The 72,089-nt window shown below is 40.5% G+C and overlaps 2 protein-coding genes across 5 annotated transcripts in view; one reads left to right on the plus strand and one right to left on the minus strand.

The window, feature by feature from the left end:
* Nucleotides 1-10,296: 10,296 nt before the first annotated feature.
* On the plus strand, nt 10,297-40,411 carry LOC118024006 (cytochrome P450 2C41). Its single transcript, XM_035025476.1, has 9 exons — nt 10,297-10,727; nt 13,119-13,281; nt 13,453-13,602; nt 18,357-18,517; nt 20,842-21,018; nt 29,992-30,133; nt 30,291-30,478; nt 37,627-37,768; nt 40,041-40,411. Exons 1-9 carry the CDS (start codon nt 10,560-10,562, stop codon nt 40,220-40,222), a joined length of 1,473 nt encoding a protein of 490 aa, XP_034881367.1. The 5' UTR covers nt 10,297-10,559; the 3' UTR covers nt 40,223-40,411.
* Nucleotides 40,412-55,711: 15,300 nt separating this feature from the next.
* LOC118024011 (cytochrome P450 2C21) overlaps nt 55,712-72,089 on the minus strand; it is a 45,445-nt gene continuing 29,067 nt past the window's right edge. For 3 of the 4 annotated variants that reach the window (XM_035025496.1, XM_035025515.1, XM_035025505.1), the window contains 3 exons: nt 69,362-69,549; nt 63,426-63,567; nt 55,733-56,303 (listed from right to left, as the gene is read on the minus strand). In XM_035025496.1, coding sequence (XP_034881387.1) covers nt 56,122-56,303; nt 63,426-63,567; nt 69,362-69,549 — 512 coding nt within the window. In that variant the 3' untranslated portion in view covers nt 55,733-56,121. Of the gene's footprint in view, nt 56,304-63,425; nt 63,568-69,361; nt 69,550-72,089 lie in introns of all 4 variants that reach the window. The other variant, XM_035025489.1, reaches the window with a different exon arrangement.

A 72,089-nucleotide genomic window follows, 5' to 3' on the forward strand; every position in this document is an offset into this window, starting at 1 on the left:
ATCCCAGGGTCTTGGCATCGAGCCCCACATCGGGCTCTCTGCTCAGCAGGAAGCCTGATTCTCCCTCTCCCACTGCCCCTGCTTGTGTTCCCTCTCTCTCGCTGTGTCTCTCTCTGTCAAATGAAGCAATAAAAAATTTTTAAAAATAAAATAAAATTCATAGTATATGATAGAGGAACATAAAGGGCAAAATAGGAATAATTTGGGCCCTGTATATATATCAGACTGTGAGGAAGAGAGTTCCTTTTTTTTTTTTTTTTTTAAGATTTTATTTATTTATTTGAGAGAGACAATGAGATAGAGCGAGCATGAGACGGGGGAGGGTCAGAGCTCGGAGAAGCAGACTCCCTGCTGAGCAGGGAGCTCGACTCAGTCCCGGGACTCCAGGATCATGACCTGAGCCGAAGGCAGTCACTCAACCGACTGAGCCACCCAGGCGCCCCTGGGAAGAGAGTTCCTGAATGCTCCCTGAACCATTTCTGTAGGTTGTTTGTCTCTTGGGAAAATGTTATATTCAATGCAGATCAGATTATCTCTGCCATAGGGTAATTGAGCTAGGATTCAGAAGGAAAACCATTTTGAGAGAATATTCAGTCTGATGAAAATACAGAGAGGTGTGTTTTTTCTTAAGTGGAAATATTCACCAGCCAGTCGTGCTGACCAAACATCCCTGTAACTTGGTTGCTTAGTAGTCCTACTGAGTTTCCCTAGTCTGTTCTATTATGTTCTCCAGTGACTATATCATGGTTTTACATCTGTAGTAACTCCTCCCTCTCACCTTGCTCCCTGTTGGCACTGAGAAAATAGAATTAGAAAAGAACTTGAAAAAGTTGCCAGGATGGCATCTATAAACCTCCCAGCATTTGTGCCCATGTAGCCTCCTTTCCTGTTACTATGGATATATTGTCCTAGTTAGAGCCAGCTAGAGCCAACAGAAGTACCCCATTTCTTTCTCTTGTGGAAAACTCCTTGGAAAGTTGTCTGTATTCACTTTTTTTGTTGTTCTCTTCCATTGTTTTCTGAACCTGTTCCAGTCATCCCTCTCTTTCCATTGGAACATTTTTTTTTTCAAGATTTTTATTTATTTTTTGACAGAGACAGCGAGAGAGGGAACACAAGCAGAGAGAGTCGGAGAGGGAGAAGCAGGCTTCCCTGCCGAGCAAGGAACCTGATGTGGGGCTCGATCCCAGGACTCTGGGATCATGACCTGAGCCGAAGGCAGACACTTAATGACTGAGCCACCCAGGTGCCCCTCCACTAAGCAATTTCTTTAGTTTGCTAGTTTCTAGCAAACACATCGCCTGGTTTTCCTTCCTACTTCTCTGGTTCTTAGTCCTCTTAGCTATTTCTTATGTCTTTGACCCATTAGAATGTCCCAAGCAAGGCTTGGGGCTCCCTTGATGGTCTTACCTCCTTGCCTTATATAGATGACTCAAAGTTATATCTCTAGCCAGAATCTTTCTCCTGAACTCACATCCGGCTACTTGACATTCTTACTTGGTTGCCTGATGAGTCACTCAAACTTCCCAAATGTGAGCTTAAGAACTCGTGCTCCAGCCCGTTGAGACTGTTAGAACCCATGAATTTAATTTTCAGCTTCCAAAACTTGTGGTGCCATCTCTTCTCTTCTGGGAGTTTAATACCTCTCTCATCCTTTTATGTTCTTTTAGTTCTAGATTTTAGTAAGGGGCAGAAGGGAACAAATATTCTAATTCTGTGATACTGAAGCGAATACTCCCTGCTTCTGTTTTTATGTAAAAGAGTATGCTCAACACAGTACTTGAATTCCTTCAGTTGGACAAATTTGTCATGAAAAAGACTTTATTAGCTTTTTTTGTTCATTGAGTCTTCCATATCACTAGACAGTTCCTAATGTGTTGAGAGGTGTAGTGAAAGTGGTACACGAACATTTCTTAAAGATTGATGTATTTATGGGGTGCCTGGGTGGCTCAGCTGGTTGTGACTCCCTTCAGCTCAGGTCATGATCCTGGAGTCCCAGGATCGAGTGCCGCATCGGGCTCCCTGCTCGGCAGGGAGTCTGCTTCTCCCTCTGACCCTCCCCCCTCTCATGTGCTGTCTCTCTCTCTCTCATTCTCTTGGAGAGAAAGAGACCAGTGGGGAGGGGCAGAGGGGAAGGGAGAGAGAATCCCAAGCAGACTCCTTGCTGATCACAGCCCCGGAGGTGGGGCTCAGTCTCATAATCCTGAGATTGTGACCCAAGCAGAAGCCAAGAGTCAGATGCTTAATGGACTGTGCCAGCCAGGCTCCCTGGAACTTGAACATTTCTAAGCAAATGTGTTTGATGGCATCTTTCACTAATGTCTTAGCAGTTATATATGATTTTTTAGTCTTAGTGGTTTGAAGTAATACTTTACGAGAAGACTGTTTCAATTTGAGCTTCTTTTTAAATTAATGGTAGTTAAGTTTTTATGATCCTATTTGCTGTATTAGCTAGTACATCTCCACAAATTACATACTATATTTTTTACTTCACCATCAATTATGGTTACCAAATTAAGCCAAGGAATCATAGTTAAGGATACAAATTTATTAAATCTCTTTTGCTCTTTAGTTTTTTGGAATCACTTATTGTCATGACTTGATTTACTACCATTACCATTACATTCAGAGAAGATGTAACTTAACCAAAATCTAGTGAAGTTTGGAGCACCTGGGTGGCTCAGTCGGTTAAGCGTCCAACTCTTGGTTTCAGGTCAGGTCATGACGCTGGGGTCCTGGGATCGAGCCCCATGTTGGCTCCCTGCTCAGCAAGGAGTCTGCTTTTCCCTCTCCCTCTGCACCCCCACTCATGTTCTTTCTCTCTAAAATAAATGAATAAAATCTTTAAAATATTTTTTTTTAAAAACTCGAATTCCTGAGCTATGTCTGCGAGTCTGTTATGAGAAACACAGTCCTAAAGCGTAAATTGTCCATAATTTTTCCTAATCTCCCTTTCACAAATCTGTGCCCTACCCAGATCAATCAACAGATTGACCCCCCAAGTCACACTTCTGAGTCTTCTGTTTGTTTATTCCTGAGTCTTGTTACTTCATATCCATCACTGGCTTGGTTAAATATCACCATTTGAAGAGAGGTCTCTTAGGGGTCTGTGGGGGGGTGGGGGATTACGTGAGCTGCTCCACTTCACTAGAGTATTTAAGAACATTTATAAAGTATGCCTGCCTCTCTTCATGCTCAGTACTCTGCCACCACCTACCCAACTAAGGTGGTCAGATTCAGGTTTCATTCCTTTTTTAGCTTTAATAAGTTCTTTAATGAAATGTAAAAGTAGCATAGTCACTAAGGGACAGAGATCAGGTAGACTGCATATATCTTATTTTAACAAAAGGAAGACCATAAAATTGTCAATGCGTTGAAGGAAAAAAATTCCAACCTAAAATTTAAAGTTGTTTTTTTAAGATTTTTATTTATTTTTTTGACCAAGAGATAGCACAAGTAGGCAGAGAGGCAGGCAGAGGGAGAGGGAGAAGCAGGCTCCCCGCTGAGCTGGGAGCCCGATGCAGGGCTCGATCCTAGGACTCTGGGATCACGACCTGAGCCGAAGGCAGCCACTTAACCCACTGAGCCACCCAGGCGCCCCCAACCTAAAATTTATATCCATCATTGGCCATCCCTGGAGATTCACACATAACATTCAGCTGATTCAGTAGGCGGTTAAAACTCCTATAGATGAAGAATAGAGGAGGGCACCTGGGTGGCTCAGTTAAGCATGGTTCTCTTGCTCTCAGTTCCGGTCATCTCAGGGTCCTGAGTTCAAGCCCCACGCTGGGCATGGAGCCTCCTTAAAAAAGAATAGAGGAGTGATGTAATTTTAAATGTCGCACAGATGTTATTAGCAGGTGACCTTATAACAATTAAAATTAACCATTTTGGACTACAAACGATTCTCAACCTTTAAAAAAGTTACTGTAATATAAATCATTTCCTGTAGTCCCATTTCAGGATAATTACAAAGTGTGAACTAAATTATAGAACAATTGCTTGGAAATTTTGTAACTCCTAAATCTTTGGATCAAAGAAGGCACCCAAGACAGTATTGCACAATAATTTTAAAATACAAACAATGGATGTACTCACTGGGTAGAATAGAGCTAAAATTCACTGCAGAAATAATGTGCCATCTAATACTTAAGAGCATTTATGACAAGCGTGTGAAAATGAACAATAATATAACTTCAAAAGTTAGAAATCGAAAAGGAAAACAGTTAAATTTTGGCATAAAATATCTTAGGGCTCTGAAAATCTGAATTTTTTTTTTTTTTAAGATTTTATTTATTTGCGAGAGAAAGAATGAGAGACAGAGAGCATGAGAGGGAGGAGGGTCAGAGGGAGAAGCAGACTCCCTGCTGAGCAGGGAGCCCGATGCGGGACTCGATCCAGGGACTCCAGGATCATGACCTGAGCTGAAGGTAGTCGCTTAACCAACTGAGCCACCCAGGCGCCCTGAAAATCTGAATTTTTGATAGAAAAATGTAAGAACTCCTCCTAGGGTTATTTTTCTTCTCTGGATGCCCAGTGAATTCTTTGAGCTCTGCAGAAAGTTCCCCTGCGTAGTTTAAAATCCTGGTGGAAAAGGACACATTCCTGGGAGGTTCAGGGGTCATGTGGACCAAACAAACTCATTTTCTGAGAAGGACGCTCTAGTTTTGGCCAGAGGAGGGACTTGGTGTTCTCTGAACCTGTGAACTTGCCCTGCTGGGGCGCTTGGATGGGTCAGATCTGATAACACTAGCCTGGGAGGCTGGTGCTCCTGTCACTTCAACCCTTGGTCCGCAGAGGTCACATCAATGTTCTGTTTGCCTGTCTTTTCCAAAGTGGGTGTAACTTACATTCTCCCCAGCAGAGTATGAGAGTTCTAATTTCTTTTAGGATTTTTAAATTTTTAATTATTTGACAGCACAAGCAGGGGGAGCAGGAGAGAGAGAAGCAGGCTCCCAGCTTGAACAAGGAGCCCAATGCCATGTGGGGCTTGATCTCATGGTGCTGAGACCATGACCTGAGCAGAAACCAAGAGTTGGACACTCAACCAAGGAACCACCCAGGAGCCCCTCTAAAGCACATTTTAAAAAAAGATTTTATTTATGAGAGAGAACACAAGCCAGGGGAAGGATAAAAGGGAGAAACAGACTCTCCTCTGAGCAGGGAACCCCACGTGGGAATGGATCACAGGACCCCAGGATCGTGACCTGAGCTGAAGGCAGACACTTAACCAACTGAGCCACCCAGATACCCCTAAACCACATTTTTTATTAAGAACCAGGACTCTGGAGAAATGGCAGATTGGAGAGTAGAGCAGGAGAAGTAGGAGATGAGACTGGAATATATTACTACAGTTAGAAAATTAAGAAATTGCTCAAAGGTTGATGGAATTATGTAAAAAGAGCAAAGAATCCCATCATTAGACAATTTGAAAAACAATAATATAATGGATTGTAACCTGTGAAAGTAATTGAATGCCTGATTCCATAATAAATAAATACCATTGAAAACTTGAATAGTTATTTAGTTTCAAAGAGTCTACCCTCAAAATATTTAATTACAAATGCTGTTAAGGGGCACCTGGGTGGCTCAGTCAATTAAGCATCTGCCTTCAGCTCAGGTCATGATCTTGAGGTCCTGGGATCGAGCCCTACATGGGGCTTCCTGCTCAGCAGGGAGTCTGCTTCTCCCTCTCCCTCTGTCCCTTCTCCCCTGCTTGGGCACTCTCAAATACATAAAATCTTTTTTAAAAATAAAAACAAATATATATAGGGGCGCCTGGGTGGCTCAGTTGGTTGGGCGGCTGCCTTCGGCTCAGGTCATGATCCTGGAGTCCCTGGATCGAGTCCCACATCGGGCTCCCTGCTCGGCGGGGAGTCTGCTTCTCCCTCTGACCCTCCCCCCTCTCATGTGCTCTCTCATTCTCTCTCAAATAAATAAAATCTTTAAAAAAAAAAAATATATATATATATATATATATATAATTTTATGGTGGAAGAGACTGCCAGGCACTCTTAAGTAATCAAAGTGAACACCCATAATGGGCAGATTGAAGTTGTCATCTACTAGGATTCAATGAGAAGAAAAAGCATTCTGTGATATTCCTGTCAAAGATGCATAACCTCGGGGCGCCTGGCTGGCTCAGTTGGTGGAGCGTGGGACTCGATCTCAGGGTTGTAGCCTCAAGTTGGGGGTAGAGATTACTTGAAATCTTTGAGGGGTGGGGGAAGATATACATAACCTGAATCTAATCATGAGGAAATACCAGACCCAAATTGAGATTTTACAAATACCCAGCATATATCTTCAAGGGTCATGGAAGTCAAGGGAAGGCTGAGGAACTATTCCAGACTGAAATAGATTAAGGAGACATGACAACTTCTTGCAACATGTGATAATAGGTTCTGAACTGAATATAAAGGATGTCATGGGGACTTTTGGTGAAACATTAATAGAATGAGGATTGTGTGGTCCTAATGCATTAATTTTAGTTTCCTGCTTTTGAAAATTATATTATGGTTATAGGGGAGAATTGCATTGTTTTTAGGAAATACCAAAATATTTTGGTTTTGGAACTTAAGGTCAGCGATTTACTCTCAAATGTTCAAAATAAGGAAATTCTTTGTACAGACTTTGGACTTTTATGTACACTTAGGATTATTAAAAGTAAAATACATGAATATATATCTATGAAGCCAGCAATGGGCTCATATCTAAACTACAAACCCTTCACAAAGAAGAATTGATATTGTCAATGGACATCTGAAAAAGCGCTCAGCATCATGAAGTGTAATGGAAACGTGAATTAAAACTACAGTGAGCTGGGCGCCTGTGTGGCTCAGTCGTTGAGCGTCTGCCTTCGGCCCAGGTCATGGTCCCGGGGTCCTGGGATTGAGTCCCACATCGGGCTCCCAGCTCAGAGGGATGCCTGCTTCTCCCTCTCCCACTCCCCCTGTTTATGTCCCCTCTCTCACTGTGTCTCTCTCTGTCGAATAAATGAATAAAATCTTTAAAAGAAAAAAACAAAACTACAGTGAGCTATTACATATCTGTCAGAATGGTTAAAATGAAAAACTGAATATACTTAGTGTTGGCAAGAATGTAGAGTAACTGGCAACTCATAGTAAAACTTTTCAAACATTTGGATAATTATTTGGCAGTATTTACTATAAGAAAACACCTGCATCTCCAGCAATTATATATACTGAACAGAAAACCAATACATTGGGATACAAAAAAGCCATCTATAGGAAATTAATAATACTATTCATAGTAGTCTCAAACTAGAATCAACCCACATGTCCATCACAATATGATGGAAAAAAATAGTGGAATAGTTATAAAATAAGACACTATAAGAAAACGTGCTATTTGCAACAATATGAAGTGAAAATACTAAATGTATAATTTAGTTTATATAAAGTTCACAAACAGGCAACACTAACATTTGATGTGATACTGGATACATTTAGTGAGGAGGAAGATTCTCAGTAGGAGGCATAATGGGGTTTCTGCAGTCCTGGCAAAATTTTTCTTGGCCTGTGTGTTGGTTTCACAGTATATGTTCAGATGATAACTCACTGAGCAGAACTTTTAGGACTTTAGGTATATTATGCTTCAATGAAAGGTTTCTTTAACCGAGGTCTGTAGTACTCTCACTGTGGAAGGCCACATGCTGATACCCTGCTGACCACCCATTTGGGCAGCGATGGGAAATCCCTTCACTGTGCAAGGTTACCGAACTGGGAATGGGAAAGCTGGATTCTAAGACAAGGTCTTGTACTTGATGAGTTGATGGCACTTCACCTCACCAAGTCACCAATTCCTCACTCCAAAAATTAATTTAGGGATTCCACTAGGGATTTCTGATGACTTCTATCTTGAATCATTTGTCACTCTTCCATTTTCTAAGGAGAAAGGGCCAGGCAGGAGCCTCAGAAAGAGGGAGGAACAGAGCAGGGACACCTGTCTCCCAAGTAATAAAAATGATTGCTATAAAGAGAGCCATGGAGGGGTGCCTGGCTGGCTCAGTCAGTAGAGCGTGCAACTCTTGATCTCAGGGTCATCGGTTCTAGCCCCATGTTGGGCTCACATGGAACCTACTTAAAAACAAACAAAACAATCACGGAGTTCATTAGGTAGTGTGGCTCTTTTAGAACTAGAGCTATGAGCCAGGCAGCAAATTAATGCTTCTCTTTGTCCTTGGTAAATTACGAAGTTTCACCAAGACCTGGACTCAAGTTCTAAAGGTTACAGATCTTTTCTGACCCCATGCTTATAACTACCCTGTGCTGCCATTTTGAAAGTCACTGATGAAGGTAAGTCATAGAATGCTGAATCATACTCAGTAAGCATTCAATAAATGTGAAGAAACTTACTTGAACTGAATGTTTTTCTTGTAGGGAAGCATGCACCACTCAGGGCATGTGGCTTCTGAGCTCTACCACCTGCAGTCTGTGTGTCCTTGGAAAAAGGTGCTACAGCCCCGAGACCCAGCTGCCTCATCCTTAAAATGGGAATAATTTTATCTTAGGTAAGGTAACTTCGTGTATCAAAAGAAAGATGATAGGTGTGAAAATTCCATAAATTGTCAATATCCCTGTAATCATGAGGAATAAAACACTAACTGAGGTCTTGATAAAACTTAATTTTCTTTAGTAAAAGAGCTGAGACATAACTGTACTGATCAATTTAGAGAACATCCCTTTGTACAAGCATTACCATTAGTGATCTGATAAAGTATATTTATCATTCCAGTGATACCTAGATCCTCATGAACACTGAATGTCATCTGTTCATGTCAGCATGTGGTGGTGGTTCGTTAGGTCTTTTTTTTTTTTTAAGATTTTATTTTTAAGTAATTTCTACACCCTATGTGGGGTTCAAACTCACAACCCTGAGATCAAGAGTCACATGCTCCTCCCACTGAGCCAACCAGGTGTCCCAGTCCTGTGGGTCTATTTAATGAATTCCCTGCATCCCATTCTCCACTGAATCTACACCTTTTGTTTTAAAATCTTGCCTTCTTTGCTGTGCATACTTCATTCCATTATTTTTGACAGTGGCAGGCCAAAAAAAAAACCAACAGAAGAAGTTATGTCTGGAGGTCATTGCGAGGTGGGGGAAACCATATTTTCTCAAGTCTTGCCCCCTCAATTCTGAGATTGGCTCTTTTCTCTATTGAGCAAGTTTCACCTCTGCAGTGATGGAGAGGAAAGAATCCCTATCTTTTATTTTTTTCTTTTGAGAACCCATGGCTCTTTTATCCTTGGAATCAAATAAAGACTTCTACTTAGTGAAGCCTGTTATTTTGTGAACAGTCAGTGAGGTATACATACTGAGGAACTAATGTTTGGGGGTTCGATTTTGTTTTCCTATAATTGTGGTGTAAGCCATAGTGCATCATTATGGGCCTCAAAAGATCTAGGTTCAAATCCCATTTTTGTCGCTTAAAAGCTGTGCAACGCTGGATGGACCTCCTGTTGCCTCCAAATTTCCCTTTCTCCACTTGTAAAATCAATTTCATTTTCCTTGTGTTGGGGGGTGTGGGCACAAGGGCTTGATGGTAAATATATGTAAATTTTCTTAGCTAATTACTTGATACATATTTGGATGTTCAAGGGTTATGTTACCTAGTTTATATTTGATGTTAGTACATTACACTAAAATATTTCAAAAGGCTTTCATTTTCTAGGACAAAATATACTGGTGTTTGATAAAGCATTAAAGGATAGGGACGCCTGGGTGGCTCAGTCAGTTAAGCGGCTGCCTTCGGCCCGGGTCATGATCCCAGGGTCCTGGGATCGAGTCCCACATCGGGCTCCTTGCTCAGCAGGGAGCCTACCTCTCCCGCTCTCTCCCTGCTTGTGTTCTCTCTGTCAAATAAATTTAAAAAAAAAAAAAAATCTTAAAAAAAAAAAAAAAGCGGGTGCCTGGGTGGCTCAGTTGGTTAAGCGACTGCCTTCGGCTCAGGTCATGATCCTGGAGTCCCTGGATCGAGTCCCGCATCGGGCTCCCTGCTCGGCGGGGAGTCTGCTTCTCCCCCTGACCCTCCTCCCTCTCATGCTCTCTGTCTCTCATTCTCTCTGTCTCAAATAAATAAATAAAATCTTTAAGAAAAAAAAAAAAAGCATTAAAGGATAAACGTTTTTGTGTACAAGGATTTCCTCCCAAATCATAAATTCTCAACTGGTCATTACTCTGAGAATCCAGAATGTTTTGCAGTTTTTGTGATTAAGTAATTTACTTCACTGGTTCTCAATTGGTACCACCTAGAGTGTTTAAAAAAACAAAAAACAAAAACATTACCAGTGCCTGGGCTCCACCCCAGACCCGTTAGACCAGAATCTCGGGGCATAGTGTTAGACAGAAGCAAAAGAAGAGTAAAGAACACCATATTTTTATCATTATCAGTGGGCCAAAGTCCTTTCAAAAGAGCGATTAAAGTAAATCCAGCCGATTGATTACTTTATGAGTCAGAGGGACATGTTGAATTAGCAGGGAGTGTTATAAAAGCTTTAGATTTCAAGCTCACAGTTGTCCAAGAAGAGAATTCCTCCATGGATCCAGTTGTGGTTCTAGTGCTCTGTCTCTCCTTTTGGCTTCTCCTTTCACTTTGGAAACAGAGCTCTGGAAAGGGGAAGCTCCCACCTGGCCCCACTCCTCTCCCTTTCATTGGAAATATCCTCCAGGTAGATGTGAAGGACATCAGCAAATCCTTAAGCAATGTAAGTATGCTTTATGATTCTCTAGCAGTTTGCAAAGGGTATGTAGGTTAACCTCTACTTTTATTTATTTATTTATTTTTTAAGATTTTTATTTTTTATTTTATTTTGACAGAGAGACACCCAGCAAGAGAGGGAGCACAAGCAGGGGGGAGTGGGAGAGGGAGAAGCAGGCTCTCCTCTGAGCAGGGAGCCTGATGCGGGGCTCGATCCCAGGACCCTGGGACCATGACCTGAGCCGAAGGCAGACGCTTAATGACTGAGCCACCCAGGCGCCCCAACCTCTACTTTTAAATAAAATATATTTATTAAAATTAATTATAATCTATTAAAAACATCAAGGTATGTCTGGAAAGCAAATACGACTTGTGAATTATTGTCAAGAATACTAGAACAAGGGGCACCTGGCTGGCTCAGTCAATATAGCATGCGACTCTTGATCTCAGGGTCATGAGTTTGAGCCGCACGTTGGGCATAGAGATTACTTTAAAAAAAAAAAAAAAGAATAGTGGAATAAAATAACGTTTTCTATGAATAAAGAAACATTTAGGCTGTTCTGTGGTAGCATTAAAATAATAAAGTCCAGGGTGCCTGGGTGGCTCAGTTGGTTGAGTGTCTGATTCTTGGTTTTGGCTCAGGTCATGATTTCAGGGTCATGGGATCGAGCCCCTCATTGGGCTCCATGCTCAGCATGGAGTCAGCTTGAGAATCTCTCCATTCCCCTTCCCCACACTCACTCCCCATTCATGTGCTCACTCTCTCTCAAATAAAATCTTTAAATCTTAAAACAAATAATAATGAAGTGGCAAAAGCCAGGAATTCTGCTGCCTTTCTTTGTTTCACAGCCATTTGCTATGATTTCTGGCTGAAGGTAAATGGTAAGGGAGGTGTTTTGTGATTAGAGATTTCATTCGAGGAGTCATCTATTATGTAGTCTGTGTGTGTTGTTCAGAATAGCCATGAAAATTGAACTCTGAAGAAGCAAATTGTGCCTGATGTCAAGGAAATAACTGGGTTCAGAACTAACTTGAATGAATGCAAGAAATAAGAAATCATCAGGACCAGATGGATGGTAACAGAATCCTCGGATTCCACACAAAGCTGCTGTCTATACCCTGTGAATGCTGCAGGATAGAAGAAATTGTTCTTCCATGAGATGCTGCATGTCCTGGCACTGCCTTTGGTGTTAGTAATACCAGCAGATCTCAAAATGGAGGGGGCATTAGCACCATCTGGGGTGGGTTTTTTTAAAATATAGATTTCTAGTATCCATCATAAGGCTACTGAGTCAGAATCTCCAGGGGATGGGAGTACCTGGCTGGCTCAGTCAGTAGAGCTTGCGACTCTTGATCTTGGGGTTGTGAGTTCAAGCCCCACACTGGGTGTAGAGAATACTTAAAAATAAAATCCTTAAAAAAAAAAAAAAAAATCTCCAGGGGTTGAGCTTTACAGGTGATCCTGAAACAGCTGGGTCCTGGTCCCAAGGTAGGCACTGGAGACTCAGAAAAAATAGGTTGGCTAGGGCACCTGGGTGGCTCAGTTGGTTAAGCGACTGCCTTCGGCTCAGGTCATGATCCTGGAGTTCCAGGATCGAGTCCCGCATCGGGCTCCCTGCTCAGCGGGGGGTCTGCTTCTCCCTCTGACCCTCTTCACTCTCGTGCTGTCTCTCATTCTCTCTCTCAAATAAATAAATAAAATCTTAAAAAAAAAAAAAAAAAAAGACAGAGGAGGGTCTGAGGGGAGAGCACATATCCCTGAGCGAGAGAGAGGAGAGCAGGGCCAGAAGGGAGCAGGAGGGCAGAGAGAAGAGGCATGGCTGCACTTGATTAAGAACTGCCCGGCTCTCGGGGCGCCTGGGTGGCTCAGTCGGTTAAGCGACTGCCTTCGGCTCAGGTGATGATCCTGGAGTCCCTGGATCCAGTCCCGCATCGGGCTCCCTGCTCAGCAGGGGGTCTGCTTCTCCCTCTGCCCTCTTCCCTCTCGTGCTCTCTGTCTCTCATTCTCTCTCTCTCAAATAAATAAATAAAATCTTTAAAAAAAAAATAGGTTGGCTAAGTGGGGTTGAAATTTGGATGTTCTATTCTTTGAACTTCAGTCTCTTTATCTGTACAACAGGGTAAATAAACCTAGCTCAAGGTGTTGATGTGTGATCATCAGTTGTAATAAACTGAGTACCCATCCCCCGGGCCATTGCCTGTCACAGCAGAGGCCCTCTGTGTGTGTCAGCTGTAACAATCTTATTTATATATAAGATCGAGAAATATTTGAAGCCATTTTGGGCAGAATAAAAACGTCGACAGTATGATGATGTTATCAGGCTTAACATGCACACACACACAAAATCATGCACAAAATACAAATTGCTAATATATGCATTTCCTTTGAATTTCTTAGCTCTCAAAAGCCTATGGCCCTGTATTCACTCTGTATCTTGGCACGAAGCCCACTGTTGTGCTGCATGGGTATGAAGCAGTGAAGGAAGCCCTGATTGATATGGGAGAAGAGTTTTCTGCAAGAGGAAGTTTCCCAATAGCTGAAAAACTTAATAAAGGACACGGTACGTGTACATGTACGCACGTTCAACACTGGTTATGGGGTTGGGAAGGATGGAGAACTGGAATTTGAAGAGCAACTCAGCAGAACTCGGCCCATTTGCAAGGCTGCCAAGGATGAGCTTCCTCCTCCTTGCCTAGGACCTCCCTCCCAGTTTCTGTTTCCTCTCTGGTAGGACTCCTTTTCACCAGTGGAAAGAGATGGAAGGAGTTACGGCGCTTCTCCCTCATGACCCTGCGGAATTTGGGGATGGGGAAGAGTGACCTTGAGAGCCGAGTTCAAGAGGAAGCCTGCCACCTTGTAGAAGAATTGAGAAAAACCAATGGTGGGTTATTCTATAGCTCTGACCTTGGCAGGCTATTCTCGCGTCTACTGATGTCCTTGGAAACATTTCGGCCCTCATGTGGACAGAGGGTGTGCAGCAGAAAGAGCCAAGGGAGCTTTTGTGTGTCTATGCTTGTTATGTGTCCTTTCATGACTGTGCCTACAATGTGGGTATAAAAGGTCATTTAATCCTTTTCTGTCCCAAATTTGTTTATTTCCACATCATTATGTCATGAAGGTACATTTGGGGACCCATTTTTTTCCGAGTTAGAGAACGGTATTTTTCCCGTAGTGTAAATGTGGGTTACCTATTTCAGAACTTGTCACCAGGGGATACTTGTCAAGTGGACACAGTGGAAATGACTTCATCACACCCTTATGGAGCACCTGTAACCAGTGACATGTGCTTTTTACTTAGTTGGTCTGTATGTGTTCGGTCAACTTCATTGATCTTTGGAGGGTTTCTTCCAAGGCCCATGTCTACATTTCTGGCCAGTAATGATACCTTTTTGTGGTTATAATTGCTTAGGCATCTTTAGTGCTGCCCTCATCAATTGGGATTTCCCTTTCAACAACTATTTTTTTAGAGTTTATTTAAATTCCAGTTAGTTAACACACAGTTTTTTTTTTTATTAGTTTCAAGTGTACAATATAATGATACATCACTCGGTGCTCATCACAAGTGCACTCCTTAATCCCTATCACCTACTTCACCCATCCACTCACCCACCTCACCTCTGGCAACTATCAGTTTGCTCTCTACAGTTAAGAGTCTGTTTCTTGGGTGCCTGGGTGGCTCAGTGGGTTAAGCCGTCCAACTCTTGGTTTCAGCTCAGGTCATGATCTCAGGGTTATGAGATCGAGCCCCGCATCAGGCTCTGCACTCAGCACAGAGTCTGCTTAAGATTCTCTGCCGCTCCTTCTCCCTCTGCCCTTTCCCTACTTGAGTGTGTGCTCTCTCTCTCAAATAAATAAATACAAATCTTTAAAAAAAAAAGTCTGTTTCTTGGCTTGTCTCTCTGTCTCTCTCTCGTTTTTTCCCTTTGCTCATTTGTTTTGTTTCTTAAATTCCACATATGAGTGAAATCATATGATATTTGTCTTTCTCTGACTGACTTATTTTGCTTAGCATAATACTCTCTAGCTCCATCCATTGTCATTGCAAATGGCAAGATTTCATTCTTTTTATGACTGAGTAATATTTCGTTTTGTGTGTATACATACACACACATACACACCACGTCTTTATCTGTTCATCTGTTGATGAATACTTGGGCTGCTTCCATAATTTGGCTATTGTAAATAATGCTGCTGTAAACATCAGAGTGCATGTATCCCTTTGAATTAGTGTTTTTGTATTCTTTGGGTGAATACCTAGTAGTGCAAATGCTGAATCATAGGGTAGTTCTGTTTTTTTAGGAAACTCCATACTATTTTCCAGAGTGGCTGCACCAGTGTAAACAACTATTTTAAAATGATCAGTTTGAGTTTTTTGATGTTGCTCCCTATTTACTCTAATACTGTTCAATATATGTTAAGAAATATATGCTATAGCATAATCCTGAGACTTACACAAATACCAGGTTATAAAATGATTTATTTAACTAGATTTCAGCTATCATTAAGAACTGTTTACCCTGCCTTCCTTATTATTTGGCTCTGCTTTCAGCTTTCCTTATTTTACTCTCCTTTCTTGGTCTATTAATCATGTTTTACGTTTTCTCTATTTTGTGATGTTTTGACATCTTAGGGGCCTTGCAGAACCAGGGAGCAACCTCCCCTCCTAGGGGTACTATTTACTAGATACAGCAAACATCGCATCTTTAAGCTTGTCTTTGATTTGTAAATCAGCCTATCCAAGGCCCATACATACCCCCAAGTTGCCTCCTTCACCAAATTCTCACACACCAAGCCAATACTCTCCCTGCTCTAAATGAACCCAGGGCAGTTACTGGACAACAGTCAACACCGCTATAGCCCATAGCCCTCTGCAACTATTCAAGCTCTCCAGCATACCTACCTAAATTTACTCAGCATACCTACCCTGCCTTGCTTGCTCCTTCCCATGAAAACCCTGGTAAAGGCTCTGGCACATGCTTTCCCCTTGTTCCTCCTGCCTCCTGACCTACCTTGGTCCTTCTCCATGTGGCCCTGTATGATGCACTTCTCCTCTTGGGAACTGTGAGTAACAAACTCTCTTTTCAATGGCTATCTTCCCTATCTATTGGCCTCATCATCTGAATAAAAACAGAATTCCATGTGCATTTTAAAACACAGCTGGATTTGGGGTTAGAACTTTTTTTTTTTTAAGATTTTATTTATTTATTTGTTAGAGAGAGAGCAAGCACACACAAGCAGGGGGAGCGGCAGGCAGAGGGAGAAGTAGACTCCCCGATGAGCAAGGAGCCCGACGTGGGACTCAGTCCCAGGACCCTGGGATCATGACCTGAGCTCAAGGCAGATACTTAACTGACTGCGCCACTCAGGAGGCCCAGGGTTAGAACTTTTATGGTAATTATGTAACCACCTCTGCCAGCTCTAGTGACCTATGAAGTGCATGTCACAATGAATTTGAATTTCAGTCTGGATTCCGAATTACCCTGCTTTTAAATTCTCTCAAAAGAAGTGAAAGATTAAAAACCAGGTTTTAGCTGTGAATCTCACACACACACACACACACACACACACAGAAATCTCAAGGCCTTCCCAAATTATCCCCTACCTTCTAAAATAAGTTTTTCTGAAAGCTTAGTGGCCTCAAGTATTTCAACTGAAAAAGAGTCTGTGGGCACCTGGGTGGCTCAGTCAGTTAAGCGTCTGCCTTCAGCTCAGGTCATGGTCCCAGGGTCTTGGGATCTAGTCCCACATCGGGCTCCCTGTTCAGTGGGAAGCCTGCTTCTCCCTCTCCCTCTGCCTACTTGTGCATGCTCTCTCTGTCAAATAAATAAAAAATCTTAAAAAAAAAAAAAAAGAGTCTGGAATAGGAGCAGTTAACCAAACACGTTTCCCATTTTTTAATTCCCTCTCATTGTCTCCTCATTTTGGATTCTGGTCACCCTTAATTACATCAATGATGTGAATTTGGGAACCTTTTGCAGAGAAAGCTTATTGATCATTTGCTTATAGCAATTTCATTTAAATATTTCTCACTAAAAATTTTTTCCTCTGCTTTAATTTATCTGTAAAATGATAGAATTGACCTAAATGATAGTCCAGTTAAAAAATTTATAACTAGGGGCACCTGGGTGGCTCAGTTAAGCGTCTGCCTTCAGCTCAGGTCATGATCCCAGGGTCCTGGGATTGAGCCCCGCATCAGACTCCCTGCTCAGCAGGGAGCCTGCTTCTCCCTCTGCTGCTCCCCCTGCTGTGCTCTCGCTCCCCCTCTGTCAAATAAATAAATAAAATCTTTTAAAAAATTTTATAACTATGGTCTTCTGTGAATGGCTGTCTATAGAAATACTCCAGAATTCCACAAGAGGGCAGGCTGTCTAAGTAAATGTGAGGCCTGATTGGTGATGATGGACACTATTTCCTAGAGAAGAAAATTATTTTCTATATTGCAATAAAGAAATACAAGAACTCCATTTATTGCCTTTTCCTTTTTTTATATTTTAAGTAAGTTCCATGCCAAACGTGGGGCTTGATCTTATGACCCTGAGATAAGAGTTACATGCTCTACCTACTGAGCCAGCCAGGCACCCTAGAACTGTATTTAACAATTTAACCTTTTTCTTTGCCTTAGCTGGATTTAAGTTTGAAATGAAGATTTCTTATTTTACTTCTATCTTAGTCAAACAAATCTGTACTATAATTTTAATTCATTTATATTAGTTTTTCTTCTCATACAACATGGATAGCTTTTGCTTTTTTATGTTTGTTCCATCAAAATACCTGAATTTTCCCATCATCTTCCATCCTTTAATCTTTTCCTCTGCTGATTTTACACATAGTTCACTTCAAGTATTCATTGTCTAAAAAAGGTTTCCAGGTCCCTAGCTGTTTCTTCCTTCCTACAGGAGTGTACAAGCTTACCAGACAGGTGTGATTCTGCATTGATAACTTGAATTATTAGGTGCTTTTATTTATTTATTTTAATTATTCGTTTTAAGTAATCTCCATACCCACGGTGGGGCTTGAATACATGACTCCAAGATCAAGAGTCACGTGCTCGCTCCTCCTACTGAGCCAGTCAGGTGCCCCATTAGGTGTTTTTATTTATTTATTTATTTATTTTTATTTTTTAAAGATTTTATTTATTTATTTGAGAGAGAGAATGAGAGAGAGAGCACATGAGAGGGGGGAGGGTCAGAGGGAGAAGCAGACCCCCCGCCGAGCAGAGAGCCCGATGCGGGACTCGATCCTGGGACTCCAGGATCATGACCTGAGCCGAAGGCAGTCGCTTAACCAACTGAGCCACCCAGGCGCCCCCATTAGGTGTTTTTAAAAGTGGCTTCTTTAAAGTTTTTTCTTTTGCTCTTCAAAATAATAGTCACCTTGGGTCAGAATCAAGTAAACATAAGTAGTGATCTAGAGTATTTGGAAGACTATTACTAAACAAAACTAGGATGGAATGGACTTCCCATTTAAGGGAAAAGTGATGTGTTGATTTTAAGCATGCTGAAATTTTTGCTGGAAAGGGGATTCCTAGGTAACTATTGCTTTAGAGATTCTAAAATTACCTTTACCTATTATCAACAACAAAGATTTTTATATGTTTTTTTTAATGGTATTTTCTAAATCTTTCCTGTTCTTTAGCCTTACCCTGTGATCCCACTTTTGTCCTGGGCTGTGCTTCCTGCAATGTGATCTGCTCCGTTATTTTCCAGCATCGTTTTGATTATACAGATCAGACTTTAATTGGTTTCCTCAAGAGATTTAATGAAAACTTCAGGATTTTGAGCTCCCCATGGATCCATGTGAGTTCAAGATCCTCTCTTTTTTCTGACAAATCCAAAATTCTGTATGGATCATGCTGTGAAGTGAATGAAAACTGGACATTTTGGATATTATAATGTGGTAACTGTGGAAATGAGCTTCTTCCCCCTCCTTGAGATTTGTTTTGTTTTGTTTGTTTTGCTTGCTATAGGTTTGTTTCCCTTTTTGCTTTCTATAGGCTATAGATGTTTGTTTATTTTGTGACTTTTCTGGACCGTGTTTGCTAAGTCTCTTCTTCTTTGTCATGTGTGGTCTCTGAAATCTCTGTCCTTTAACTTGTGTTTAGCTAGTGTTTTAATGGAGTTTTCCTTGAATGTGAGGAGCTGAAAAGAAGGGAGAGAAGGGGGGTGGGGGAAGAAAGAGAGAGGAGAGAGAAGGAGGGAGGGAGGGAGGGAGGAACGAATGAACGAACAAAAAACAAACGAACAAATGAACGAACTCTTCCAAATTTGGTTCTGGGCTGGGGCACTCCTTCAGTGCTTTCATCAGACTGTTTTCAGTTCTTTCTCAGTCTTGTTGCTTACGTTGAGCCAAGATCAGCCAGAGGTGAAAGCTAGGGTCTTCTGAGGTCTTTTTTTAGCCTATATCCTGCTTTCTAAATTTTAAAATGTGTAAATTCCTCAGTATACATGGGTACATTTGAACGCCCTAATTTCCAGAAGATACTCTCGCCCCAGCTTTTCTTCCCAGGATTCTGGTGCTCTATCATATGCCTTAACTAGTCTTTGCCCCAGGAGGCTGTGAGTTATTCATTTGCCTTACAGAGTTTTTGAGGCAGGCCTGCTGCTTTCCACCCTGCATTCCAGGTTAGATGAAACAAAGACAAGAGTCTGTGTCAGTCCTTCAGATTACCCCAGAGAAGTTGCAACAGAGAAAACACAATTTTTTTTAAGGTCTGCTCTAGTCTCTTGCACTAGAAACCAGAATCCCATACAAGAAGCTACCTTTGTTAAGACCACTGCCAAACTGAGGAAGGAGGTGGGAAAAAGGTAAATTAAAAATTCCACAAAGTTTTTCCACCATTTTCAAGTTGCCTTTTTCTTGATTCAGCATTCACTTGATTGCTATAAGCCTTTGTTTTCTAGAGTTGTGACAAGTTGATTCTCATGGTTTTTGCCAAAATTTTCAGCCTTTTTTTGGAGTGTCCTGCCTTTGGAGCTGTCTAGTCTGACATTTTCACTGGTCATACTCAGTGAAGTGAATTTTTGAATACCACACTCCTGCCCAGGGCAAGCGTCATGGAGTGTGCATCTGAGAAACAGTCGAAACCTTTATTTCACAGACAAGAAGACAAATGTCCAAGTATGGAGCTGTCCAATTGAAGCCTATTGACTCCCTGGCTTGTGGTTTTTCCACTAAATCCCAAAGTCCAGTTTTGGTGACTGCCCAGAAACATGTCCATAGCACTCAATGGGCATCCAGGCCCTTGCTGAAATGTTCCCATTGCCCACAAGGTTTGTCCTCCACTCACACTTAGTGACCTCTTCATCACATTACTTAGCAGAAATATGCTAATCTAGGAAGGAAGAGAATATCTCCTTTAAGCAGAGAAAATGTTTGGGACCACAGATGCTGCCAGGAAGCACTGATGATGGAGTAGCTTTGTGCTGTATATCAGGTTGTCCAAACTCCCTTAAACTCAGTCTTCATCTATAAAATGTGAATCATAGTAATTCATGGCGTTCTATGTTTCACGGTTGTAGGGAAGAATTAATATAAAAGAAAAAAGAGAATTGACGTAAAGATGCTTTAATACTGTAAGGTTGGGGCGCCTGGGTGGCTCAGTTGGTTAAGCGACTGCCTTCGGCTCAGATCATGATCCTGGAGTCCCAGGATCGAGTCCCGCATCGGGCTCCCTGCTCGGCGGGGAGTCTGCTTCTCCCTCTGACCCTCCCCCCTCATGCTCTGTCTCTCATTCTCTCTCTCAAATAAATAAATAAAATCTTAAAAAAAAATAATACTGTAAGGTTGATGTGTGAGTATAGGAAATTATTGTCATATTTCATCATTTGGTCATAGTTTTCTCCCTCAGATATCTCTATGAGCATAGAGAATTACTTTATACGCACAATATAAAATGCTCCCCCAGAAGACAGAGACCATTTTTTCTTCATCTTATTTTTTTTTTTTATGAAAACTGGACATTTTGGATATTATAATGTGGTAACTGTGGAAATGAGCTTCTTCCCCCTCCTTGAGATTTGTTTTGTTTTGTTTTGCTTGTCTTATATATGTCATATATATTGTCTTATATATGTCTTCAATACATGTTTTTAAATTTAATAATTTTTTTAAAATCTTGAAGGTCTACAATAGCTTCCCCGCTCTCCTTGATTATCTCCCAGGAAGTCATAATACAATGTATAAAAATTCTGTTTTTGTAAAAAATTACATTTTGGAGAAAATAAAAGAACACCAAGAATCCTTGGACATTAACAATCCTCGGGACTTCATTGATTATTTCCTGATGAAAATGGAACAGGTAAAATATTAATTATAGATCCGTTATTTGTTTGCCTGCATTTTTCTTGTTTACTGATTAGATCTGTACTTATGAGGATGTTTAAATTGTCAGGCAAGAAATGCTTGACTGACACTTAGGTACTTAGGTATGCATGGATTTGGATTAAGCATCATGGAGCATCATTCAATCTAGGATTGAATTGTTAAATAACTAGAATACGTGGAACCTATTTGTTAAGTTTCTACCTGAAGAGAAAGAGAATATACACTTTAGGGGAAATAAAAACACAGACAAGTTAGAAATTACAAAATATTGAGCCATACAATGAAGGTATATGTGATCAGGTCACAGCGTGTGGGAGAGTAAGGAGGAAAGGTTTAATCTAGCTGGGCTTCCTGCTTGTCCTGAGGGCTGATGTAGATCTTCAAATGTTTGCAATAAGGAATAGGGGAGGGAATTTCAGATTGGTAGAATGGTATGATGAGAAGTTCAGAAGTGCGTGTCAGCAAAGAGATTAGATGGGTGGAAAAGGGAAATCTTCACTGAATGTAACCAAAAATGAATTTGGACAGATACAGAGTTGGATGTTGGTGTCTGCCAAATAACTGTAAGCCTGAATGTTGGCATGAAGAGTTTTGATTTGATCAGGTAGATGTATGAGCCAGAACAAGAGTGGGATGCAAATAATTATTGGGGAAAATTATCCTGGGAGTCCTGTAGAATGATCTGTATGATAAGATTTTTCTTATCTGTGAGATTTTTCATTTCTTGACTTTGGCTTGATGGAAGTCTGGACCATGGAAATACAGAGGATCCTGAAATAAAATCAAATTGTCCATCTTATCACATCTCAGAGATCTATAGAGACTGGTTTTAGTTGGAGGAGAGGATAAGTAGGGACTGTATGGGAGATTTTAGTAATAAGAACAGATATCCTATTTGAGAAATTTAACCAAGGAGTGAAAGATTCAGATAGTAAATCTGAATAGTGAATTTGATGAGTGATGGGGTCAAGCTGGAAATCGTGTGACAAAAGTAATGTAATGCCATAAGGACACTTGTATAGAAGCAACATCCTCCTTGAACTGAGGAGAGGCAGAATCCAGAATGCATTGTAAAGACTAATTCTAGAGAAGGAAATTCCTTCATCTGAGGCCATCATTACTTTATCCAATCACTTTGTAGCTCTGGGCAGAAATGAGAAACCGATGAGTAGGCTAACATGGCAAGGAGTCAAAGGTGCTGATGAAGGTGACTGTCAAAGAATTGTCCCTGGATTTCAGCTGGACTGCTCAAATCATGTATTCTAGGTGGAATGAAGTGAGGAAGGTGGTGCAATGGTTTGAAGAAACTGGAAGAGGGAAGAAACAAATACTTCCATGCTCTGCTTTCTCTGCTATTAGGGCAATGATTTTTATCTTTCTGGTGATCAGCTGATTTGAGAATCTGATTAAAAGTATGGACACCTAGAGCATGCAACTCATTTTTTTTCCTTAGGATTTTATTTATTTATTTGTCAGAGAGAGAGAGTGAAAGAGAGCACAAGCAGGGGGAGCTGCAGGCAGAGGGAGAAGCACGCTCCCCACTGAGCAAGGAGCCTGGTGTGGCACTCGATCCCAGGACCCTGGGGTCATGACCTGAGCTGAAGGCAGATGCTTAACCAACTGAGCCACCCAGGCATCCCGAGCATGCAACTATTGATCTCAGGGCCATGAGTTTGAGCCCCACATTGGGTGTAGAGTTTACTTAATTCTTCTTTAATTTCTTGGTTGACCCATTCATTCTTTAGTAGGATGCTCTTTAGCCTCCATGTATTTGAGTTCTTTCCAGCTTTACTCTTGTGATTGAGTTCTAGTTTCAAAGCATTGTGGTCTGAAAATATGCAGAGAATGATCCCAATCTTTTGGTATCAGTTGAGACCTGATTTTGTGACCCGGGATGTGATCTATCCTGGAGAATGTTCCATGTACACTAGAGAAGAATGTGTATTCTGTTGTGTCAGGATGGAATGTTCTGAATATATCTGTGAAGTCCATCTGGTCCTATGTGTCATTTAAAGCCTTTATTTCCTTGTCGATCTTTTGCTTAGATGATCTACATTTCAGTGAGGAGGTTATTAAAGTCTCCTACTATTATTGTATTATTGTTGATGTGTTCTATGATTTTGTCATTAATTGGCTTATATAATTGGCTGCTCCCATGTTAGGGGCATCTTTTGCTTAGATGATCTGTCCATTTCAGTGGGGAGGATGTTAAAGTCCCCTACTATTATTGTATTATTGTTGATGTGTTTCTTTGATTTTGTCATTAATTGGCTTATATAATTAGCTGCTCCCATGTTAGGGGCATAGATATTTTAAATTGTTAGATCTTCTTGTTGGATAGACCCTTTAAGTATGATATAGTGTCCTTCCTCATGTCTTATTATAGTCTTTGGTTTAAAATCTAATTTGTCTGATATAAGGATTGCCACCCCAGCTTTCTTTTGATGTCCATTAGCATGGTAAATGGTTTTCCACCCCCTCACTTTCAATCTGAAGGTGTCTTTGGGTCTAAAATGAGTCTCTTGCAGACAGCATATCAATGGGTCTTGCTTTTTTATCCAATCTGATACCCTGTGTCTTTTGATTGGGTCATTTAGCCCATTTACATTCAGAGTGACTATTGAAAGATATGAATTTAGTGCCATTGTATTGCCTGTAAAGTGACTGTTTCTGTATACTGTCTCTGTTCCTTTCTGGTCTATGTTACTTTTGGGCTCTCTCTTTGCTTAGAGGACCCCGTTTAATATTTCTTGTAGGGCTGGTTTGGTGATCACAAATTCTTTTAGTTTCTATTTCTCCTGGAAGCTTTTTATCATAAATGACATCTTGTCTCGATAAAGTGTTTTTGGCTGCATATTTTTCTCATTTAGCACCCTGAATAGATCTTGCCCGTCCTTTCTGGCCTGCCAGGTCTCTGTAGAGAGGTCTGCTGCCAATTTAATGTTTCTACCATTGTAGGTTATAGACCTCTTGTCCCGAGCTGCTTTCAGGATTTTCTATTTGTCTCTGAGACTTGTAAGTTTTACTGTTAGATGTTGGGGTGTTGACCTATTTTTATTGATTTTGAGGGGGGTTCTCTGTGCCTCCTGGACTTGAATGCCTATTTCCTTCCCCAAATTAGGGAAGTTCTTCACTATAATTTGCTCCAATATACTTTCTGCTCCTCTTTCTCTTTCTTCTTCTGGGATCCCAATTATTCTAATATTCTTTCTATTATGGTATCACTTATCTCTCGAATTCTCCCCTCATGATCCAGTAGTTGTTTATCTCTCTTTTTCTCAGTTTCTTTATTCTCCATCATTTGGTCTTCTATATCACTAATTCTCTCTTCTGCCTCATTCATCCTAGTAGTTACAGCCTCCATTTTTTTTTTTAAAGATTTTATTTATTCATTTGAGACAGATACAGAGAAAGAGAGCATGAGCAAGGGGAGAGGCAGGGGGAGAGGGAGAAGCAGACTCCCTGCTGAGCTGGGAGCCCGACACAGGGCTCGATCCCAGGACCTGGAGATCATGACCTAAGCCGAAGGCAGATGCTCAACCATCTGAGCCACCAAGGCACCCCTGGAGCCTCCATTTATTAATGCACCTCATTAATAGCCTTTTTTATTTTGACTTGGTTAGATTTTAGTTCTTTCTATTTCTCCAGAAGGGGATTCTTTAGTATATTCTATGCTTTTTTCAAGCCCAGCTAGTATCTTTATAATCGTCATTCTTAACTCTGGTTCTGACATCTTACTAATGTCCGTATTGATTAGGTCCCTGGCAGTTGGTACTGCCTCTTGTTCTTTTTTTTGAGGTGAGTTTTTCTGTTTTGTCATTTTGTCCAGAGAAGAATAGATGAATTAGAGAACAAAATGCTAAAAGGGTAACAATGACCCCAGAAAAATATACACTAAACAAAGCAGAAGAGACCCGAAACCAGGGGGAAAAGAAAAGAAAAAAAAAAAAGAATATGATCAGGCTGGTTAATAGAACAGAGCCACCCACTAGATTTTGGGTGTATTTTGGTCTGTTAGAAGAAACTGCCTCCCAAAATTTTAAAGAAAGAAAAACTTTATATATATACACAAAAAATAAGGTTAAATACAGTGAAGGTATAGAATATGACTGTAAAAATGAAAATTAAAAAATATTTTTAAAAAGGAATTGGTAAGATAAGATGTTGGTTGAAAAAGGAAAGAAGAAAAATTTTTAAAAAATAGAAAAAAAAAATTAAAAAAATTAACTTTGAAAGACTAAAGAATCATGGGAAAAAGCCATGAATTCTATGTGCTATATTCCCCTGGCCCTGGAGTTTTGCAGTTCTCACTGATCAGTAAACTTGGTCTTGGCTGGCTGTTCTTGCTGATCTTCTGGGGGAGGGGCCTGTTGCCGTGGTTCCCGAATGTCTTTGCCGGGGCTGGAATTGCCCCACCCTTGCCAGGGCTGGGCTAAGTAATCTGCTCAGGTTTGCTCTCGGGAGCTTTTGTTCCCTGCAAGCTTTCCATACAGCTTTGGAGGACAAGAGTGAAAATGGCGGCCTCCCAATCTCTGGCCCCAGAGGAACCGAGAACTCAGGGCCCCACTCCTCAGTGCGCCCCCAGAGAAAAGCAGTCAGTCACTCCCGTCTCCCCGGTCTCCAGCCGCACTCCATGCTCACCTGGCCTGTGACCAAGCATTTCTATCTCTGGCTCATGACCCCATTTGGAGTCTCCAAACCCAGCAGATTCCTGCGGTGTGCTCCCACGCTGCTCTGCCCAGGTGAGGAAGGGGGGTATCCCCGGATCTGCCGCTTGTTGGGTCCCTGCTGGAGGAGCAGTGGCCCGACTGTGCTGTGGATCACGGTTTATGGCCACCTCGAGCTGAGAGCCTGCACCTCGGCTCTGTCTTTGCAGCCGGCTTCCCCATTCCGATACTTGGGCGCTCTGCCGCACTCAGGCACCCCCGGTCTTTCTGTGACCCCGAGGGTCCTGAGACCACACTGTCCCAGCGAGGGTTCCACCCCGTGCTTAGCCACTGAAGCGACATCCCTCAGTGGAGCCGACTTCTAAAAGTTCCGATTTTATGCTCTGTTGCTCTATCCCTTGCCGGTAGCAGCTGACGGAGGCCCCTCCCCCACCATCTATCTTCTGAATATCGCCTTGGATTCACTTCTCCACCTGTCCTACCTTCCAGAAAGTGGTCGCTTTTCTGTTCAGAGAGTTGCTGCTTTTCTTTTCTTTGATCTCCTGTTGAGTTTGTAGGTGTTCAGAATGGTTTGATAGCTAGCTAGCTGAATTCCTGGGACCAGACGAAATTTAGGTCTCCTACTCCTCCACCATCTTGCTCCTCCTCTGGGTGTAGAGTTTACTTAAAAAATAAAATAGTAGGTTACAATTTGAGCTGTTTTGTGGGCAAAATGTTATTCTGCTCTTTTTTTTTTTTAAAGATTTTATTTATTTGAAAGAGAGAGAGAGAGCACGATTGGGGGGAGGGGCAGAGGGAGAAGCAGACTCCCCACTGAGTGGGGAGCCCAGTGTGGGCTTGATCCTAGGAGCCTGGCATCATGATCTGAGCTGAAGGCAGATGCTTTCACTGACTGAGCCATTCAGGCACCCCTCTTTTTTTTTTTTTTAATAATAGCTTTTTATGAGATTTTACCTTAATTTTCTGTTTATTTTTATGTGAAATTAGTTTTCTGGAACTTTTAAAGGGAATTGTGTGGTTTAGGAATATTTTTCTAACTTCAAAGAGCTCCCTCTTTTGTTGTTTTTATGTAATATTAAAAAATGATGGTGGCTTGCCAACTCTGTTCCCCTCACACTTTTATTTAGATCAAAGACTTGCAAAAGTCACCTGTTTTTATAAATAAAGTTTTATTGAAACACACACAAAGTGTGGACACCTTCCCAGAAGAATGCACCTATATGAATGTTTTTGTATTTTGCACATATTGTGAGGGATTTCCTTAATGCTAGGAAGCTTCTCCAATGATCTTGGGCTCTGACATCTCTCATATATCAATTAACAGTATTTCCTTAATAGTATATTTAAAAACTGCATTGTTACTCTGGAATTCATTAGAGTATTTAGATTCTAGCTTGTTATTCCTTTTTTCTTGTTTTTAATATGTTCACTGAGTATAATTCACTTGCCACACCCTTCCCACATTTCAAGTATAATTCAGTAATTGTGTATTTACAGAGTTGTGCAACCACCACCACAATCCATTACCAAACGTTTTCATCACCCTCAAAAGAAGCCCCATAAGCTTGAGTAGTCATCTCCACTGTCCCCAAAGCCCTCCAGCTTTCAGGCATCACTACTGTACTTTGTCTCTATAGATTTGCTATTCTGGGTGTTTCATATTAATGGAATTATACAGTATGTGGTCTTTTGTTCTAGCTTCTTTCACTTCATTCCTCTACGTGCTTGAATGATATTCCAGAGTGGAAATACCATATTTTATATATCCACTCCTTGATTGATGGACATTTTGATTGTTTCTGGGTTTGGGCTTTTTTTTAAAGATTTTATTTATTTATTTGAGAGAGAGATTGAGAGAGCACAATCCAGGGGGAGAGGCAGAGGGAGAGGGAGAAGCAGGCTCCCTGCTGAGAAGGGCCCAATTCTGGGCTCGATCCCAGGACCCTGGGATCATGACCTGAACCAAAGGCAGATGCTTAACCCACTGAGCCACCCAGGCACCCCTGGCTTTTTGGCTCTTATGAATAACGCATCTATGGACATTTGTGTGCAAGTTTTTGTGTATACCTATGCTTTATTTATTTTTTTATTTATTTATTTGACAGAGAGAGACACAGCGAGAGAGGGAACACAAGCAGGGGAGTGGGAGAGGGAGAAGCAGGCTCCCCATTGAGCAGAGAGCCTGATGTGGGGCTTGATCCCAGGACCCTGGGATCATGACCTGAGCCGAAGGCAGACGCTTAATGATTGAGCCGCCCAGGCGCCCCTTGTGTATACCTATGTTTTAATTTCTCTTGGGTGTATACCTGGTGGTAGAATTGCTAGGTCATATGATAATTTTATATTTAATCTTGGGAGGAAGTATGGTGGATCAAAGACCTAAATGTAATATAAAACTCTTAGAAGAAAACTTAGGCATAAAATTGGCTAAAATTGATAAGCTATGTGTATGTAAACACTGATTCTTCAAATTCACTTCAACAGATAGAAATGCTAATAATGGGGGGCGCCTGGGTGGCTCAGTTGGTTAAGCAACTGCCTTCAGCTCAGGTCATGATCCTGGAGTCCCGGGATTGAGCCCCACATCAGGCTCCCTCCTCAGCAGGGAGTCTGCTTCTCCCTCTGACCCTCCCCCCTCTCATGTGCTCTCTCTCTCTCTCTCGTTCTCTCTCTTTCAAATAAATAAATAAATAAATCTTAAAAAAAAAAAGAAATGCTAATAATGGTTTATAAGTGCCCTACTCTTTTTCCTGGCCTTAGAGTAATTTTGGGTTGGAAAGGTTAGAACAGTGTGTGACGTTGATGTTACCAGTGGGTCTAGCAAGTACAGCTATTGAGATTAAGCCTGTCTTAATGGAGTTGATGACATGTTAGGCATGCCACAGGTCACTTGGGGATTGTAAGAACCTTATTAAACTAATGTTGGCCTAGAGGACTGGATAGGAAGGTTTTGTTTTTGGTTTTGGTTGTTTTGTTTTGTTTTGTTTTGTATTTTAGTGACCTGCATAGTCAGTATTTCAAGTGGCCCCATTGTTTTCAATTTTGTGTCACTCTTACCTTAAACCAACTTTAGTTAGTTGTCCTTGTGAGGTGCTTTTATTCTTCCTACGTAAAATTTATGAGATCTCTATTCAGTCTCTTATTCTCAGCATTTGCCTTACTCCTACAGTCTCCTTCATCCCTTATGGGCAGTTAATGCCCAAACTTTCTGTCTTCATGTCTGTAATATTTCTTCTGTGTATCTGCATTAATTCCTGTACTTGTTTCCTAGACCAAACTGCCTCCTACCTTACATCTGGAATACCATAGCGGCTGGCCCCCATTTGTCTTTGTAAATCCATTCTCACTACAGTCTGTTCTAGGATGTGCTGCCATGTTAGCTTTTGCACATTTTCAACTTCATAATGAGTTTTTAGGCAATATAGAATCCACATAAATTCTATAACAGAAGAAGAGTATTGCAAACTCTTGATCCTGGCTTATACCATTTTTTAAGATACGGCCCTAATTTACTCATTTCTATCAGTTAGGATTGGTTTGCCTACCAACAAAAGAAAACCCAATTAACAATGTTTTAAAGAAATAGTGGGTTTATTTATCTCAGGTATAGAGAATCTCATGTTGGGCCGTCCAGGACTTGTACAGTAGCCCTGAAGTATCATGGACTCGGGTGCCTTCCATTTTTCTTTAGCATTATTACCGTGTAGGCTTCATGTTCATCATGTTTCAAGATGATGTCTACAGTGCCTCCACCAACATATCTGTGTAGACATGTAGTAAGAAAAAGGAAAGAAAGTGACATCAATAGGCCATTGGGGACACCTAGGTGGCTTAGTCAGTTAAGTAGCTGCCTTCAGGGATTGAGGGTCCTGGGATCGAGCCCCACATTGGACTCTTTGCTCAGTGCGGAGTCTGCTTCTTCCTCTCCCCTCTCCCTCCCCCCCCCTCATGTGCTCGCTCTCTCATGCTCTCTCTCAAATAAATAGATTAAAATCTTTAGGAAAAAAAATGGGCCATTGGTAAGAAATCGGTTGTTTGCCAGTGTAGTTGCAAAAGAGGCTAGGAAATGGAATTTGTAGGCAAGCAAGGGGTAAGGGAATAGGAAATGAAGATTGGGTCAACTAATCCATACAATTTGCCATGCCATACAATTGTTGTTATTTTAACACTGCACTCTCTAGTTTCTAAGTTTGATTAACTTTATAACATGTGTTATTTTAGATTTATTGTAATTACATATGCTGGCAAAGCAGCAAATAATTGCATCAAATAATTCCTAGGAAAAGTACAATGAGCAGTTGGAGTTTACTTCTGAAAACTTGATAAACACTGCAGCTGATTTGTTTGCAGCTGGGACAGGGACAACAAGCACCACCCTACGATATGGTCTTCTGATACTGCTGAAGCACCCAAAAGTCACAGGTATGGCCAGCATGGAGGGCAGGGTGTACTTCTGGACATATAACTGATGTTTATAATGATGTTGGAACACCTTCAAAGTGTTCATATAACCTGAATTGGCATGTAAATGTATATGCATTTGTTTCTTTTTTCATCAGTCTCATTTGTGTTTTATCAGCTAAAGTCCAGGAAGAGATTGACCGTGTAATTGGCAGACACCAGACCCCTTGCATGCAAGACAGGAGCCGCATGCCCTACACGAATGCAGTATTGCATGAGATCCAGAGATACATTGACCTTGTCCCAAACAACCTGCTTCATGCAGTGACCTGTGACATTAAATTCAGAAACTATGTCATCCCCAAGGTAAGATGTGTCTCTCCTACACCTAATTTCAGTGCTCTTTAAGTTCTCATATTCACAGTATGGTTTCAATCCTCTACCAATATGGATGAGAGAATGCAAAAATCATACATGTGACAGCTTAAAGGATTTTGTGCTGTTTCCAGTTTGAGGCTATACATTTTTATGATAGGTTTTGATATCGGGCTGTGTAAGTCTTCCAAATTTGTTCTATTTCTTTAATATTGTTTTGGTTTCTCTTAGCTATTTACATTTCCAAATAAATTTTAGTATTAATTTGTCAGTTATCCAAAGCACTTGGCAATGGTTTTTATCAGGGTGATAGTAAATTAATTTGAAAACAAATGACATGTTGGAATGTTGAATCTTTCAGGGATATGGTATATTCTCCCAATTTATTTGGGCTTTCTTTAAATTTTTCAATATTGTTTTCAGTGCAGTGGCTTGTACATCTTTTAGGTTTTTCCTAGATAAATGATATTTTTTATGTTATTATAAATTGTATAATTTTTTTAAATGCCTTTTCTACTTTTTTGGTATATGGAAATATAATTGATTTTTTTATTTTGATGACTTTATATCTAACAACTTTTACAAATTCACTTACCATTATTAATAATTTATGGATTTATAATTTCCATGTACACAGTTCTGTGATCTGGTTTAATTTTTGTTTTAATAATTAATATTTAAACTTTACATTTCATATACTTACAATTAGCTTTAATTTAAATCTAAGTAACCATGGATCACTCAAGGCCACTGTATTGGATAGGACTGATCTAAGGTTTTTTCTGTAATACTTAAATCCTTATCTTAAAACCATCCTTAGTTCTGCAATACTAAAAATTTTAAAAATAAAAATAAGTTTGTGCCATTTCATTCGATGACCAAAACCTTACTTGAACTGAAATAAATCTATTTTTATTCCTTATTGAGGCCTCTTTATGTGACTATTCATGTTTTAATAAAGAAATATCAGTGTGGGGGCAACCTGCTGGCTCAGTCAATAGAGCTGCAACTCTTGATCTTGGGTTTGTAAATTTAAGCCCCACGTTGGGTGTAGAGATTACTTAAAATCTAAAAAAAAAAAAAAAAAAAGTAGTATCAATGTATTTGATTATATGATACCACATTATTGGGAGTATTTTAAAATTTATGGTATATACATCATAATATTTTTCTAACAAGTCAAACAATTCTGAATTTGAAAATGCATTAGGCCCCAGGGGTTTCAGATGAAGGATTGTGTACTTAATCTTTCAAGAAGACAAATGTTCATATTTTATGGGCTAAAGTAGAAAAATAAGGAAAGGCTAAAATAGTCCTCCTACATATAACTTTGAAATGGTTGAAAAAACAGCTTTGAGGAGAGATAGTCCAGGATGGCGGAGGAGTAGGAGACCTTAGTTTCGTCTGGTCCCAGGAATTCAGCTAGATAGCTATAAAATCATTCTGAACACCTGTGAACTCAACCAGAGACCCAAAAGAATAGGTGCAACTCTACAAATAGAAAAGCAACCACTTTCTGCAAGAATGACAAGACAGAAAACCTCACATCAAAGAAGAGAACAAGAGGCAGTACTGACTGCCAGGGACCTAATCATTATGGACATAAGTAAGATGTCAGAACTAGAGTTCAGAATGGCAATTTAAAGATACTAGCAGGGCTTGAAAAAAGCATAGAAGACAGTAGAGAATCCCTTTCTAGAGAAAGAAAAGAACTAAAATCTATTCAAGTTGAAATCAAATAGGCTATTAATGAGATGCAATAAAAAAAATAGAGGCTCTGCTAGGATAAATGAAGCAGAAGAGAGAATTAGTGATATAGAAGACCAAATGATGGCGAATAAAGAAGCTGAGAAAAAGAGAGAGAAACAACTACTGGATCACGAGGGGAGAATTCAAGCACGAGGGGAGAATTCAAGCGATAAGTGATACCATAAAGCGAAACAATATTAGAATAATTGGGATCCCAGAAGAAGAGGAAAGGGGGAGAGAGAAAGAGAGAGAGGAGGGCAGAAGATATATTGGAGCAAATTATAGTGGAGAACTTCCCTAATCTGGGGAAGGAAACAGGCATTCAAGTCCAGGAGGCACAGAGAACCCCCCTCAAAATCAATAGAAATAGGTCAATATCCTGACATATGATAGTGAAACTTGCAAATCTCAGAGACAAAGAGTAAATCCTGAAAGCAGCTCGGGACAAGAGGTCTACAAGGGTAGAAACATTAGACTGGCAGCAGACCTCTCCACAGAGACCTGGCAGGCCAGAAAGGACTAGCATGATATATTCGGGGTGCTAAATTAGAAACTAAAAGAATTTGTGAGCACTAAACCAGGCCTGCAAGAAATATTAAATGTTAAAAGGGATCCTTTACACAAAGATAGAGCCCAAAAGTAACATAGGCCAGAAAGGAACAGAGACATTATACAGAAACAATAAGTTATACCAAATAAAATTCATATTTTTAAGGGTAAAGTCTAGTGAGTTTTGATCAATATATGATGTCACGTAACTAGCACTACAACTAAGATATAAAACATTTCTATCATCTCAAAAATTTCCCTCATTCTCCTTTTACAGTCAATCCACCTCCCCCAGTTTCAACCCTTGGTAACCAGTGATGTACTTTTGGTTCTATGGTTTTGCCTTTTAAAGAATGCAACATAATGGAATGTGACATAAAAGTAGTATAATTTGTAATCAGCATAAGCCTTTGTAATCAATATAATGTCTTTTTTATGTGGCGGAATGTGTTTGAGATTTATCTTTGTTATCACATGTACCATTAGTTTGTTGCTTGTTTTGATGAGTAGTTTTCATCATATCGAGAGCCACAAATTGTTTATCCATTCACTGATTGATGGATATTTGGGTTGTTTCCAGTTTTGGGCCATTTGAATAAAGGTGCTGTGAACATTTGCATACAGATTTTAGTGTGGACATAAATTTTGTTTTCTTTTGGGTCAGTGCTTTGCTTAACTGTTTATAAAAAACCATCAAACTGTTTTCTAAATGTGGCTGTGACATTTTACTTTCCCACTAGCAACGTATGAGAGTTCCAGTTGCTCTAGGCCCCCTCCACCACTTTCCCTGGTTGGTCTTTTTAAATTTTATTTTATTTTAATTTTAATTTTTTATTTATTTTTATTTTTTTATTTTTTATTTTTTTTAAAGATTTTATTTATTTGAGAGAGAGAGAATTAGAGAGAGAGAACACATGAGAGGGGATAGGGTCAGAGGACGAAACAGACTCCCTGCCGAGCAGGGAGCCCGATGCGGGACTCGATCCAGGGACTCCAGGATCATGACCTGAGCTGAAGGCAGTCGCCTAACCAACTGAGCCACCCAGGCGCCCAATTTTTTATTTTTTTAAGATTTTATTTATTTATTTGAGAGACAGAGAATGAGAGAGAGAGCACGCATGAGAAGGGGTAGGGTCAGAGGGAGAAGCAGACTCCCCGACAAGCAGGGAGCCCAATGCGGGACTCGATCCTGAGACTCCAGGATCATGACCCGAGCGGAAGTCAGTCGCTTAACCAACTGAGCCACCCAGGCACCCCTTTTTAAATTTTAGATACTAGAAGGGGTTGTGTGGTGATACCACATTTTGTTTTACTTCTCTTTTCTGGATGGATAATGATGTTTCACTTCTTTTCATGTGCTGATTGACCACTCACATATATTCTTTGGTAGAGTGCTGAAATTATTATTCCTATTTTTTATTGGGTCATTTTCCTGATTTAATTATTGCAATCCTTTATATATTTTGCATGCAAGTCTTGTATCACATGTAGGTGTTGCTAACATTCACTCTCAATCTGTTGGTTTTTTTTTTTTTTTCTTTCCTTTCTTTAGCTTTCAAAGAATGTCTTTCAAAGGGCAGAAGTTTTGAATTTTGATGGAGTCCAATTTATCAATTTTTTTCTCTTTTGACTTGTGCTTTTGTGTCCTATCTGAAAAATTTGTTGCCAACACAAGTTCCCAAATACTTGCCCTTATGTTTTCTTCTACAAGTCTTATACTCTTAGCTTTTCTATTTAGGTCTGTGATCCATTTAAAGTTCATTTTTACTTATAGTGTGAAGTAGGAACTTTTTTTGTTGTTATGGATATCCACTTGTCCCAGCATAATTTACTGAAAATATACTAGCTTTTTCTTAAAGTAACATTTTCACATACTACTTGTCTTAAAATATATAAGGCAATTTTGAAAACAAAATTATAGACCTTAAATATGATAAACAGAGGATGGAATTTCCTTCCAATTTTTAATTTAAAAAGGTAAAAAATCTAAATAGCCTTTAAACACACACACACAATGACTATGTAATGTTTTATGTATATATAAATAATATATATGAAAATGTGTATACATCTAGATATTAAGTGCATATCTACCTATGTCCATCAATCTACCTCACTTCTAAATACTTCAGTATCTATCTTCTAAGAATGAGGGCTTCCTGCACAGCAATAACAGCATTCACACTCAAGGAATGATCATGTATACAATAATTTTATCTAACATATAGCCTGTAATTACATTTTTTCATGCATCCTAAGATACTCTTTAATAGCTTTTTTTGAGGGGGCATCTAGTAGCTAATCAAGGAATATGTATATAATTTGATTATCTGTCTCTTTAGGCCCTTTTTATAAAGAACATTTACGTTTCCTTTATTTGTTTCATTTCAATACACTGACAGTTTTGAAGAGTCCAGGACAGTTGTCATGTGGAATATTTCTCAGTCTGGTTTGGTGTGGTTTTTGTTTTCATTTTTGAGATTAGATTTCAATTCTGTGTTTTGGGGAAAAAAATTACATAGGTGATATCGTGTATGTCCCACTACATCACATTTTGGCTGGAGATGTGTAATATCAATTTATACCACTATTGGTGATGCTAAGGTACTGACTTATGAAGGAGGTATCTGCCATAATTCTCTGTTGTTGGGGTTCTATTTTTCATAGGTAATTAATAAAAAAATCTGTGGCATGGTACTTTAAGACCTTGTAAATATCTTGTTTCCCAAATCATTGATCTGACAGTTTTAGCATTAATTAATGATCTTTACTTGATAAAAATGATAAGTTTTTAAATTTTATTATTGGGGCATGTTTGTGTGTGTGTGTATCTATGTATAGCTAGGATTCATCTATAACAAAGAGTTCCTCCACATTTTTATTTTTATTTTTTTAAAGATTTTATTTATTTATTTATTTTAGAGAGACAGAGTGTGAGTGGGAAGAGTGGGGAGAGGGGAGAGGAGAGAGAGAGAATCTCAAGCAGACTACCTGCTGAGAGTGGAGCCCAATGCCGGGCTCAATCTCACCACCCTGGGATCATGACCTGAGCCTAAATCAAGAGTCAGATGCTTAACTGACTGAGCTACCTGGTGCCCGCCCCCGCACTAAAAGAAATTATTTGAGAGAGAGTGAGAGAGAGTGTGCAAGTGGGGGGGAGGATCAAAGGGAGAGGGACAAGCAGACTCCGTGCTGAGTATGGTACCCAACATGGTGCTCAATCCCACAACCCTGAGATCATGACCCAAGCCGAAACCAAAGTTGGACGTCCAACCAACCTAGCAACCCAGGTGCCACCCCTTTTGTAAATTAAGAGAAACAAATTGCATCCCAAAGATAAATACTCATTACTTGTTACTGTATTTGTCATATTGTCAAAGAAGTCATTTTTTTCTCTTGAGCAAATTTTCTTTTTTTTTTTATTTAAGATTTTATTTATTTATTTGAGAGAGAGAGAGAGAGAGAGAGCATGAGAAGGGAGAAGGTCAGAGGGAGAAGCATACTCCCTGCTGAGCTGGGAACCCGATGTGGGACTCGATCCTGGAACTCTGGGATCATGACCCGAGCCAAAGGCAGTCACTTAACCAACTGAGCCACCCAGGTGCCCCCAATTTTCCTTTTTTACTGTGGTAAAATATACAGAACATAAAAGTTACCATTTAGGTATTTTAAGTGCACAATTCAATGAAGCTTAGTACAGTCACTGTGTTGTGCAGCCATAGATACTGTCTAGTTCCAGAACATTTTCATCAGTCCAAAAGGAGATCCCTTACCCATCAAGCAGTCATTCCCCACTCCTCCCTCCCTCTCCCTCCCTCCCTCTCTTCAGCCCCTGACAACCACTAATCTGTTTCTGTCTGCATAGATTTACCAGTCATTTTTTTAAGTAACCTCTATGCCCAGTATGGGGTGTGAACGCACAACCTCAATATCAAAAGTCTCATGCTCTACTGACTGAGCCAGCCAGGTGCTCCACCAGAGTCATTTCAAACCAGATCAAACCTCTGTTTTTAAAAGCCCTAGGAACAGATTCCAAATACTCCTGACTTTTCAAGAGCCAACAAAGGCTTCCATTTTATTTATTTATTTATAAGATTTTTTTTTATTTATTTATTTGAGAGAGAGCGCACGAGCAGGAGGAAGAGCAAAGGGAGAGGCAGAGGGAGAGAGAGGATCCCAAGCAGACTCTGTGGAGCCAGAAATGGGGTTCCATCTTACCACCCTGAGATCACAACCTGAGCCGAAACCAAGAGTGGGACACTCAACTGACTGAGCTACCCAGGCACCCCTAGACGCTTCCATTTTAAACCATAATCCACGTGAGATGTATGAAAACCGAAGCGATGAAATAGAGCAGGGAGTGAGACAGATACAAGTGTCCAAACACTGTGATCAGTGGAGGGGATTCAGACCCTATTGGAAGCCATATTAGCATCCTGACTAGCACTGGTCTTAATCTTATCCCGGTTTATTACTTGGTCTGTCTGGCTGGAAATGCCACTGTCCTTCTTTGGAAGGGATTCCTCACATAAATATCAAAAGATTGAACTAAGTGATTTTTTTTTTTTTAAGATTTTATTTATTTATTTAACAGAGAGAGACACGGCGAGAGAGGGAACACAAGCAGGGGGAGTGGGAGAGGGAGAAGCAGGCTTCCCACTGAGCAGGGAGCCCGATGTGGGGCTCGATCCCAGGATCCTGGGATCATGACCTGAGCCAAAGGCAGACGCTTAACGACTGAGCCACCCAGGCGCCCCTGAACTAAGTGATTTGCCACATTTCTTCCAGCTCTACAACTTCTATAATTTATAACCCAGTTTATCTTCATCTGTTCATTCCAGGGCACAACCATATTAACATCACTGACTTCTGTGCTCCATGATGACCAAGAATTCCCCAACCCAGAGATATTTGACCCTGCCCACTTCCTGGATGATAGCGGCAACTTTAAGAAGAGTGACCATTTCGTGGCTTTCTCAGCAGGTAATAAAAATTAAATTCCTTAGGTGCTGAAGGGGACAAAATATTTTGGGGGGGATCAGTTGAAACCTACATTGTGCCTGCCCTGGGGTGGGTAGAATTGTTCTTTGTCCATGACCAAAAGCATCACTCCTAATGCCCATGCATTTTCCCCCACTCAGCATACATCGTTATTATTGGAACTTTGGCTGGGTGACCCAGTTTTTCCAAAGTGAGAAAGAGAATAGGTTCATTGAATTCTGCCTCTATATATATCACTAAGCTACCAAGAGCTTCTCTTAGCAGCAGCTGAAACTCATTTAGACTTTACTCACTGGCCACGAGAAAGGTATATAACTCCTCAACTTTGAGTTAAGTATCTTTTTAAAAAATTATTTATTTGAGAGAGAAAGAGAGAGAGAGGCACAAGCAAGGGGAGTGGCAGAGCGAGAAGGAGAAGCAGGCTCCCTGCTGAGCAGGGTGGGGGTGGGGGATGGGGAGGGCAGGCAAAGGGACAAGCAGATTCCCACAGAGCCGGGAGCCTAATGCGGGGCTTGATCCCAGGACTCTGATGGGATCATGATGGGGGCTGAAGGCAGCCACTTAACTGACTGAGCCACCCAGGGCCCCCTGAGTTAAATGTCTTCTATGTGGGTCGCCTGGGTGGCTCAGTCGGTTAGGTGTCTGACTTTGGCTCAGGTCATGATCTAAGGGTCCTGGGATTAAGCCTTGCATCAAGCTCCCCACTCAGTGGGGACCTGCTTGTCCCTCTGCCCTCCCCTGCCTCCCGCTAGTATTCTCTCTCAAATAAATAAATACAATCTTAAAAAAAAAAATTATCTTCTATATGATATCCCTCACTCCCCAGAGTGAGCTCTGGGGTGACAGGCATCCACAAGCACAGCGTGGACACTAAAGGGGTAACACTCTAGTTAGGGAAGCAGATTAGTAAACAGATCATTAGACTAGTGTTGTGGGAGAGGAAAGCCCAGGCTGCTCAGGAGACAGAAGAGGAAGCTGCCTGCTTCCTGCTCACTCATACTCCACAGTGAGGCAGAGTTTATACTGGAATAAGCACATTCTAACAGCAGAAAAGGAATTTGAGCTGCCTCACAGGGGACAGGGAGTGGGGGAAAGAAGAGGGGGACGGGGTGCTTTTACAAAGTGGACCATAGGAGCAGGACATTTCTATAGATTGAGGAGGTCAGAACCTGCCAACTAACCACAGCATCAAGGAAACCTTGGGAAAGTGGCAGAATGCCCTGCAGTGGTTCCAAGGCACCTGATTGTCCTCCACTCAGGATCATGTATCTTGGATATTGCGTCTCCACATCTATAGTGTGTGCTGAGTCTCTGGCGATGGAGTCCCCTTCATTTATCTGATGGCTTTTGATGCCTGCTTTGGGTCTTGCACTGTACATACCAAGATGTCAAGGACTGAGCCTTCACTACACGGAATGCACATTTTAGCATGTTAGAAAAAGAAATAAACAGAAAACTATGATTCAAGGTGAGGATCTATGCTTTAATTGAAGAGTGAATAGATGCTGAGGAAACCCAGAGAAGGCAAGACTCTACTGCCAGAGGGGATCATAAGGATTATGGAGAGGAAATGACATGAGACTTAGGTCCTGAAAGAAGTACAAGAGAAGTGCACCTTAACCAAAGGAAACAGCATGAAATAAAGCTGGAAATGTCATGGTGTGTTGGAGATTGATGAAGATTGGGTATGGCTAGAACCGAGAGTAGAGGGTATGGAGGATGGAAGGAGGGATAGGGAACGTCAGACTGGGTACAGAATGTGGAGGGTCAGTTCCACCCATTTGACCTCACCTCATAGGACAGATCAGGGACACACTGAATATTTTAAAGTGAGAGAGTGACACATTTAGACATGTGCTTTTGAAATCACATGAAGGAAAAAAAATCTTTGACACAGATATATGAATTCCCTTCTCTTAGTCCTTCTTCCTCCAAAGCACTTGGACAAGTGGGCGTGTTTCTACAAAGATGTATGGAAACTGGAAATGTGAAGAGAGCAGTTGTAATGTGGAAATACATAATGAATGCTTGATGTAGGCCTGATACTCAATAGATATTTGTTGAATGAAGGGTTCCTGTCAAGACACTAGATAAATAGCAAGCATTTCCATCCTTCTATCCAGCTGCCCCTCTAACCTTCCTTCCAGCTCTCCATCAGTTCAGTCATTCATCAGATACTTCTTTTGGCATACTTCTTGTTGCAGTTCGAAACGTAGTGTTCAAGGAACAGATCCCTTGTGTTTGTTATTTTCAGGAAAACGAGTATGCATGGGAGAAGGACTGGCCCGAATGGAGCTGTTTTTATTCCTGACCACCATTTTACAGAAATTTACCCTGAAATCTCTGGTTGACCCAAAGGACATTGATACCACCCCTATTGCCAGTGGGTTTGGCCATGTCCCACCCCCCTACCAGGTGTGCTTCATTCCCATGTGAGGAAGGGCAGACCATCTGCCTGCCCCTGTGCTGGTGTCTGTGACTCCTCCTCCTATGGGGCATCATTCACCTCCTTCTCACTGCTGGGGATACACTCTCTGACCTCATCTCCTACTTCCCCAGTCCCTTCATACCCAGTGAACATCCAACCTCCATTAAAGGAAAGTTTCCAGGGGCGCCTGGGTGGCTCAGCCAGTTTAATGTCTGCCTTCAGTTCAGGTCATGATCCTGGAGTCCTGTGACCGAGCCCCACTTTGGGCTCCCTGCTCAGCTCCCTTCTCCCTCTCCTCCTCTCCGGCTTGTGCTCACTCTCTCGTTCGCTCACTCTCTCAAATAAATAAAATCTTTAAAAAAAAAAAAAAAAGAGCAAAGTTTCCAGAATTTCATTGTACACATGCTGTGCTGTTGTTTATACTCTATAACACTTGTATTTGCCACCACATATACTTATCTAATATTGAGCTATTACCATGTTATCACCATGGAACAAAACCAAATGATTAGTATACGCTAACACACAGTCATTTGTCCTCTGCATGTTGTAAATGGAAAGCCTTATTATTTGCTGAGCCAGTTTTTAGACTTTCCTTCTTTTTTGCATAATACAGGTAAGATATGGAAGAAAATAGAGTCCAAAGAGGCCACACCATGCTGTCCTCGTAATGATAAGCACAGAGAGGGGCAACGGGGGAGAGGGCAGGAAAGCTCTCTTGGCTCAGTGTCACCTACAGTTACTTGAGGTTTGGATTTAAAAGTGAGAAAAGTTGTGTCCAGGAGCCGTGTAATAGAATTTCAGCAATGGGGGTAAGGAATAATCCGTGTTAGAATTCATTTCTCTGCTTTGGTGTCACTTTGAACACCAAAGATTTGACATGTTGGTATGAGTTTGTTTCAAACTTAGAGTCAGGTATTAACGTATGCTTTCATATTGCTAATCAAATCTTCTAAGGGTCATTCTTTGCTCTCTGACCTAGAACAAAATCCCTGGGGCCATCACTAGATAGTCTTTTTTCTACTTTCCAGCACATTGTTTTATACCTAACACAAGTGTGATGGCTGTGTGATGCTATGATCCTAAAGTCTTTATCTAAAACATAGACAACTAGACATCTTATACCAGTCAAATAATTTCCATCATTTTTTTTCTTATGTGTTTAAGTGTATAAAATGAGCATCACCTACTACCTTCTGCCAGCTCATCTCCTAGAGAAAACTTTTTATACTTTGGCATGCATTTTTAAGATAACGTATGAGGATAGGTATACATAAACTAATATATGTCCAAAGTATATATTCACACATAATATATATTATATATACACATGAAATTAAAAATGATTCTTTACCTTTGGCCTCATAATAACACATAATATTCTACAACTTGCTGTTTTTCTACTATACAATATGCCATGGAAAATTCTAAATAATAAAAACATGGGCAAATGAATGGACAGATTACAGAAAAGGAAATGAAATGGTTCCTAAATACATGAAAAGATCTTAGAAATAAAAGGTACAAATTAGAACTGTATTATATTCCTTTAAACCTTGATTGGTATATGAAAAGATTTTAACAGAAGTATTAGCAAATGTGTGTGCCACACATTTGTGTGTGTGTTCTAAAGTTACCTTCTCTGTGAAGCCTACCCTGAGATTCTTTTTTTTAATTAATTAATTTATTTATTTGAGGGGGGGCCAGGGAGGGGCAGAGGGAGAGAGGAACTTTAGCAAACTGAACTCAGCAAGCGCCTGTCGCAGGGCTCGATCCCATGACCCTGAGATCACCACCCGAGCCAAAAACCACGAGTTGGATGGTCAACCAACTGCACCACCCAGGCGCCCCTACCCTGAGATTCTTATTGAAACTTGTAAACTCTTCTCCATCATCACATTCCCCATCCTTCACCTTCTGAATCTCCTTACAATGTGTTTGCCACTTCGCACATTTCATGTTAATTAACCTTGCTCATAAACCTAGGGGGTAGATAGTATTTGTATGAGTTTCCTAATGCTGCTATAACAAATGACCACCAAGTCAGTGGCTCAAAACAACACAGATTTACTACTTACTTATAATTCCGGAGTTCAAAAGTCCAATATCTGTGTTCGTGGGCTAAAATCAAGGTGCTGGCAAGGCTGCTTTCTTCTGAGGCTCTAGGAAAGGATCCATTTCCCTGCCTTTACAGCTTTGAGATGCTGCCAGCGTTCCTTGGCTCATGACTCTTTCCTCCCAACAGTCCCATCTTCTTGCTTATTTTCTTGTACTTATTCTAATCTTCCTGTCTCCCTCTCCTAAGGACTATGTGATTACATTTCGTCTACCTGGCTAATTTAGGATAACCTCCTCATTTTAAAATCCTGAAGAGGGGCACCTAGGTGGCTCAGTCAGTTAAGCATCTGACTTCAACTCAGGCCATGATCCGGGGATCCTGGGATGGAGCCGCACATTGGAGTCCCTGCTCAGTGGAGAGTCTGCTTCTTCCTCTCCCTCTACCCCTCCACCCACTCTCCCACCCCGGCTCATGCTCTCTCTCTCTCTCTCTGGCACATGTGTGCTCTCTCTTTCAAATAAATAAATAAAATCCTGAACTTAATCATATTTGCACAACTCCTCTGACCGTTTAAGGTATATAATCCGTTAAGTGTCTGCCTTCGGCTCAGGTCATGATCCCAGAGTCCTGGGATTGAGCCCCGCGTTGGGCTCCTTGCTCAGCAAAAAAAATCATTTTTTTTTTTTTTAAGATTTTATTTATTTATTTGAGACAGAGAATGAGATAGAGCATGAGAGGGTCAGAGGGAGAAGCAGACTCCCTGCCGAGCAGGGAGCCCGATGTGGGACTCAATCCAGGGACTCCAGGATCATGACCTGAGCCGAAGGCAGTCGCTTAACCAACTGAGCCACCCAGGCGCCCAAAAATCATTTTTTTTTTTTTTTTGCTATTAACTCTCTTCCCCTACCCTCCTTCTAAAAAAGCCTTCCATTTTGTGTATCTCCTTAGAGAGTCATCTATTTGCTAGATGGGATGCTGCCTGATTCATAAATCATTTAATAAAGCCAATTAGATCTTCAAATTTATTCAGTTGAATTTTGTTTTTTTGTTTGTTTTTAAAGATTTTATTTATTTATTTGACAGAGAGAGACACAGCGAGAGAGGGAACACAAGCAGGGGGAGTGGGAGAGGGAGAAGCAGGCTCTCCTCTGAGCAGGGAGCCCGATGCGGGGCTCGATCCCAGGACCCTGGGATCATGACCTGAGCCGAAGGCAGACGCGCAGACGCTTAACGGCTGAGCCACCCAGGCGCCGCTGAATTTTGTTTTTTAACAAGGCTTATTAAACTGATCTTTTTTGAAGCGTTTCTTTAAAAAGAAACAGAAGCAAATCACACCCAGACTTCCCAGTAATTATTTTCCCTAAGATTATTAGATATAGGATACCCACATCTTATTTCTCAGCTCTATGAATATGGTCGCATTTGATGGTTAAGTTATGAGACTAATCTCATAGTAACTAGGTAGACTTCCAAAACTAGAAGTCTTTCTTCAATCATTTATAAAGATAATTTTATTAAAGATAATTTAAAAGACCTCTCGTATGGTGTTTGCAAAGAGCCAATTTCATCATTCAGGAATGTCTACTTCTATGATGTTCTAAATGAGGTAAAGCTAATTTAATGGTGCTAGAAACTAGAGCAGTGGGGTGCCTGGGTGGCTTAGTCGTTAAGCGTCTGCCTTCAGCTCAGGTCATGGTCCCAGGGTCCTGGGATCGATCCCCGCATCGGGCTCCCTGCTCAGAGGAGAGCCTGCTTCTCCCTGTCCCACTCCCCCTGCTTGTGTTCCCTCTCTCTGTGTCTCTCTCTGTCAAATAAATAAATAAAATCTTTATTTTTTTTATTTTATTTAAAATCTTAAAAAAAAAAAAAAAGAAACCAGAGCAGTGGTTGCTTCTGAGGAGGGGGGATTGCTATGAAGGAATTTTCCACGGGGATGAGATTGTTCTATACCTTGATAGGATGTGGTTACTCAGGTGTTGGTGTTTGTCAAAACTGACTAAGCTGTAAACTCAGCTCTTACTGGAAGGCCCCAATGCCCCCAGATGAGCAAGATGTTTAAGGCCATTTCAAAAAGGGAAGGTGTTTCAAGTTCCAGAAAGTAAGCCTTTTCTTATATCTGTTCTGATCTAGTCTGACCCTATGCTTATAGTTGTCATTTTAAGACAGGAAACTGAAGGGACCTCATGAAAAAGAGCCATTTTTTTCCCCTTTGCAGCTTTTCCTGCTCGTATTCTTGCTAGGACCTGCACCCCCACCTTACACATATGCTTATGTTTGTCCTCCTTGTAAAGATCAAGGAGTTAGTGATTTCTTTGGAGTCGTCCAGCACAATAGGTAACATCTAAGGCGTGATGAGGTGGGGTTGTTCTCTAAAACCACTGACTCCACAAACACCATGATGCCAAGACCCCTGGCTTCAGGGACTGAGTGACTTATGAAGGACACCTGGACCCTGTCCTTGTTCTGACCAGTTTCTGGATGCCTGAGAGGACACGTGAACCACACCACAATCACCAATAAAAACCCCAGACCCCCAACACGGATGAGACTCCTTCCTTTCCTTTCTGAGTCTCCCAGACAGTGTGTCTATATCTGCTCTCTCTATATCTTCAGTAAACCCCCAATGGGCATTTTTAAATTTATTTTATTTATTTGACAGCGAGCACAAGCAGGGGGAGCGGCAGGCAGAGGAAGAAGCAGGCTCCCTGCAGAACAGAGAGCTTGTCGTTTTTTAACAGCATATTGTGGGCTATCCTACTTAAGAAAACTTTTGTTCAAGGCCAGCTTGCAGACAACAAATGAAATTCGAAAATGATAGTAGAATGATAAATACTTGTATAGTGCTACTATGTGCCAGGCACTGTTCCAAGCACTTTGCCCACACTAATCTCTCAATATAAATTATTACAAGGCCATCTGTGAAGGATAACTCCATGTCAGAATTTAAGTTACCAATCCAATATGGTTTTTTTCCCTTTAAAAATCAGAGCATATCAAATAACAGCATAATGATTCTCTAATAGCTTCTTTTACTTTTATGTATTTTAGGGAGTGATATAATACAGATTCGTGCTGTCTTTTGCCACATTTCTATAGTTATCAGTTACTTCTGATTTTTTCACTTTGTCTTCTGTGAATCTGTCCTTAGCTCTTATTTCTTTTAAAGAAATTGCCTTGGGGGGCCTCTGGGTGGCTCAGTCTGTTAAGCATCTGCCTTTGGCTCAGGTCATGATCCAGGGGTCCTGAGATGGAGCCCTGCGTCAGGCTCCCTGCTCAACAGGGAGCCTGCTTCTCCTTCTCCTGTTCCCCCTACCCCCTGCTCGTACTCAAGTTCTCTGGTGTTCTCTCTCTCAAATAAATAAAATCTTTAAAAAAAAAAAAAAGAAAGAAAGAAATTGCCTTGGAGCCGTATCACCGGTAAACCTCTCTGTTGAGGCCTCCGGCTAAGTTGGTTCTCTGCACCCACTGTCCCCTCCCATGACCTGTGTGATTACTGTGCCATCTCACTGGCCTGGGCTGAGTTTGGACCAGAGCCACTGAGTGGTTCCAATGGTCAGCTTGGCTTCTGAAGTGTCTCTCAGACCTTTCATTTTTCACTTGACAACAAAGGGAGATAATTTCTTGTGACTTCAGTCTTTCTCTCCAAAGAATATAAAAATTCTGCTCCAAACTTAGAATTTATGATATTTCACTTGAGAAGGAACTTTATTTAGGAGTTAGCTGACTCAAAAGATTTCCTCTTATTGATAGTAGTAGTTCAGTAAGTACAGTTTATTGATGAGTTTTAACCATCTCATTTCATAAACTTTGCCTCAAGTAAGTGACAGGAAATCAATGGGAGCCCTCTCAACCTGCAAGCTGGAGGATAATCTCAAAAGGCAGTACTGAAATTTATACTGAAAACAATTATATATGTCAATCTACTAAAAGACCACAAAAGGTGGCATGATTTCTCCATTAAAACTGATCTTTGGGGGACACCTGGCTGGCTCAGTCAGTAGGGCATGTGACTCTTGATATTAGGGTTGTGAGTTCAAGCCCCACACCGGGCGTACCTAAAAAAAATTTTTTTTAGGGGCGCCTGGGTGCCTTAGTCGTTAAGCGTCTGCCTTCGGCTCAGGTCGTGATCCCGGGGTCCTGGGGTCGAGTCCCGTATTGGGTTCCTTGCTCTGCGGAGAGCCTCCTTCTCCCTATCCCTCTGCCACTCCCCCTGTTCGTGCTCTCTCTCTTTCTGACAAATAAATAAATAAAATCTTTAAAAACAAAACAGCTGAACTTTGGAGTTCTAAATATGATTTCAAGGAGTCTTTCCACTTTACAGGGCAAAATTTCAATTTATTTTGCCTGTTGATCATTGAAATTAAGTTGATATTACTCAATAATTTATCTTTGCAATGTCTTACAGTTTCCTGTATAAATGGCTTTCACATCATTTCTTAAACTATTTCCAAATCTTTTATTATTTCTGATGCTATTGGTCCATCCATCTTAAGGTGGATGGAATTGTTTTTGAACTTTCATTTTCTAATAGTTTGTTACTAGTATATAGAACATTTGATTTTGTTCTTGAGTTTTATACATTGGCCTTACATCTTGCTAAATTTATTAGTTCTAGGAGCTTTTTTGTGGATTCCTTGGTGTTTTCTGCCTACAAGAACATTTCATCTATGAATAATGACAATTGTACCTCTTTCCCCCAACTGAAATGCTTTCTATTTTTCCCTTGTCTTAATAAACTGATTAGGATCTCCAGTACAATGTTAAATAAAAATGGTAAGACTGGTTATCTTTCCTCTATTCCTGATCTTTGGCAGAAAACTTGAGGCTTTCCTCATTTTATATGTTATTAGCCGTAGGTTTTACATGGGTGCCCTTTACCAGGTTGAGAAAGTTTCCTTCTGAAGGAGAGGAAGGTAAAGTCTTAGCTAAGACTTTTTAAACATGTGTTAACAAAAATTCAACTGACTAATTTAAAATTCAAATTGGCTTTATCGAATGATTCATGATCAGCCAGCATCCCATCTAGCAAATAGAAAGGAGCTCTGTGGAGCAGAAGAAAAGGAAAGGTTTTGTTTGTTTGTTTTTCAATTTTTTTTTAAAATTTTATTATGTTATGTTAGTCACCATACAATACATCATTAGTTTTTGATGTGGTGATCCACGATCCATTGTTTTCGTATCTTAGGACCCCTCCCAAGATCAAGGAAAACAGGCCAACACCCCGGCATGTAATAGTAAAACTTGCAAATCTTAGAACCAAGGAAACCATCTTAAGGGCAGTTAGGGGGAAGAGATTCCTTACGTACAGAGGGAGGAACATCAGAATAACATCAGACCTATCCACAGAGACCTGGCAAGCCAGAAAGACCTGGCAAAACATATTCAGGGTACTGAATGAGAATAACGTGCAGCCAAGAATACTTTATCCGGCAAGGCTTTCATTTAGAATGGATGGAGAGATGCAGAGCTTCCACAACCGGCAGAAACTGAAATAATATGTGACCACTAAGCTGGCCCTGCAAGAAATATTAAGGGGGGTTCTATAAAAGGACAAAGACCCCAAGAGTGATATACAACAGAAATTTACAGGGACAATCTATAAAAATAACATCTTCACAGGCAACATGATGACAATTAATTCATATCTTTCAATAATCACTCTCAACGTGAACGGCCTAAATGCTCCCATAAAAGGCACAGGGTTGCAGATTGGATAAAAAGACAGGACCCATCCAGGGGCGCCTGGGTGGCTCATTCGTTGGGTGTCTGCCTTCAGCTCGGGTCATGATCCCAGGGTCCTAGGATCGAGCCTTGCATTGGGCTCCCTGCTCAGCAAGAAGCCTGCTTCTCCCTCTCCCACTCCCCCTGCTTGTGTTCCCTCTCTCGCTGTGTCTCTCCCTGTCAAATAAATAAATAAAATCTTAAAAAAAAAAAAAAAAAGACAGGACCCATCCATATGCTGTCTACAGGAGACTCATTTTGAACCTAAAGATACATCCAGACTGAAAGTGAAGGGATGGAGATCCATCTTCCATGCCAGCAGGCCTCAAAGAAATCTGGGGTAGCAATTCTTATATCAGACAAATTAGATTTTAAACTAAAGTCTGTAGTTAGAGACACGGAAGGATGCTATATCATTCTTAAAGGGTCTATCCAACAAGAAGATCTAACAATTGTAAATATCTATGCCCCCAACATGGGAGCAGCCATATACATAAGCCAACTGTTAACCAAAATAAAGAGTCATATTGGTAACAATACATTAATTGTAGGAGACCTCAATACTCCACTCTCAGCAATGGACAGATCATCTAAGCAGAAAATCAACAAAGAAACAAGAGCTTTGAATGACACACTGGACCAGATGGACCTCATAGATATATACAGAACATTCCACTCTAAAACAACAGAATACTCACTCTTCTCGAGTGCACATGGAACTTTCTCCAGAATAGACCACATACTGGGTCACAAATCAGGTCTCAACTGATACCAAAAGATTTAGATTATTCCCTGCATATTCTCAGACCACAATGCTTTAAAACTGGAACTCAATAGGGCGCCTGGGTGGCTCAGTCATTAAGCATCTGCCTTCGGCTCAGGTCATGATCCCAGGGTCCTGGGATCGAGTCCCACATCGGGCTCCCTGCTCGGCGGGAAGCCTGCTTCTCCCTCTCCCACTCCCCCTGCTTGTGTTCCTGCTCTCGCTATTTCTCTCTCTGTCAAATAAATAAATAAATAAATCTTAAAAAAAAAAAAAAAAACTGGAACTCAATCACAAGAAAAAATTTGGCAGAAATTCAAACACTTGGAAGCTAAAGACCACTCTGCTCAAGAATGTTTGGGTCAACCAGGAAATCAAAGAAGAACTTAAACAATTCATGGAAACCAATGAGAACGAAAACACATCGGTCCAAAACCTATGGGATACTGCAAAGGCTGTCCTAAGGGGGAAATACATAGCCATCCAAGCCTCACTCAAAAAAAAAGAAAAATCCCAAATTCACCAACTAACTTTACACCTTAAAGAACTAGAGAAAAAGCAACAAGCAATGCCTAAGCCATGCATTAGAAGAGAAATAATTAAGATTAGAGCAGAGATCAATGAATTAGAAACCAGAAACACAGTAGATCAGATCAACAAAACTAGAAGCTGGTTCTTTGAAAGAATAAGATCGATAAACCACTGGCCAGACTTATCCAAAAGAAAAGAGAAAGGACCCAAATTAATAAAATTATGAATGAAAGGGGAGAGATCATGACTAACACCAAGGAAATAGAAACAATTATTAGAAATTATTATCAACAACTATATGCCAATAAACTGAGCAATCTGGAAAAGGAAAGGTTTTTAAAGGCAGAGAGGGAGCTGGAAAAAATGCATTGTTTCAGGCGAGGTAGCTCTCCTAAGGGGAACAGAAACTGTCTATCAGTAAATTTCCTAGTCCTGACCAGTGAATTCTATGTTGACTGGTTAAAGGTTACATTATTGGGTGGGATGAAACTGCAGTTAGGCTAGGCATTCAGTCTTGAGTGGGACCTTAACATAAGTCACTCCTTTTGGGGCCTCTGGTTTTCATTTTAACACAGCAAAGTGTATTGAGCTTTGTTAAATGCTTTTTTTCTGTATCCTCTGCCTCCACTGAAAAAAAATCACATACTTTTCTCCTCTATTGATATTTTGAATTATGTTGATTGATTTTCAGATGTTAAACTAACCGTGCACACTGAAGATAAACTCCACTTTGTCATGTCTATGATCCCTTTAATATTGAATTCCATTTGATGAAGCTTTGTTAAGGGTTTTTGCATCTTTATTCATGAAAGTTACTGGTCTGTAGTTCTTTTGCCTTGTGATGTCTTTAGTTCTGGAATCAGGGTATTTCCTGGCCTCAAAAAATGAGTTCAGAAGTTGTGTCTTCACTTCTTTTCTGAATGATTTTATGCAGTATTGATATGTTCTTTTCTCTTTTCCTTTAATTGTTGGTAGAGTTAACCAATGAAGCCATATGAGCCTGGAGTTTCCTTTGTTGGAAAATTTTTACTAATACAACCTTTAAAATTTATATAGGGCTGGTCAGGCTTTCTATTTCTTGTTGGGTGAGATATGGGATTTTGTGTCTTTTAAAGAATTTGCCTATCTCACCTGGTTGTCAAAAGTGTTGTTTGTAATAATCTCTTATTCTTTTTTTTTTTTAAGATTTTTATTTATTTATTTGAGAGAGAGAGAGAGTGAGAGAGAGAGAGCCCAAGAGGGGGTAGGGTCAGAGGGAGAAGCAGACTCCCTGCTGAACAGGGAGCCCGATGCGGGACTCGATCCCGGGACTCTGGGATCATGACCTGAGCCGAAAGCAGTCGCTTAACCAACTGAGCCACCCAGGCACCCAATAATCTCTTATTCTTTAATGTTCTGAAGCCACTGTAGTGATTCCCCTTCTTTTATTCCTGATATTGGTTATGTTTTCCTTTTTTTTTTCTAGCTAGAGGTTTATAAATTTTATTAATCTTTAAAAAAAGAATCAGCTTCTGCTTTCATTACTTTTTATCTTTTGCTTTTCTCTTTTTTCTTTCATTCATTTCTGCTTTTATATTTTATTTCCACCTTCCTGATGGCTTTGAATTTAATGTTCTCTTTTATATTAAGGTGGCAGATGGTATCATTGATTTGAGATTTTTCTTCTATTTTAGGGATTCTAAGGCTTTAAGTTTTCCTCTAAGTGTCCTGTGTTAGCTGCATCCCCATAAATTCTGGTAGGATGTATTTTCATCATTATTGAATTAAAAATATTTTTCTTGTGATTTATGCTTTTGCCCAGTGATGACTTAAATGTGTGTGGCTTAATTTTCATGTATTTGGGGGTTTTTTGTTGTATTTTAAAAATTACTAAAGTTTACTTAGTATGGTTTTCTTTCAACTTGGATTCATTGGCTTATTTTTTAAACTAGTAATTTGGGCCATTTAATTTAAAGCACAGTTAAATTTTTTTGCTCTGAGTTACAGACTTAAAAAAAAGCTGCCATTTAAAGTGTTGAAAGCTCAATTTTTCTTTTCTAGAAATTTTCTTTTTTTTAATTTATGTAAATGTTTATTAATCCTTAGAGTCAATTTTAAAAAGTTCTGTTGAATTTAGGAAAGTCTATAATCTGATTCATTAGTTATCTAACTTGGAGATAGGTAAAAGTAAACTAATTTGTTAAGAAAATATTTCATACTCAGAACATGGAAAAATTTTTATCAAACTCTTGAGCATGCCAAGGAACTCACTGGGAGTTCATAGCCAGATTTCTATTTCTTTATTTGCTCTTTGTTTTCTGCAGTAATTGTGTGGGTCAGACCATGGCTTGAGCTAATGGTTTAACTTTTAAAGTCCTTGCTGGACAGGGCACTCTCCTTTATGTTTTGACCTAGCTCATTTGTACATTTCTTTGTGGCTATTTTATTTCTTTTGACATGAAAGAGAAAAAATTACATTTACACAGAACATTTCAGATTTCTCATGTATTTCCTAATGAGGGCATGAAGCTCCTGACAATCTAGAAGCATTAATTCCCAGTGCAACATACATTTAGATAATTTATACAATTGTTGAATAACCTGAGAAAAACTTTCTGAAAGGTCCTTTATCTTTGCTCTAAAGCCATATAAAATCAGTACAAAGGTTTCTTCTTTTAAAATTTTTAAAAATTTTAAGATTTATTTATTTATTTATTTTGAGAGAGAGAGAGAGCACGCACATGCAGGGGGAGGAGCAAAGGGGGAAGGAAAGGACAGGGGAAAGAATCCCCAGCAGACTCTACACTGAGCAGGGAGCCCAACATGGGGCTTGATCTCACAACCCCGAGATCACTACTTGAGCCGAAACCAAGAGTCGGATGCTTAACCAAGCTACCCAGGTGCCCCAATTTAAAAAAATTTTATAAGGAATTTTTTCTAGCTTTATTAAGATGCGACTGATATATAACATTGTATAAATATAAGGTATATGACATAATGATTTGATATATGTATATATAACAAATAGATTACAATAAGGTTAACACAAGTATCACCTTCATAGTTGTAATTTTTTTGTGTATGGTGAGAACTTTTAAAATCTATTCTCTTAGCAACTTTGAAATAGATGAGTTTTGTTAGTCACCATGCTGTACATTATATCCCCAGAACTTATTCGTCTTATAATTGGAAGTTTGTACCCTCTGACCATATTAACCTCATTCATCCCACCACCCATCTCTGACAACCACCAATTTGTTCTCTGTTATCAGGTCGGTTTTTTAGATTCCATATATAAATGAGATCATACAGTATTTGTCTTTCTCTGACTTATTTTATTTAGCATAGTGTGTTGAAGGTTCAGCCATGTTGTTGCAAATGGCAGGATTTTCTTTTTTTATGGCTGAATAATATTCCATTGTATATACAGTTGACCCTTGACCAAGATAGGTTTGAAATGTGCATGTCCATTTTTATGCAGATTTTTTTGGATAAATACAGTATGTTAAATGTATTTTCTCTTCCTTATGATTTTCTTAATATTTTCTTTTCTCTAGATTATTCTAAGAATTACAGTACCTAATACATATAACATACAAAATATGTGCTAATAAACTATGTTACCAGAAGACTTCTTGTGAACAGTAGGCTTTAGTAGTTAAGTTTTGGGGGGAGTCAAAAGTTACACACAGAAGAGGCTTTAGTGTTTTCTATGTATAATATCATGTCATCTGCAAATAGTGACAGTTTTACTTTTCCCTTACCAATTTGGATGCCTTTTTCCCCCCTTTTTCTTTTTTTTTTCTTTTTTTTAAAAGATTTTATTTATTTATTTGAGACAGAGAGAATGAGAGACAGAGAGGATGAGAGGGAGGAGGGTCAGAGGGAGAAGCAGACTCCCTGCCGAGCAGGGAGCCTGATGCGGGACTCGATCCCGGGACTCTAGGATCATGACCTGAGCCGAAGGCAGTCGCTTAACCAACTGAGCCACCCAGGCGCCCATTCCCCCCTTTTTCTTAACTGATTGCTGTGGCTAGGACTTCCAGTACTATTATGTTGAATAAAAGTGGTGAGAGTGGGCATGCTTGTCTCTTTTCTGATCTTAGAAGAAAAGCTCTAAATTTTTCACCATTGAGGATGATGTTAGCTGTGGGTTTGCCATATATGGCTTTTGTTATGTTGAGGTATGTTCCCTCTAAGCCCACTTTGTTGAGAGCTTTTATCATGAATGGATGTTGAATTTGTCAAATGCTTCTTCTGAATTTATTGAGATGATCATGTAATTTTTTCTAGGGTTTTGTCAGAGAGAGAGCACAAGAAGGGGGAGCTGCAGGCAGAGAAAGAAGCAGGATCCCCACTGAGTAAGGAGCCCAATGTGGGACTCAATCTGAGGACCCAGGATCATGACCTGAGCTGAAGGCAGATGCTTAACTGACTGAGCCACCCAGGCATCCTGATCATGTAATTTTTGTATCATTTTGTTAATGTGGTTTATCACATTGATTGATTTCCAGATATTGAGCCGTCCTTGCCTCCCCAGAATAAATCCCACTTGATTGTGGAGATGATCCTTTTAAGGTATTGTTGAATGTAGTTTGCTGGTATTTTGTTGAGGATTCTTACATCTACGTTCATCAGGGGTGTTGGCCTGTAGTTCTTGTGTTTTTTGTAGTGTCTTTGGGTTTGCAAACAGGGTAATGTTGGCCTCATAGACTGAATTTGGAATTTTGGAATTTGGAATTTTTTGGAATAGTTTTTTTTTTAAAGATTTTATGTGTGTGTGTATTTTTTAAGTAAACTTTACACCCAATGTGGGCCTTGAACTTACAACCTCAAGATCAAGAGTTGCATGTTTTATTGACTGAACCAGCCAGGTGCCCCTATTTTTTGAAATAGTTTGAGACTAGGTATTAACTCTTCTTTAAATGTTTGGTAGAATTCACCCAGTGAAGCCATTTGGTCCTGGACGTGGGTTTTTTGATTACTGATTCAATTTCCTAGAAATCAGCATGTTCAGCTTCAGGGTTAGTCTTGATCCTTGGGTGATCTTCATCAAGACCTTCAGGCTTCAAGTCAAGTTGAGGTGTTTACTTGGTCCTTCCTACTTGGCCAGCTCTGAACTCCTCACTTTTCTTCTTCTAGCCCAGAGAATTTACAAAAATTCTTTTCAGATTCTAAGGCTCCTAAATGAGATTTTATAGTTAGCCTTTCAGCCTCTCGGCACCTGATTTCAAATGAGCAATCACCTCAAGGGTAAAATCACACAAATATCAGGCTTCCCAATATGGATTTCCCAAGCCCTCTGTTATTTTGTCCCAACAAATCCTCACAGCTTTCATCACCTTCCCATGGTGACAAATATATATATACACGTGTGTGTACGTGTGTTTGTGTGTGTGATAAATCAGAGAGACAGACATAGGTATAGATGTTATTTCTGGAAAGTTCTGGTCATTGCAATGAAATGTTTACAGATGACATGATTTCCTCTTTGAAAATCTATGAATTTTTAGTTAGAAATTACTAAATCTACCAAAGAATTCAATCCTCAGTATACACAAGGGTTTGGTCAAATAGTCTTTTTTTTACACTCATGATAGAAAAGTAAACAGATATATAATTTTTTGTGTTATGCTTCAGTATCTATGAAAAATAAAAGTGCACATGTATGTGCAGCCACTTCACATCTATTCCTAAGAATAATGAAAGATATATGCATATAGTAGGATTTTTATATTAACAAAAGTTCAAAAATAATCTAGATATCCTTGAATAAGGAGACATGCGACAGGATATATTTATACTACTTGTAAAAATATCTATAATGTTATTATATAAATGTCACTACCAAATCATAGGTATATTATACAGAAATATATATGTATATATACATACATAAAACATATTTCTGTACATGTATATTCGAATATAACCATATATACATATTATCTTCTTTGCCTTCTTTGTCTGTGTGTGTGTATGTGTGTGTCTCCAATTGTGTGTTTAACCAGTAAGGGAAAACAGGAAGAGCATCCTTGGAGAGACCAACAAATTCATATTTTATCTCATGTTATTGCCTCTGGCTGAAATGACCATCCCGTTTTCTCCCTGCATGTACATATTTGTACATGCATACCTACACAAATGTGTACCCCACCCATTTATTAATAACCACAGGGAAAAAAACAAAAATACACATGCCAAACTATCAAGAGACAGGGGTAAGAAATTAGTGAATATCATATATTAAAAAAAAATTTAACTCATAGGATAATTTTTAATTTTTTTTTTTAAGATTTTATTTATTTATTTGACAGAGAGAGACACAGCGAGAGAGGAAACACAAGCAGGGCAAGTGGGAGAGGGAGAAGCAGCCTTCCCACCGAGCAGGAGCCCGATGTGGGACTCGATCCCAGGACCCCAGGATCATGACCTGAGCCGAAGGCAGACGCTTAACGACTGAGCCACCCAGGCGCCCCTAATTTTTAAATTTTAATAGAAGAAAATATATTAATAAGGTGCCTTACATTGGTATACACTGCAGATGAGATATAGCATAATCTCACAATTGGATTTAGAATTAGAATTCTAAATTCTAAATTCTAAACTAGAATTTAGAATTGCATTTAGAAACACAAAGAATTTAATTGGAAAGTAACAGTGAGTTTTGTTTCATGTGGGTAAATTTGAACTGAATCTTAAAAGATGAGGACAATGAGAAGAGACAGGTTTAGGAATGTCCTCCCTGACGTGAAAGGAGAGGTGGACAGTGGCTAACACAGAGGCCAGAAAGCATCTGGCTTGTTCAGCTGAGGCCAGAGAGTGGCTCTGCAGTCTGGCAGCCTGGCCTTTCTTCAGACTGGAACGAAACAGAGCTTGAAGAAGGGTGGCAATGCACCCAACCCACGGACTTTTGGGGTGGTGTCAATGTCCTTTGGATCAACCAGAGGTTTCAAGGTGAAATGCTGTAAAATGTTGGTCAGTAATAAAAAGAGCTCCATGCGGGCCAGGCCTTCTCCAAGACAAGCTCTCTTTCCTAAAAACGACAAATAAATTCAATATTCATTTAATTCTGTTTCTGAGCTGGCACACAGGGAGGCTTCAATAAATATGGATTGAGAAAATAAATATATTAATAGACTACCGCTTCTTTTATCGACACTGAAATGTGGTTTCCTTCACTTCCTCAGTACATATTTTTGTGTGCATGAGTAGGGGCAAGGGCAACTTGCCCCAGGATGGGCCACTTTGGCATAAAGATTATTTTGAATTAAAAGCAACCAAAACCCAGCAGATTCAAGGAAACCTCCCTACCTCTCCTTCAACTGCCTGTATCAGGAAGAGAGCAGTTAACAAGATTCTTCTTTATCTATGAAACTTCTCGGCACAACAGGGCAACCTGTGTTTTTGAAACATTTCCTCTCACCTTCCTGCTAATGGTCTACCTCCCCTTTGAATCCCCAGACCCGTCCCCTCTCCTTAGCTCAGGATGTGGTAGAAGCCTATGTCGCCTGGCTTTGCAATTTCATATGTTTGTGGATTCCCCACACCTGTGAAACTAAATTTGATTTTCTCCTCTTAATCTGTCCCATGTCAATTTGATTTTTAGTCCAGCTGGGAAGGACCTTGAAAGGCAGAGAAAAATTCCTCTTCCTGGACAGCTGGCCTAGTTGGCAGTATGCTTTAACACGCTGGATACTGCTTGCCACACACAGGGCTACAGCTGGGAGAGCCTTGGGACATCTGATAGATAGCTGGCAGCAGGGAAGATTTCCTACCACGTCAGTCTCCTGGAGTCTGAGGAGTCTGATGGAGCAAGAATGGTGAGAGTCCTTTTTCTCTCTGTCTAAATTTAGATTAGCAGGAGAAAATACTTGCGGAACTAGTTCCTTATGTTTAGCAACTCTTGGTAAATTTGGTAGAGTACGTTTTTGGGGGAAAGAGATCAACCAGAGATGGTCTTTGTTTTCCTTTGTGTCTTTTTTTAAATCTTTTTAAGATTTTATTTATTTGTCAGATGGTGAGAGAGAGAACACAAGCAGAGGGAGCGGCAGGCAGGGGGAGAAGCAGACCCCAGCTGAGCAAGGAGCCCGACGTGGGACTCGATCCCAGGACCCTGGGATCATGACCTGAGCCAAAGGCAGACGCTTAACCGACTGAGCCACCCAGGCGTCCCTCCTTTGTGTCTTTTCCATCGTTTGTTATAAAAAGGAATTACCATCGTGCAGAAAGCAGGCATAGGCCCCATAAGCCTGCTGTTTGAGTTAGTCCCACAGACTGGTGAGTTCATGGTTCTCATCAGACTGTCACCTGTTTAGATAAACTTTGCTGTAGGTTAAAGGCTGTTGCTAAGGGATAAGTTGGAAACCAAAGCTCCAAAATTGGTGGGCACGGGTGGAACACTTAAAAGCTATGAGAGCACTCACCGCCTCTAGAAAGCTCCTGTGGTAAGGTGGTCACAGAACAGGTTAGATTGACATTTGTTAACCTGTCAACCTCAAGAAAACTTCTGTGCAGTGAGGTACACTGTGAAAAATCGCCAACATCTGCCTGTGGCACGTCCCTCTCAGGTGTTCATGTAGCTCCAAAAAACCCAAGGTTTAGCCAAAGGAGAACCGGATAAGGTTTTTCCTTTTGTCTTGTTCTATGTCCCAAGAGCTTGGCTTTGTGACCAGTGAGAATATTCTCTTTGGTCCACCATCTGGAGGATGCATTTACCAGGGTGCATCTTGGAGGCCAGTCAAAAGACTGGGGATCTGAGTCTCTCTCTCTGCCCATACCAACTCTCAAGGGTGTTTGCCATGAGAAGTCCCAGCCCATAGGAACCTTTATATTCTCAACCTTTGTTTGTTAGTGCTGGAAAGTCCCATTATAGGAGCACATGCCCGGCATCACAGACTATTGAGTCTGTGACTAGAGGCATCTCATGATTTCACTGGAGACCTGCAACGAAGATCTCAGCTTTCTTAGACTAATTATGGGAGTCAACTTTTGGATCACGAGGGCTGCATCTGTGCCCTCTCTCTGGATGCCTAAGGCATTAAAAGGCTTATTAGTTAGAGTTACTCGTAACAGATTCTCCTCATCAATGGCCTGATGATGTATCCTCTAAGTTGTCTAATGTTTGAAAAAAGAAGAAAAACTTTATTTAAAAAAAAGATTTTATTATTATTTGAAAGAGAGAGCAAGAGCTGTGTCAGGAGGGGCAGAGGGAGTGAGGGAGGGAGAAGCAGGCTCTCCGCCGAGCAGGGAGCCCGATGCGGGGCTCGATCCCAGGACCCTGAGATCATGACCTGAGCTGATGGCAGACGCTTAACCAACTGAGCCACCCAGGCGTCCCAAAGAAAAACATTCTTGTTAGAGAGCTCTCAGTTGTTCTAGCTTAATTACTAGCCTAAGGGACTCCCTTGACAAGATGAAAGAACAGAAATTAGAAATAAATGTGCACATCCAACATAAATTTCCCCTAAACTCCAGCCTCATCTGCTCATCTGCCTAGTTTAACTTCCCTTTCCCTTTAGGATTTACATAGAGCACTCCAGCCTCATCTCTAGGTTCAAAATATACAGCTTGCTCATGTAAATGCTGAACGCCAGAAAATGAATTTAACAAAAGTAGTAAGGCTCACTTTGTTCCTACCTTCCAGTGCTCTGTAATCAGGCTCTGCCAGCTTTGGGCATGGCACTTGGCTGGTGTATTCTAGGCCCACACCGCAAAAGAATTTGTGTCCCTTGGACAGCAGCAGACCTTTTAAATTATAAAGCCCTTTAAACCTCTACTTTCAAAGGATTCTACCATATTCAGAGATAAATTTAAAAGATTAATCACTAGTCACAACCCCCATTCAGAGAGGAAACATGACCAAAACTTCTCCCAGGCCCACCTATAAATGATCAGGGAAAGGCCAATATTCAGGGGCTAACAGAAGCCCAGATTAAATTATGTACCCAGATAGAAGGCTTTTGTTAAAATGCTTTATACAGACTTTACAAAGGCATGAATCTTTTGATCTCCATTTTAACTAAAAATCTCCCTGATATAAAGAAGCAAGTTTAGTTAAAAAGGTGGGCCAGTCCGTTGATATTCAGGCTGTAATCCAGTTCTTTGGGGGAACTGATTCTAAACAACTGTCTTTGCCTTCCAAAGCTCTACCAAACCAGAAATCCAGCTCAAGAAACAAGTCAAAGCCCACCTCTCTTTACTAATCTCCAAACTTTGCCTATTCCTCTCAAAATGTTTATAGATACTATAGAAGATCAGGATTTGGAACAAAATTGTCCAGTAATTTTTAAAAAAAGGTAAATTTTAAATAGCAATTACCCTGAAACTCTAGAAATAAAAATATTTTTTACCTTATTTCTCTGTCCCATGAAATTATAAATCTTTCCGTTTTTTTTTTTTTTAAGAGAGTCGGGGGAGGGCAGGAGCAAAGGGAGAGAGAGAGAGAGAGAATCTTAAGTAGGTTCCACTCCCAGTGCAGAGCCCAACCTCACGACTCTCAGATCATGACCTGAGCCAAAATTAAGAGCAGGACACCAACTGAACCACCCGGGTGCCCCCTGAAATATAAATCTAATGTCTTTGAACACAGCCCACAGTCACCCAAGACTGAAGAAAATAAAAGAGGGGGAGTGGTGTGGGAAGAGGCCTTTTCAAAGTACAAACTGCTTAAATCCCTCTTATGTCCAGACTTGGAAAAAACTTGGAGCTTTCTCTGTGCCTTTGGGATTTAAATTTTCTATCCTATCATCTCTAGGATATAAGAGCCACTCTTTTAGATACAAGCTTTAGAGGAAAGTTGTTCATTAAAAAAAGGAAAAGAGGGAGGTACTTGAGAATTGGGGCTATAATGTCCTCATCACAAATATTAGTAAAAACAAAAGCTATAAGAATATGTTTTATCTTGATTGTGTGTATGTGTCCCATGTTGCAAATGTGAGGTATTTTCTCTACTTCCAGCTGATATTGCCAAAATTAATTTGTAAAAGAGCTCCATTTAGTTGGAAGCAAGCACTCATAAGGATTGGGCATTCTAAAACTCAGAAAGATGGGCGCCCAGGTGGCTCAGTTGGTTAAGCATCTGCCTTTGGCTCAGGTCATGATCCCAGGGTCCTGGGATCTAGCCCTGAGTTGGGCTCCCTGCTCAGCAGGAGAATCTGCTTCTCCCCTTCCCTCTGCCCCTTACCACAGTCATGCTCTCTCTCTCTCTCTCAAATAAATAAATAAATAAATCTTTAAAAAAGGAAAAAAAAATTCTTAAATCTCAGAAAGGTAGAAACTAACCTAAATGTTTTTCAAGTTTATGTGATCAGGGAAGATACTCAGTATTAAAGCTAATTTAAGGTTGTTGGTTTAATTAAAATAGCCATATCTTTAGAGTTATCAGGATCAAATATAAAACTTGTAGTCTGCCTGTGTTTACTGGAAGTCAAATAAGTTCATGGTATCTCTTACAAACTTTTTCAGAAAAAAACAAAACAGAACTTGAAATGATGGCTGACTTTGTCTAATGCCTCATAAAATTTTGTGGGTAGACTAAACTAACTGTTCAGAACAAGTTAATTAAGTAAATGTAAATAATAATAAAGGTTTGCCTACACACCTTTTTATCTTATTTTTAAAAAGTTTTTATTTATTACTTTAGAGAGAGAGAGAGAGTGCATGAGTGGGGAGGGAGAGGGAGAAAGAATCTGAAGGAGACCCTGCACTAAGTTGGGAGCCCAACGAGGGGCTCTGTCGCACGACTGTGAGATCAAGTGTAGGTAAACTTTTACTTTATTTTTTTTAAGATTTTATTTATTTATTTGACAGGGAGAGACAGCAAGAGAGGGAACACAAGCAGGGGGAGTGGGAGAGGGAGAAGCAGGCTTCTCGCGGAGCAGGGAGCCCGATGTGGGGCTCGATCCCAGAACCCCGGGATCATGACCTGAGCAGAAGCAGAGGCCTAATGACTGAGCCACCCAGATGCCCCATAGGTAAACTTTTAAAGAGCTACCAAAATCTTCGGTAACCTGCATTTTTAAAGTTTTGCTAAGTTAAATGTTAAGCTAAATTCATTGAATATCTAGATCATTTCCAAATGAGATAAAATAATGAAACATTAAGTAGCAAATACAGGTTTCTCTCCTTTTGTCTTATTACAGAGAAACAAAAGATAAATTTGGGTCTGTTAGTAAACCTGGTTTGTGCCTTACTGAAAGACTGTACTGTGAAGAAACACGTATTTCTTTTTTTTTTTTTAAAGATTTTACTTATTTATTCATGAGAGACAGAGAGAGAGAGGCAGAGGGAGAAGCAGGCTCCCAAGGAGCAGAGAGCCCGTTGTGGGACTCGATCCCAGGACCCTGGGATCATGACCTGAGCCGAAGGCAGACGCTTAACCAACTGAGCCACCTGGGCGCCCAAAACACGCATTTCTAAGTTGTACAGTCCAAAGAACACTGGTGTAATAGTTCACTGTAAAAAGTGAGATGCCTCTAGTCACAGACCTGCTAATCTGTGACACTGGGCAGGCACTCCTGGAGTGGGGCTTCCCAGCACCAACAAGAAACGAAGATCGACATGACAAAGGTTCCTGTGGGCTGGACCTCTCACGACAAGCAAGCTTGAGAGCTGGTGTGGCCAGACAGAGGGAAAGACTTGGAAGCCCATTCTGTCTGGCCACCAAGGTGGACCCTGGTAAGTGCATCCTCCAGATGGTGGAGACCAAAGAGAACATTCTCACCGGCCATAGAGCCAAAGTCTTAGCCCACAGAACAAGACAAAAGGAAAAATCGTATCTTGTATATGCACATTAAGAGCTTTACTTGAGCCTTGGGTCGCTTGGAACCATGCTAACACCTGAGGGCTGGGGCTGGGCCACAGGCGTGGGGATAATGTGTTGTGTTCAGGCGTACCTCACTGCGCACAGGGTTCCTTGAGGCTGGCAGGCGGCCTGCCAATCAACCTGTTCTGTGACCAACCTGTCCTATCACAGGAGCCTTCTGGAGGCGGTGAGTGCTCTAAGTTTTTATTTTTTAAGCAATCTCCACACCCAACATGGGGCTCAAACCCACAACCCCGAGACCCAGAGTCACATGTTCCACTGACCGAGCCAGGCAGGTGCCCTAGCTCTACCAGCTTTTAAGTGTTCTACTGGTGTCTGCCAATCTCACCATTTTGGCTTCCAAGATGTCCTTAAGCAACAGCCTTTCCCTCATATGCCCACTAACCTATAGCAAAGTTCATATGACAAATGACATAAAAGACACAAAGGCAAACAAAGACCATCTCTGGGAGGAAAAAGATCAGCAGCAAAGAGGACCCTACCGAATTTACCAAGGGGCACTAAGCCCAAGGAACTAGTTCCACAAGTATTTTCTCCTGCTAATCTAAATTTAGAGAGAAAAAAAGACTGTCGCCATTCCCGCTCCATCAGACTCTGCAGACAGAGATTCTGAGAGACTGACCGTAGGAAATCTTACCGTGTGTCAGCTGTCAGATGTCCTACAGATCTCTCAGCTACAGCAGCTTGTGGGGCGAGCAGGGTCCAGCGAGCTCAGGTGTCCAGCGGACACACCTTGCCAGGGAGCAAGAATTTCCTGTCCCTTTCAAGGTCCTTGTAGCTGGACTAAGACTCAAATTGACACCAGACAAATTAGCAGAAGGAAATCCCAATTTAATTTCCTATGTACAGAGAATCCACACAATCTAGAAATTCCAAAGACAGTCAGGCAAAATGAGGTATATATGTCATCCTGAATTAAGGGGGTAGGAAAAAAAGATTACACATTAGCCACAAGCCTACTAACTAATCACTGATCCCCCAAAGGACTGGCAATTTCAAATGTTATCTAGATTCCAGTCATTCTGGAATGACTTGTTGAGTATGCCACCTGTTTCTTCCCAGGACCCTGACAAATTGAAGGGAGATTCAACATTCCCTTACCCTCTATCTATCTACTCTACCTTCTGCCCCTTCTTAGGAATCTCATGGTGGGTTCTGGGGCCAATCTTGGCAAGGGAAGCCTCCGGTCAAATGAGAAATAACCTGGGCTTCGGGAATGATGCCTCTAGCCTCATACAAATGACAATTTGTTCAGCCCCGAGTAGCCTCCGTGCAAAGCCCTTCCTCATCTCACTGACCCCTGATGCAGAAATAACAATGAAGCTTGCTTGCCTGCTGAGAAGGCCATGAAGTAGTCACTCTTCTTAAAGTTGCCACTTTCATCCAGGAAGTGGCCGGGATCAAAGCGATCTGGGTTGGGAAACTCTTTGTCATCTTGCAGGACAGAAGTCAGAGATGTTAATACGACTGTGCCCTGATATGAAGAAACACAGATAAACTGGATTATAATGAAAGTCATGGAGCTTGAAATCCTTTTGTTTTATAGATGAGGAGACATGCACAAAAAGAGCTTATTTACTCCATTTCACAGAACAAACGAATGACCGACCCTAACAGGTTTTAAATCCTATAATGCCAGTCCAAGGCACTGCTAACTGACTTCCAAGTCATTCTCTTGAGTTGGTAGCCTGATACTAGCACTTGCTTTTCAGAAAACTGAGGCAACTCCCTGGAGTGTATTGTTCTTGACAATAAACTGCAGTATTGTCTAAAAGAGCTGATGCCACTGAAAATCCAGCTCATTTCCTTTGGAACCGAGTATGAGGTCTTCAAAGTTCTACTTGAGCGGCCATATTCTTGAAAACCCTTCACCTTCCCATCAGGATGACAAACTGAGGGGCGCCTGGCTGGCTCAATCAATAGAGCATGTGAGTTTTGGTCTCGCGGTCGTGGGTCCACATTGGGTGTAGAGCTACTTAAAAAAGATTTTTTTTTTTTAAAGATGAGAACAGGATAAGTATCCCCTGCTCCTGTTGTGCTCTTTCAATTGAATTGTTGAGCATTCTTGTGGAAATGAGAGAACATTTCCGGTTTCTAGTAGGGTTTTCTGAAACTCACGGATACAGTGTAACATAATGACTTGGAGTTTAGTTTTCAAAATCAGTAGAATCTTTCTATTAAATTATGCCCCGTGATGATAGATTATTAGTTTAACATTTCCGTGACTCATTTTCATTACTAGCAAAATGGAAAGGATACACCTGCACTAGTTCATTGCAGATGTAAAATGAGATAACATACGAAATACTTTGCACGAGGATTACCACATGCTAGGGCCACCTGGGTAGCTCAGTCAGTTGGTGATCTGATCTGGATTTCGGCCCGTAATCTCAGCGTCCTGAGATCAAGCCCTGCACTGAGCTCCATGCTCAGCGTGGAGTCGGCTTGAGATTCTCTTTCCCTCTCCCTCTGCTTGCATGCTCTAAATAAATAAATAAATAAATTCCTTTAAAACATCCTCTATCCCACTCTGCCCCATCTCCCCTGCTCACATGCTCTCTCTCTAAAAAAACAAAAACAAAAATAATTACCACACAAAAATGCTCAATAAAGAGAAATTTGTTATGTTATGATAATGACTTCATTCACAATCTTGGGATCTTAATAAAGGTCATATATTTATTACATAGCAGAGAAAAAATTCAAATCTAAATCTGTCTGGATGCTTTCTAGTGTACTGTCTGGCCTTTCCAAATACATGATGTAGTTCTCACTGCAGAAAGGTCACTTTCCTCCTAGAGTTCAGGGAGGTAAAGGCCAAGCAAAGTGGGGCGCCTGGGTGGCTCAGTCGTTAAGTGTCTGCCTTCGGCTCAGGTCATGATTCCAGGTCCTGGGATCGAGCCCCGCATTGGGCTCCCTGCTCAGCGGGAAGCCTGCTTCTCCCTCTCCCACTCCCCCTGCTTGTATTCCCTCTCTCGCTGTGTCTCTCTCTGTCAAATAAATAAATAAAATCTTTAAAAAAAAAAAAGGCCAAGCAAAGTGCTACTCTTTTTGAGCTAAGAAGACAGAGGTTAAAAAAAAAAAAAAAATTGGCATCTAGAATTCATGAGGAAGGATACAGGACAGGAGGATTCTATAAATAGAGAGGATCTCAAAAGTATACAAAACTATTCTCTAGAAGTCCATGGTTAGGGGTTGGGTGACAAATATACAGGAGGAAACTCAATGAAGCCTATCAGAGTATGACTGCTTGAGAACTGAAGGTGGATATCAGTGATAGAGGATTTGAGGTTCCAACCCAGCTAGGGTGGAGAGAACTTTCTTGGCACCTCAGATTTTTTTGTGGTGACCCCCAAACTTGTAAATTGTTGGATTAAGGAACCCACACTGGACTAAGGGCCATGCACAAAGACTAAATTCAAAAGTGAAACTAATTCACAATGAAAGAACTATAGGAAGTCCAATAGACTGAAAAGCATCTGTCAGTAATTTAGCTGCCTGCCAAAATAAAAGTCAATGCCCTTTAGGGGAAGTCAGCATCATCAGACTCCCCACAAGGCATCATTCAAAATGTTGAGCATATAATAAATTATTTTTTTAAGTAGGCTCCACCCCCAGTGTGGGTTTGACTCACAACCCTAAAATCAAGAATCGTACACTCCACCGACTAAGCAAGCTAGGCAGCCCAAGCATGTGATTAATTTTTAAACATGTGAAAAAGCAGACCCCATCGTATCCTAAATGTTAGAATTATCACATAAGAACTTCAAAGCATATGAGTGTATGAGTCTGTGTATTTAAGAGATACAGAACAGTCCATCCAAAAGCAACAGAGTACACATTCTTCTCAAGCACATGTGGACTATTTCTTAGGATAGATAATACATTAGGGCACAAAATAAGCATTAAAAAATTACAGAAGATTAAAATCATATGAATCTGGGGCACCTTGCTGGATCAGTTGGTAGAGCATGTGACTTTTGATCTTGGGGTTATGAGTTCAAGCCCCACTGTGGGTGTCAAAATTACTTAAAAATAAAATCTTAAAAAAAAATCGTATCAAGCATATTTCCTGACCACAGTGGTATGAATCTAGAAAAACAAAACTGAAAAATTCACAGGTATGTGGAGTTTAAAAAACATGCTACTGAACAACCAATGAGTCAAAGAAGAAATCAAAAAAGAAAAAATACCTTGAGAGAAATGAAAATGGAAACACAACATACCAACACTTATGGGATGCAGGAAAAGCAGTTCAAAGAGGAAAGTTAAAACAATAAATGCCTAGATGAAGAAATAAAAATCTCAAACAACCTAACTTTATGCCTCAAGGAACTAGAAAAAGAACAAATGAAGCCCAAAGTTAGGACAAGTAGGGAAATAACAAATACCAGGGTCAAAATAAATGAAACAGAAACTAAAAAGACAATAGAAAAGGTCAATGACGGGCGCCTGGGTGGCTCAGTCATTAAGCGTCTGCCTTCGGCTCAGGTCATGATCCCAGGGTCCTGGGATCGAGCCCCACATAGGGCTCCCTGCTCCGCGGGAAGCCTGCTTCTCCCTCTCCCACTCCCCCTGCTTGTGTTCCCTCTCTCGCTGTGTCTCTCTCTGTCAAATAAATAAATAAAATCTTAAAAAAAAAAAAAAAAGAAAAGGTCAATGAAGAGCTTGTTTGTTGAAAGATAAGCAAAATTGACAAACCTTTAGCTAGACTCACCAAGAAAAAAGACAGGACTCAAAATCAGAAATGAAGTAGACATTATAAGTGATACCACAGAAATATAAGAGATCACCAGAGACCATAATGGACAATTATACACCAAAAAATTGGACAACCTATGGGGCCCCTGGGTGGCTCAGTTGGTTAAGCATTTGCCTTTGGCTCAGGTCATGATCTAGCCCTGCATCGGGCTCCCTGCTCATTGGGGAGCCTGCTTCTCCCTCTCACTCTCCCCCGTGCACAGGCCCTCTCTCAAAAATATAAAATCTTTAAATAAAATTGGACAACCTAGAAGATACGGTTAAATTCCTAAAAACATACAACATACCAAGACTCAATCATGAAGAAATAGAAAATCCGAACAGACCAATTACTAAGATTGAATCACTAATTAAAACTCTCTCAGGGCGCCTGGATGGCTTAGTCAGTTAAGCACCTGCCTTCAGCTCAGGTAATGATCCCAGAGTCCTGGGATTGAGCCCCACATCGGGCTCCCTGCTCAGCAGGGAGTCTGCTTATCCCTCTCCCTCTGCCTCTCCCCCTCCTGGTTGCTCTCTCTCTCTCAAGTATATAAATAAAAATCTTATAAATAAATAAATAAAAATAAATAAATAAATAAACCTCTCTCAAAAGACAACATTCCTGGACATATGGCTTCCCTGGTGAATTCTATCAAACATTTAAAGAGGAACAAATACCAATCCTTCTCAACTATAAAATAGAAGAGGAGGGAACACTTCCAAATTCATTTTGTGAGGGCAGCATAATCCTAATACTAAAACCACACAAGGACACCACAAGAAAAGAAACTTAAAGGCCAATATCTCTGATGGACAAAGGTGTACATATTTGCAATAAAATCTTCGCAAACTGAATTGAACGGTACAATAAAAGGATCATATACCATAATCAAGTGGGATTTATTCCAGGGATGCAAGGATGGTTCCACATCCCCAAATCATTGTGATAGACATTAAAAAATGAAGGCTAAAAATCATATGATCATCTCAGTAGATGCAGAAAAAAGCATCTGGCAAAATTCAACATCATTTATGATAAAAATGCTCAACAAAGTAGATATAGAGGGAATGTACCTTGACATAATAAAGGCCATATATGATAAGTCCACAGCTAACATCATCCTCAGTGGGGAAAAGCTTCAGCTTTTCCCGTAGGATCAGGAACAAAAGAAGGATGTCCACTCTCACCACTTTTATTCTACATGGTATTAGAAGTCCTAGTCCAAGCATTTGGCAAGAAAAAGAAATAAAAGGTACTCAAATAGGAAAGGCAGCAGAATTGTCACTATTTGAAGATGACATAATATTGTAGATTTTTAAAATCCCTAAAGACTCCACCCAAATTGTTAGAATAAATGAATTCAGGATAAAAATGAATATACAAAAATCTGTTGCGTTTCTACACATTAATTATAAACTATAAAAGAAATTAAGAAAACCATCCCATTCACACTGGTATAAAAAATTCGAGTTAAAAGATCAGTACACTGGAAACTGTGACACTGATAAAAGAAATGGAAGAAGACACAGAATAAATGGAAAGATATTTTGTGCCCACAGTTTGAGAAAATTAATATTGTTAAAATGTCTATACCATCCAAAGCCATCTATAGATTCAATGCAATCCCTATCAAGATTCCTATGGCATTTTCACAGAAATGAAACAAACTATCCTAAAATTTCTGTAGAATGACAAACGATCCTAAATAGCCAAAGCAATCTTGAGAAAAAACAAAGCTGGAGTCATCACACTTCCTGATTTCAAGCTGTATTACAAAGCTACAGTCATTAAAACAGCATGATGTTGGTATAAAAACAGACACATATAATGAAACAGAGTAGAGAGCCCAGGAATAAACCCATGCATAGATGGCCAATTAATTTCTAACAAAGGCACCAAGATACACAATCAAGAAAAGACAGTCTCTTCAATAAAGGGTGTTGGAAAAACTAGACCCTATCTTACAACAGCCACAAAAATGAACTCAAAATGAATTAAATAATTGAACATAAGAACTAAAACCAGAAATCCCAGAAGAAAACACAGGCAGTAAGCGGTCTTGTCAATGAATACTATGAAGAAAATCCTGTGGGAGTCTAAGCACTATGATTTATAAAATTGTATCAACAAAGTAAAAGGAAAGGTGCATGCGGTCAGAGGGTAAGATGCCTGGGCTATGAATGTGCCATATCTGTAGATGGTTAGGTAATCTATAATCCTACTGTTGTGATGCTTGATAACCTAAGATTCTTAAGGAGGGGGTACCTAGATGGCTTAGTCAGGTAAGCCTCCAACTCTTGATTTGGGCTCAGGTCATGATCTCAGGGTCATGAGATGGAGACCCTGGATGGGCTTGGGCTAGGCATGGAGCCTGCTTGAGATTCTCTATCCTTCTTCCTCGGCCCCTCCCCGCCCCACCCCCACACCCCCGCTTTCTCTCTCTGTCTCTCAAAACAAAAAATATATAAATACAAATAAAAGTAAAAACAAAATTCTTAAGGAGTAGTAGAGATGAAATATCTCTCACCTTGGGAATAATGTATTCTCTGAACTTAATATCCTGAGTCACTGCATGTGGGAGACCGTTGGGGACGAGGTCGATGTATCTCTGGATCTCGTGAACCACAGCATCCGTGTAGGGCATACGGCTCCTGTCCTGCATGCAGGGGCTCCGATGTCTGCCAACCACACGGTGAATCTCTTCCTGGACTTTAGCTGGCAGGACAGGAATCAGAATTTATGTGAAATGGAAAGGTCTGACCTTTTTTGTTGTTGTTGTTGAAAGACTTTATTTATTTTAAAGCGAGAGAGTCGGAAGGGGGGGCAGAGGGAGGAGAAAAGTACCCCAAGCTGACTCCGAATTGAGTGCGGAGCCCGGCGGGAGACCCAGTCTCATGACCCCGAGATTATGACAAGAGCAGAAACCAAGAGTTGGACGCTTAACTGACCGAGTCACCCAGGTGTCCCTTGATTTGATCTTAATCATGGTTCCATTGTGGAAGGAGACTGGGAGAGGGGGAAATCATATATAACTACTACCACAGGGAAAGAAAAAAAAAAGAAATTTGTTTCCTAGTCAGATTGGTATCTCATTAGAGACTTAAATATGTGTACATATAAAACATAATTGTACCATGAAATTCAACTCTGATTCTCTATTTTGAGTATTTTGTTTGATAAACCCAGGGATCTGGGGTCTTGAAAGCTCACTACAGACCATGCTGTTTGACCACTTTGTGTATGCCAGTTTCTGTTTTAAATATGTAAGTTCTGGGTGCCTGGGTGGCTCAGTCTGGTAAGTGTCTGCCTTGGACTCAGGTGATGATTCCAGAGTCTGGGGACTGAACCCCACATCAGGCTCCCAGCCACCCAGGTCCCATAAATAAAATATTTTTTAAAAATGTTAAGTTGCAGGGGCGCCTGGGTGGCTCAGTTGGTTAAGTGACTGCCTTCGGCTCAGGTCATGATCCTGGAGTCCCGGGATCGAGTCCCGCATCGGGCTCCCTGCTCGGCAGGGAGTCTGCTTCTCCCTCTGACCCTCCTCCCTCTCATGTGCTCTCTCTTTCTCTCATTCTCTCTCTCAAATAAATAAATAAAATCTTTAAAAAAATAAAAAATTAAAAAATTAAAAAAATAAAAATGTTAAGTTGCAGGGGCACCTGGGTGGCTCAGTCGGTTAAGCGTCTGCCTTCAACTCAGGTCATGATCCCAGGGTCCTGGGATCGAGCCCCGCATAGGGCTCCCTGCTCGGCGGGAAGCCTGCTTCTCCCTCTCCCACTCCCCCTGCTTGTGTTCCCTCTCGCTGTGTCTCTCTCTGTCAAATAAATAAATAAAATCTTTAAAAGAAAAATGTTAAGTTCCAAGAGGGTAAGAACTACCCAGTGCAATAAATGCTTAATAAATAGAACAACTGAATAAAATGTTTGACTCAGCACATAGGACCGAGAAGTTAACATTTATTTAGAATGCAAAACATGACAGGCATGCTGTACAATGTATTTCATTACTTTATAATTCCTCAAAATAGTTCTATGTGTTGGGTATTATTTTATGTGTCTTAAAAATGAGGAAACAAGTCCATAAAAGTAAATATCTTTCTTAAGGACACCCAGGTGTTATGTGGTCCTTCTTACTCCCAAACCCGCAATCTTAGCAACTGAATAAGATCACTGAAAATAATTTGTGTTAGCGAATTATATTCATCCTTTATTTGCAAAATGTATCATGTAAATAATATGCAGTTTTGGTAGAACTATTCATTAGTTAAAACAAACATTTATTAACTTTCTCCTATGAGGGAAAGATTCTGTGAATGTTAGGAAGTATCATCTCTCCTAAACAGATGACGGACCAAGTAAGATATGCAGAGAGGTAGTCATGAGTCTGAGGTCACACAGCTACTTACTAGTAAAGTCAGAATCTGAAGCCACTGTAGTTTGTCCACTATAGCCAGGGCCATGTTGCTACTTTGGTCAAATGGTGTTGATCTACTAGCTGAAGAATGTGTCTTTGTTAAGAGAGCATGTGATTAACTCTGTGGTTTGACAGCTGTCAGGAAGACTTAGGAATTTTAAAGAAGTTTTAAACTTCACCTTTTCAGGCTGAGAAGCTGGATTTTTATCTAGAAGAGAGTGATTATGTAAAGTGGTTAGGAACTGACTTATAAAGTCAGAATGTGTAGAGAATGGCCCAGTAAGGAATGAAAATGGGAAGAAAGAAAAGGAAAATATAAGTGGATATGATGCAAGAAAAAATGAACATGGAAGCAATGGGGAACCAAGACACAAAAAGGACTTTTGCCATGTACACAAGATTTACGGGTCTGGAGAAAAATGTCATATGGTGTTTGTGGTCATAATCAACATAGGTCTAATAAGAGGGAAGTTATTTGGCTGAAAGAGTCTGTGTCACGTGAAGGAAACACAGTGCCATTAGATCCCACAATGTGTGAGAGGAAAGGAATTTTGAAGCTGTGCTTCTAGATCCCACCATTTGGAAAGCACTTCTTACTTAGACTGGGAGGGCAGGAGGACCTTAAACAAAGAATAATCTAGTGCTGACATCATGGAGATAAGCTTCCTGAGATTTAATTGTATTAAAAGTGTTTCTATGTACCAAAGCACAGAACATGACCCAGTAGTGAAGGGAATATCCTCTTGGATGAGCACTCAAGAAAAAAAGAGGAGGAAAAGTGGAAAGGTTGCATTTGCAAGAGAAATTATATTTGTGAGGAAGAATTTATATGCCCAAATGGG

The sequence above is a fragment of the Mirounga leonina genome, unplaced genomic scaffold, assembly GCF_011800145.1.
Source record: "Mirounga leonina isolate KUSES-001 unplaced genomic scaffold, KU_Mleo_1.0 Mir_114, whole genome shotgun sequence".
NCBI lineage: Eukaryota > Metazoa > Chordata > Mammalia > Carnivora > Phocidae > Mirounga > Mirounga leonina.

Bases quoted from the DNA above. Each gene is read 5' to 3' on its own strand.
- LOC118024006 (XM_035025476.1), top strand. From the start codon at position 10,560: ATGGATCCAGTTGTGGTTCTAGTGCTCTGTCTCTCCTTTTGGCTTCTC. The intron at 18,518-20,841 runs GTGAGTTCAAGA...AAAATCTTGAAG, and splicing joins TGAGCTCCCCATGGATCCAT to GTCTACAATAGCTTCCCCGC. The intron at 21,019-29,991 runs GTAAAATATTAA...AATAATTCCTAG, and splicing joins TCCTGATGAAAATGGAACAG to GAAAAGTACAATGAGCAGTT.